The sequence below is a fragment of the Helianthus annuus genome, chromosome 1 (genome assembly GCF_002127325.2).
Source record: "Helianthus annuus cultivar XRQ/B chromosome 1, HanXRQr2.0-SUNRISE, whole genome shotgun sequence".
NCBI lineage: Eukaryota > Viridiplantae > Streptophyta > Magnoliopsida > Asterales > Asteraceae > Helianthus > Helianthus annuus.
Genome location: NC_035433.2, coordinates 128,076,617 through 128,130,992, shown reverse-complemented (window position 1 = coordinate 128,130,992; position 54,376 = coordinate 128,076,617). Strand labels below are relative to the sequence as shown.

The 54,376-nt window shown below is 36.2% G+C and overlaps 2 protein-coding genes across 5 annotated transcripts; both read right to left on the bottom strand.

The window, feature by feature from the left end:
- Positions 1-9,268: 9,268 nt before the first annotated feature.
- LOC110931150 (protein FAR1-RELATED SEQUENCE 5-like) lies at positions 9,269-11,881 on the bottom strand. The gene is made up of 5 exons (XM_022174557.1): positions 11,310-11,881; positions 10,893-11,151; positions 10,556-10,750; positions 10,181-10,459; positions 9,269-9,919 (listed from the first exon to the last, which is right to left on the bottom strand). The coding sequence occupies exons 1-5, from the start codon at positions 11,879-11,881 to the stop codon at positions 9,269-9,271; spliced, it is 1,956 nt and encodes a 651-aa protein (XP_022030249.1).
- A 27,775-nt stretch (positions 11,882-39,656) lies between these two features.
- On the bottom strand, positions 39,657-45,148 carry LOC110877346 (glutamic acid-rich protein). Of its 4 annotated transcripts, none has more exons than XM_035974649.1 (4): positions 44,877-45,148; positions 44,167-44,644; positions 41,841-42,825; positions 39,657-40,823 (listed from the first exon to the last, which is right to left on the bottom strand). In XM_035974649.1, exons 2-4 carry the CDS (start codon positions 44,242-44,244, stop codon positions 40,060-40,062), a joined length of 1,827 nt encoding a protein of 608 aa, XP_035830542.1. In that variant the 5' UTR covers positions 44,245-44,644; positions 44,877-45,148; the 3' UTR covers positions 39,657-40,059. The 4 variants fall into 4 exon arrangements, with proteins under 4 accessions (XP_035830542.1, XP_035830543.1, XP_035830548.1 ...); XM_035974650.1 differs by having other exon boundaries at positions 44,167-44,422; XM_035974655.1 differs by having other exon boundaries at positions 44,167-44,267.
- Between the last annotated feature and the right edge of the window lie 9,228 nt (positions 45,149-54,376).

Below are 54,376 nucleotides of genomic sequence, written 5' to 3'. Positions count from 1 at the left end.
CTTTTATAAATCATAAAGTTCATTGTTAAATCTTACTTGTACATTTTTAAAAGATTTAAAAAATCCAAATTACCTATTTTACTGTTTGAGTTACAATAAAACACATTTTGATATCCAAAATTATAGCTTATAAGTTCTATATCTTCTAAATAAGTTGTTTTTCAAAAGCAACTGTGAAGGTGTTTTATAAAAAATCTTTATTAAGTTAATAGGCATAAATTGTTTTAAATGGTAAACTTGCATTGCTACACCTATTTATCTCAAAAGTATGGTATTTTAAAGTAATATTTATGTTTATATGTCCTTTGTCTCATTTTCTTCATAAATTACCAATGTGAAAATAGTTCTTCATCTGATTATACATTTTATTTTATCTCTAAAAAGTAAATTTTATAATATACATACATACTACTTGCGATGATGGTTCAAATGAAAACCAATTTTATTGCGAAAACTTGTAAACTAAATAACAGCCATTGATTTAATTATATTAACGGCCGAGATTACACAACTGGGCGGATTAAAAAAAAGTAGACAAATTTTAAAGGGGAGGGTAATTTTGGAAAGTGCACAAATTTTACATCTTCAACATTCATTTACACGATTCAGACAAAACATCCACCCCCAAATTCTCTCTCCGCTAGGGTTTTGACATACGGATCTTCATCTCGAAATCGGACGAATAATCGAATACCGAACGCAGGTATGAACTCGAAACCTCTTAATCCGTTTATCATCGTCGACTGTTTGACGTGTTACACACATTTCATATCGATTTACACACACTAAACGTCTTAATCCGTTTATCATCGTCGATTGTTTGATGTATTACACACATTTCAAATCGATTTACACACACTACGCATCGATCTTAACCACATCTTAACATCGATTGAAACGGTGTATTATTTGTTTGTAATCGCACGAAACACGGTCATATTTAGTTGTTATACACTGAATCGAACTTCATAAACGTAGTGTAGCAAACGAGTGTGTTTATAATTCACATATGTAGTATGATTTTTTCTCATGGATAATGTAGTGTACAGTGTATTACACACGTGTGATAAGTCTAATTGCATTTCACCTATTTGCGGACTGAATTATAGTATTTGTAGTTCACATATGTATTATGTCTGTTAATTTTATTGTTAAAAAATGAGCATGACTGAATGTAATGTAATACACATGTGTACTTCTAACTATAATGTATTACACATGACTTATGACTTAGATCATGATGGTTGTTTTGATGTTAATGTATTGTAGCACATGTGTATTATTGAATATATTGTATGACACATGAGAAATCAAAATAACTTTTCAATTCATGTATTGTTGCACACGTGTACACCTTAATATATTGTATTACACACGAGTGATACTTATAAACTAATTTATATTTGTTTGTTGATGTATAGTGCACATGTGCATTCATAGATATAATGTATATGGTTTCACACATGTATTTCCGGTTCCGATGTATTACACACGAGTGATATTGCTAAACTCATATTATATGTATTGTATCACATATGAGAAATCAAAAATAACATTTCCGTTCATGTATTACCGCACACGTGTACACCTTAATACAAGGTATTACACACGAGTGATACTGCTAAAATCATAATATATGTATCGTATCACGTATGATAGATCAAAAATAACCGATTATGATGTATTACACATGTGCTTTAATATATATAATGTATATGGTTTCACACGTGTATTAATGAGTATGACCTAATTACACGTGATTGATAATATCAAAATTGTAATATACTCGTTTGTTGATGCACGGTTACACGTGTGTATTAATGTTTATAATGTGTTATACATCAGTGATATTAATGACATATATTACACTTGTATGTTCATGCACCGTTGCACACGTGTACACCTTAACATATTGTATCACACACGAGTGATATTGCTAAACTCATATTATATGTATTGCACACGTGTACATCTTAACATATTGTATAACACATGTACGTTCATATATATAATGTATATGGTTTCACACATGTATTTCTAATTATTATTTATTACACATGATTGATATTATCAAAATTGTAATAGAGTCGTTTGTTGATGCACTGTATATATAATGTGTTACACATGAATGGTATTGATAGCTTATAATACACTTTTCTGTTAAGGTATTGTTGCACACATGTAGTACATGCGTGTATCAATTTTGGGCTATATAATAATATTTTGGGAATATGTTACTGATATGGAACATGATATAATTCACTTTTGTCATGCGCAGCAAAAAAAATGGCACGACCCAGCAAAGGAGAAACCAATGAAGACGCCAAACCTAAACAGTCAACCCCTAGTAAGAACACAATCAAGAAATTGACAGTTGTGTATAAACCAAAAGACGGAAACAAGAAAATGGTTGAAGTGCAAAACAAGGAAAACAACGTTGAAAATAAGATCAATGAAGTTAAAGACATAAACGTGGACGATGCCGAAAACAAAGTTGAAAATCAAACCAATGAAAACAAAGCTGCTAGCGACAAAGAAGTTGGTATGTTATAATTTTGTAACAGTTAAACATGCACATTAGTTTATTTTGAAAAAAAAACCACTACTATTGATATTTGTAATAATGTTAAAATATATGTTCTTATTGTTTACAGACACAAATACTATACTCAAGAAAGCAAGGAGACCCCCGAACGTGTCAAAGGATAAAATTAATAAATCTGCAAACAAAGGTTAGACATCGTGTATATTACACGTGTTATATATATGTAATATATTACATGTGTTGAATATTATGTAATATTACACATGTGTTATAACTGTACATTAGCATGATAATGACAACTTAAGGGCCCCTTACAACTTATTCTATGTTTGTATTGAAATACACACGTGTAATCAAATGTAAACATATCGCACACGTATATGTAATGCACGGGAAGGACACATGTGTAATAATGATACATGTGTAATAATACACACGTGTAGGACACATACACATGTGTAATATTACACATGTGCACTACAACATTTTTTATCGCGATAATCATTGTAAACGTGTAATCATCGTTCGAATCGAATGAGTTTTGGTGTAAACGAATCGAATTTCGGCTGATTTTGGATTGAATCGATTAATTTTCAGTGAATTTCGAATCGTTTCGGTGTGATGTTTGTGATTTATAAACTGCGGACAAAATTTTGTGATTTCGGACAAAATCCGCGGACTGTTTATGTCATAACTGTGCCACAGAACTGAATATAAAAAAGACATAAACTGTTGAGATTTATCAATGATTTCGATGTAAACCTGTTGAGTTTAGATCATTTTTATTGAATCATAGACTGCTCACAATCGATTTCGGTTAGTTTCTATGATAGTTTTTAAAGTTTTCAGAAAAGTTTTATTGATATCGGTTTGATTTGGTGCGATTATCAAACTGTTTGAGCATGTTTACAGTGATTACAGTCTTTTATTAGTTTCAATCAAGTTTTCATCAATCTTAGATACTTCATGTTCACATAATATTCATATTCATGTTAACATGATGTTTTTATCACTTTAATAACTAAACTATGATTTGTATGTAGAAGACAAAGACAACTCAGCTGGGGCCAAAAAGAGAAAACGTTCAACAGCAAAAAATAAAGATGTTAAAAAAAGTAAGTCTGAAGAGAATATTAAATGGTGCTCGATACGAACACGTACATCTCCACGACAGATGTATTTGGGAGTAAAGGGTTTGTCAAAAAAAAAAAACAGCGAGATGCTGTAAGAAGTTTGGGATTTGGAAAATTACTATCATTCCAATTTGATGGGATTCCTTCAAAACTTGGCCACTTCGTAGTTGACAACTTCGATCCCGAAGAAATGGCGATAAATCTGGGAAGTGACATTATTTAGGTAGACGACGACTCAATCCACCAACTGCTTGGAGTACCAAACAGTGGAGTCATTTTGGAAACTCTCGAGTACAAAAGGAACTTCACTGGAAATGCTAAGAGTTGGAAAGACATGTATGAAGGGTCTTACGTTACAACATCTCAAGTAGTATCCCGGATGCACGATAACGGCGACGATGATGGCATTATGTTCAAGCTAGATTTCTTGACATTATTCATTACCACTATTGTCGAAGCTCAAGATCATGGGAAGTGCAAGCTCGAATTTCTACACCACATCAATGATGATACCGACCTGTCAGACATTAATTGGTGTTCATACATCACTCGTTTAATCAAAAACTGTAAAAATGGATGGAAAAGATGTGATAAGAATTCATTTTTTACAGGCGCATTGACAATCTTAGTGGTAAGTGCTGTTTGATACATATAAATACATAATATATATTATTATCTATGCACTACATATATGTTTTGTTAATTAACATCGTCGCTAACTCATATACAATGTAACAAAAAATGCAGCTGTTCTACGTCAACAGATTTAATGTACCACCGTTGAATGTAGAACGCACGACAACCCCATTGAATTTCTGGACAATGGAAAGATTACGGTCGAGGGCAAAACTTGAGATAAAAAACAGAGGTTTCGGCAAGGGATGTTTGAGGGATCAGTACTTGGACTTGAATGGGGATGAAAGTGAAGATGAACAGGGAAATAAAGACAAACCACAAGATTTGACGGTATGATATATAAACGTGTGTAATGATTATTAATATGTGTTAAACACATAGAGTTGTTTTAGTGTATTGCACATGCGCATTCATAATGCATTTGCAATGTGTTACACACGTGCATTCAGAATATGGTATATTTAATATATTATATTGGATATAATCAGTATTACACGTGTGTATCATACGCACATATGCATATGTGCATGTTTAACATACCGAAGTTATTGCACGTGTGTAATACATATGATGTGTACTACACGTGTATTATTACACATGTGTACTACAGTTTTTTATTTCTTTTTTTTAATATAAAAATGTATTGCACATGCGCATTCATAATGCATTTGCAATGTGTTACACACGTGCATTCAGAATATGGCATATCTAATATATCATATTGGATATAATCAGTATTACACGTGTGTATCATATGCACACCTGCATACATGAATGTTTAACATACCAAATTTAATGCACATGTGTAATATATATATATATATATATATATATATATATATATATATATATATATATATGATGTGTACTACACATGTTAATTATTACACATGTGTACTACATTTTTTTATATAAAAATGTATTGCACATGTGCATTCATAATGCATTTGCAATATGTTACACATGTGCATTCAGTTATGGTATATTTAGTATATTATATTGGATATAACCAGTATTACGCATGTGCATTATATGCACATACGCATACGTGTATGTTTAACATACCGAAGTTAATGCACGTGTGTAATATATATGATGTGTACTACACATGCGTATTATTACACATGTGTACTACTTTTTTTTGTGATTTATATAAAAACTAGCGATTTTTAATTAAAAACTGTAAAAAAAAATTGGTGTGTTTTTTAGGCCTTTTTTTAGTTAGTTTTCGAGTTTCGCGTTAAAAGTGGTTTTTCATTTCGGTTGCATTAACACGTGTGTTTATTGTATTTTTTTATTATATTCTTATTTATTTATTTACTACTATTATTATTACTATTATTATTATTATTATTATTATTTTTGTTGTTATTATTATTATTATTATATATTTTTTTCACATGTTCATTCAGAATAATATGGTCAGTGTGATATATTAAAATGACGTTATATTACATGTGTATGTGTTATGTTATAAGTTTGATGTTATTAGTTATATTTGTTTTTTAACAGGGACATGTCGCAAAGCTAGACGATTTGTTCAAGAATATAGCACGTGACAAAAAACTGGTTGAAAAAGCTTTGTGTGAAGCATGTTCGTCCTTCCTAGATATTCATGAAATAAAAAGTTTCATAGACAAATACAAATCTGTATATGTAGATATAGTGGATATCGAGGAACAAATTACACAAAGTGACTGGACCCAATTTGTGGAAGAAAATATCAGAGAGATTATTGCAAAGGTCGACAGCATTGGCCAGAAAAGGACAAAAAGAGACAACACAGAGCCGAGCTTCAGCCTTGGCATTAGCTCACAAGAATCCGAGGACGAGCCAACTCGTATGTGTGAACTAGTTGAAATCAACGAACCGATGACAAATGAAGAGCAGCTAGTTTGGATGTACATGTTGGAGATCGATAAAGAAAAAAGTGACGCAGATAAGAAAAAGTCACCAAAGAAAGAGTTACCGAAAACAAAATCAAAGGGAGTGTACATAATAGATGACGAACAAGAACAAATGGAAACAGAAGGGTCAGAAGTACAGCCGTCATTTTTGTAAGTATTATAACACATGTTCAATATAATAGTTTACATATAACATGAATATGTTCACATACACGTACGTTTTGTGTATAACAGCAAAGAAATCTTCGAAACAGGATATGGATTACAATTAAAGGCGTACCTGATGACACACATGATACCGGGAAAACAAGTGTATGGAAACACTATAGACTGTTGGGCAGCTGTGCTGAACTATCAGGAAAGAAATAAAAGCACCGGAACGCCTAGACGACTATTTTGCTACTCATCGACATTTGTAAGTATGGAATACGTGTATGCATATATATATATATATATATTATGTGTAAGGCAATTACAAATTTGATATTAGTCATTGTTTCGGTGATTTTTTTTACATGTTTTTTTTAAATCGTACACATGTGTAATAATACACACGTGTAGTACACATACACATGTGTAATATTACACATGTGAACTACAACATTTTTTATCTCGTTAATCGTTGTAATCGTGTAAGTATTGTTCGAATCGAACGAGTTTCGGTGAAAACGAATCGAATTTCGGTTGATTTCGGACTGAACCGATTGATTTTCGGTGAATTTCGAATTGTTTCGGTGTGGTGTTTGTGATTTCTAAATTGTTTACATTGATTGTATCATTGTTTCGATCGTTTTTGGTTAAAATTTGGTTGATTTGAACGAGTTTGAACACGTGTCCTTTTTTCAATCTGTTTCGGTGAAGCTGTTTCATTGAGTTTCATTAAAAAAATACAAGTCACTATTCAAAATCAGATTAAAACCAAAACAGATTTAACTGTACTCGAAATTTAGATATGTTATGAATTTAGAAACTCCGCTAAATCATAAGTCAGCTGCTGATAGTATTTAAGGGTGTTGCTGAATCGAACTTAAAATTTTGTGATTTCGGACAAAAAACTGCGGACTGTTTATATCATAACTGTGTTGCAGATCTGAGTCTGAAAAGGATAGAAACTGTTGAGAGTATTTCTGTTGAATCATAGACTGCTCACAATCGATTTCAGTTATTATCTAACTGGTCACGTTATCTTTATTTTATTACACAGATCCCGTGGATGCTAACTGGTATAAAAACGATGGAGTCAAGATCGAGAGCTTTTAAAAACAGTTTGCTTGCAGTGGTAGACGGTCAGCTAGACAAAATGGATCTCACGTCATATGACGTCATCATTTTCCCAATGTTTGAACACCACCATTTTTACCTGGTGTGCTTTGACATGAATTGTCCAGCTATTGAAGTCATTGACAACGTGCACAAGGAAAATTGTTGGGTTTCGCTGAAGGACAATCCAAAATTTCTATCAAAAGGGATGCCGTGTAAAGTTGTAAGTGTACAACAATCTTGAAAATTTAATGTATAATGCATATATGTAATGCATGTTATATTTAATATATGTTTAATGATTGATTTATTGAATGCAGAGGCACATATTTTCTACTTACTTGAAATAAGTGAAACACCCAAAGGCCCTATCTATACCACATGTAGCCCCGAGACGAAAAGTGATTGACTGGGGAACAAGGGAAAACTTCACAGATTGTGGAATATTTGCCATGAGGCACATGGAGGCCTACTTTGGAAGTAGCAAGCCACTTAATTGCGGGTTCAACAATAAAGAATCGGAACAACAAGAACAAATAAAAAATCTCAGAATGAAGTATGCTGCGAAGATACTGCTTTCAGATGCGAATCTGCTCAAACGAAAGGTGATTGAAGATGCGAGGAAAGTAGCGGACAAAAAGAAAGTCGCTTGATAGTTACGGTCATTAACACTTTATTTTGTTGGTTACAAACCACTAATGTTCGTGTGTAATAAGTTGTTAGACCTTACTTTTGGTGTTTAGATCATGGTATACTGTTGAATGACTTAGGTGTTTAGCATGTGTGGCTACACCCGTTAGGTAGTGATATGTATATGGTTCATACAATATATGTGGTTTATTAGTAGTTTACGTATGCTATAAAACATGTATATCACGCATGTGTAAATCAAACCTTGATCACACACATATGCATGGTAAAAAAACCATGGCACTGCGTTGAATACATGTGAAATATAAAACTAAATCGAAGACAGGTACCATACATATGATGTAATGTTGAATACAGAACGAATCACTGTGTATATGTAATACAAAAAAACATATTTAGTTATAAAAAAAATCTGTTTGCACATGTGTAACAATAAACTATCACACACATGTGTAATATAAAAGGAAAACATGTATCATACATATGATGTAATATTGAATACAAAAAAAAAAAACGAATCACTACGTATATGTAATACAAAAAACCATATTTAGTTATAGGAAAACATCATTTTGCACATGTGTAATAATAAAATATCATACACACGTGTAATATAAAACTAAATCGAAAACAGGCATAATACATATGTGTAATGTTGAATACAAAACGAAACACTACGTATATGTAATAAAAAAAAACCATATTTAGTTAAAAAAAATTTGCACATATGTAATAATAAGATATCATACACATGTGTAATATAAAAGGAAAACAGGTATCATACATATGATGTAATATTGAATACAAAACGAATCACTACGTATATGTAATACAAAAAAAAGAATAAAAAAAGAAAAGAAAAAAAATATATTTAGTTTTAAAAACATCTTTTTGCACATGTGTAATATTAAACTATCATACACATGTGTAATAAAAAACTAAATCGAAACTAGAAAGTATATTTTGCATTTATGCAATATAAAGTCAAACATGACATAAAGCAGAATTATCAACATAGGTACGAGGTCTAAAACACAGTTATTATTGTAAGTACGTACAATGAGTAAAACGTAAAAAACATAAAATGTATGTAAACGTAATTCATAATGACCAGCAGATTAACAACCAACGCCAACTTAACGACCAGAACCAGATACGGCTGCAGCCTCTTTAGCAGCTGCTGCTGCCGCCTCTTTAGCAGCTTGCACTTTCGCACAGTTACGTTTATCATGATCATACACATACTTGTTACATCGATGACATAAACGCGGGTTCTTTTTGTGGTTCTCTACAGCTTTCTCTCCCGGACCAATTAGCCGCTTGTTGGTGCCACACCCTTTATTCCTGATGCCTTGTGGTGGGTGAATAGTAACTTCAATGTTTTCGGGCTGCCCGATGATATCACTTATAACCGCACTCTTATTGTTACAATCCGGTTCAGATGGAAACTCCTCATATATGATATCTCTGATCTCTCTTATTTGTGTAGATAGTGCAGACAGTTTGTCAGGTTTACGTCTCAAATGGATAGTACACTGACCAATCAAATCAAATATCTCGTTCCTTATTACAGACTCTGGGTCATTGTCAGCTGCATATCTATTTGAAATAGCATGAACCCTGTTTGGAAGCACATCCCTATCCCACCGGCTGGACTGATATTTATCAGGAATCTTATCAATCTCGTTGAACCTGAATACAAAAAAAACATGCCTACACAAGTAGCCGTTACGAGTGAAACACATACACGTACAAGAAACCGTGTTATCACGCACATCAAGTTCAACCTACACGTAAAAATAACGATGGTCAGATTAATTAAAAAATGTATATTTAAAAATTCAAATCAACAAACAGTTAAAAAAGTGTTTTGTTGGATTGAATACACATGTGCAACATATACTTACGGTTATTATGCACATGTGTAATGCATTATGGTAATGTTAATACATATTACACATACATTGGCAGTTAATATTATAAATTAGTCAGAATAAATCAGAATTCATCATAAAAAAAAACATTAGAAAAGAAAAGAATGTTGGTACCTTATATTCATTGACAATTTTGCAACTCTTGTTCGTATGTGCAATAGTATAGAACTTAATACCACCAAGTTCCTCGCATCTAATTATAAAACAGTGTGTCAATCCTCTGTAAATCTCCTTCTGCTCTTCTAGGAATATTGTACGGTTGTATATATCAAAGGCATGCATCTCTATAGGAATCTTGTTAGGCATAAACGGCGTTGTCGTGTTACTGTCAAACTCTGCTTGGCGCTGCTTCTGACGCTGACCATCGATTGCTATATCAAAACACATCATGAACTGCACCAAAGTATTAGTTCCACCAGAATGTACTTTAAACAGCGCGTTCGAGCTCTCGCATCTAGACGTTGTTTTCATCAAACAACACATAGGAACCTCTCGAAAATAGCAAGGGACCCATTGATCACGAATGGAAAACATTTCATTCAACCAGTTATTATCACTCAACTCTAAGCCATTCATAAGTATCTGCCATCTTTCTTCAAATTCTGCCGGTGTGATAAACAGGTTCCATACCAATTTGTGTATTGATTTACGTAGATCAGCATTTGATGATGAGTCACCCGATATCTATAAATTATCAACAACAGTTTAGCACAATTAGATTATATAAAAAACAAATTTATATCATAATATGAAGTATTGTGTAATGGTATACAAACAGTAACAAAAAAAAAAAAAAAAAGCTGTACACATATGAATGTGATTATACCTTAGCAGGTATCTTTTTAACAATGTGCCACATGCACAACCGATGTATTGACTTGTCAAAGACAGCAGCAACAGCCTGTTTCATGGATGCGTCTTGATCAGTTAAGGTCAACAAAGGTTGTTTTTTATGAGCTTTGAGGAACATTTTAAGTAACCATATGTAAGACTCGATAGTTTCGTCATATACAAGTCCTGCCCCAAATGTCACACATTTTTTATGATGGTCCACACCCGTAAAAGGCACGAAGATCATTTTATACCTGATGAAAAAACAGGAAACACGTCATAAATATACATATGATAATGCAGGTTGTATTACACAGTGAAAAAAAAACATTAGATACCGTATATACATTAAATCAGTGTTACATGTGTGTTATATAACATATTGAAAATAATAATAATAAAAAAAACTTACAGGTTTGTATGATATGTTGCATCAAAACCTAGAACATCACCAAATGCCTCGTAGTTACATTTCGACACATCATCAGCCCAAAACATTGACCTTAACTCATTTCCGACTACCGTAAACTCAAAGAAGAAGTTGGGCAAATTCGATTTACGAGCATTCATTGTATCGACAATCATTTGTGCGTCTCGTTCACCAATAAAAAGTCGTATATCCCTAGCAGCATTTTTGTAATCTGTTTTAGTACCACGAACATTCTGGTGGCCACCTTTCAGTGAACATTGTAGCCTATGTGCAACAGTTGCACCAATTTTATTTAGGCTTAGCTTGTGAATAAATTGTTGATCAAAGAAATCGAGCTTCCTTCTTTTTTTCGTGAATTCCATGTTGTCTGTATCGACAAGAGAATGGTTGTGCGCTTCGACGAATCCATATAGACAAAACTTTAATGTTATAGGATCCACGCTTAATTTGATATGTGCCTTGCAATTTGTCACTTTGAACTTGCTTCGACGACAATTTGAAACAGCAATAACAGTACTCGAGTCAAAATCTTGCAGCTTTGGTTTACCAGCCATGTTACACACAATATATCTATGTGTGACGATGCCTTGAACTCGTTTTGTAGCGCCTATTCGAGTAGAAAACCCAGATGCATCAGCATATGTGTCATACATATTGACAACATCGTCCCAAGTATCATAGTAACGACCTAAAACAGGTTTTAATTCAACAGGAACATCAGGTATCCAATAGCTCGTTCCGCCTGGAGTGATATATATTTTGCTAGATACACGACCTATAAGATATTATGAGAAGTATTACGTGACATTATCATTATACACACTAATAACAAAAAAATCATATACATTTATACCAGGCGTGTACAAACAATATACAATAACAGATTTAACATACACATGTGCATCTGATACGTGGTCGAAAACCGGTGCTTGTAATTGTTTAATTTGATGTTTTTACACAAGTTTTAGTTTCGAATTGCCTACTCTTGATTAGATATGTATTCTGCAGGTCCAACAGAGTTTAAGGAGCTTTTCGGGAGCTTTTCGGGTCACCGGAGTGAAAACCGGACCACCGGGAAGCGAAATGGGTCAACCGGGAACAAGGAACGCGAAAAACGAAGAAGCGGGATTAGGAGCACCGTCGCCGACGCCCATATGGGCCGTCGCCGACGGATGATGGAAAGCACCGTCGCCAAAAAAGTGTTTAACCGTCGGCAATATTCAGCAAACCACGCACCGTCGCCGACGGACACATCCACCGTCGGTGACGGCTCCTCTATGTTGCAGTCGCGATTGGTTGAAGTTTTAGTTTGTTTGACGAATTAAAGGGATTCTCACCAACCAAACTCGGGAGTTACACAATAATTTGAGTTGGAAACTTCATCTTGGAGGCATCTACCATCCATCTATCACCAACCATTCAACCTTCTTCACCTTCAACACCCGAATCACCATCAAGAATCACCATCAATCATTTACATTCATCATTCAAACCCTAATTCTCCATCCTTCATTCACACTCGCCATCTTCATCCACAAACCCTAATCATCCATCATCCCTTCATCCGTCAAGCCTCAAGATGACTTCATTCGCCTTCCAATCATCCGGTGATCAAGCTTCATCAATCATGAGTGGCTAATCATCTCGGTATCACCCCGGTGTAGTTAGTTGTTAATTTGAGGGTTTTGAATTGTTCTTGTTTTAACTTAGTGACAATTTGTATTTGGTTTTTGAAACTTTTGACAATAGTATTACATTTGTTGCGAATTCGTGAATTGTCGAACGATGTTAAAAGTTATGACTTTGCGAAAGGGTGATATGTAATTGTACATTTTCGTTGTTAGGATTTACTTGTGTTGATTACAAAGTGTCTTTTTGTCCGTTCTTCGGGACGTTGATAGCTAGTAGCACCTAAGTCACGTTACACTAAATCCGTTAATCGAATGCATTTGAGTTGAAACTAAAACTTGTAGAAATCCTAGGTTAACAATTACCGAAACCGGGCGTGATTCCTTTTTATTATTATTGTTCTAGTAACCATTTTTCTTGCAATCGTTAATTAGTAGTTGTTAATCATTCTCATCAATTCATTCAGTTTAAAATCAACTCTCTCAATTAAACGAAAACACAAAATTATTCTAGCAAGCTTCATAGATTGTGACACTTTTGATAATTCAATCGAATCCACACACAAACCACATACTCTTCGTGGTTCGACCCCTTGCTAGCACTAGCTATTTGTTAAGGGTAAATATGGCTTATAAATCTTATCTTTGACCGGAGCGCGACACTCCGATCAAATTTTGGCGCCGTTCCCGGGGAGTGCGTGTGCTTTGTGTTTGGATATTGTTTGAGTTTATGTGATTAACTGTTTAAATTGCATAATTTCTTTTCTTGTACTTGTCTTTTTCCTTGTTACGCGGGGTGTGTTACTTGTGCGGGTTACAGGTAGTGCATGCATACGCGAAACTCCGGGAGGACTTCACCTTTAGTCTACGAACCGGAAATCGAAAGAGTCGTAAGAAGAAACCTAGCAAGCCGGTTAGAAGCAACTCTTGCTTCTAATCAAACCAACCAAACACCACCACTCACACCGACCATTGAAACCGATTCAATGGCGAACCACAACTCCAATCAAAACTTCAATTCCAACCAAAATCTCAATCCAAATCAATTTCAATCCCGAGGGAACTTTCATCCCGCCCAAAACACCCAACCTACACCTCAAGAGCAACCGGGGGGTAACGTCAACGCTAGACCACCCACACCACCTTTTAGAAACCAAAATCCTAATAACACCCAACGAACACCTCAACAACAAACCCTTCATCGACAAGCATCTTTACCCATCAACCTTGATGATCGGAATGTCAACTCCGATCGTAGAGGTAATCGAGATCGCGGCAATCTCGCGGATGAAGACCCATTTTTCAATATCGACGACTTAAGAAATGCAATCCCTGATGATGAACCTTATAGTGTTCCCGGTTATCAATCGCCGGAACATGTAAGTATTCATACAGAAAATTCGGATGATGGGGGTTATTATGATGATAGAGCGGACGATGATGAAGATTGGGGATACATCAATCAGGGTAATGGCTATCATGCAAGAGGGTACGAAAACGAAGAGTTTGGCTATCAAAATGCTAACTACGTTGGGGAGGACGATTATGGGTATGGGAATAGAAGGAATGGTGGTTACGAGAATAACCACCAACCACGAAACAACTACCAACGGAACCGGAATGATGGGTTTTACAACAACAACAATGCTAACCCTAACCGGATTCCTCGTTTCGTGGGAGGTGGTCATCAAGGGGGTAACCGAGGTGGAAATCGGAGAGATGATAGAAGAGATGTTGGAAGGGGTGAGAGAAGGGATGAGAGACGAGATAAAAGAAGGAATGATAGAAGAGATGATAGGAGGGATAACCGGAGAATGGATGATCAAGAAGTTAACGGTCCTTATCGTCGTCAACAACCTCCACGGGGAGTGAATGACCGTTTCAGGCCGATTGTCACCGAAAACGATTCACCAATCATTTGTGAGCGAAGGATGTTTGATTGTAAACCACATTACATCAACATACTTCCTCATTTCAATGGGAGATCCAACGATGAGCCGTATACGCATTTGGCGGAATTTTCTTCGGTTTGCAACACTATCGGGGGGCATAACTTTGCACTAGAGGAGGTTAAACTTCGCTTGTTCCAATTCTCATTGAAAGACAAAGCAAAGCAATGGTTTCTTACCCTCCCGGCCAATAGCATCCGCACATGGGGAGAAATGCACCAAGCGTTTCTAGATGAATACTATTCTATGGCGAAGACCGATGATGCTCGTGATGAAATTAGGTCTTTTCGCCAATTATCGGGTGAGCCGTTGCATGAAGCGTTCACTCGATTCAAAGAAATGATGCGGAGATGCCCACATCATCAAATCGAGAAGTGGGAGTTGGTTAAGTGCTTTGTACGGGGTCTAGATGACAACACATGGAACCGACTTGAATCAACAAGCAATGGGACCCTTCTATGCAACCATGAAGATGATGATTGGGAGTTCTTGGAACGGATGAGTAAGCGTTCGAAAGAGAAAGAATCGGTCGATCGAGCCAAGAAGCATCCCGTTTCCCGGTCACTTCCCGATCTTGACTCTAAAGATCGGATTTCTACTTTAGAGCGGGAAATGGCTCGAATGAAGAAGAAAGAGGTGAACGCGGTTCAATTCGAGGTATGTGAGGATTGTGGTGATATTGGACATAGAGCGGAACAATGTCCAACGGGGCCAAGTGATTACACGGAGGAAGTCAACCAAGTGTATGGAGATAGGAAGCAATATGACATGAACTCCAACACTTATCATCCGGGTTTGAGAAATCACCCTAACTTTCGATATGGTAATGCTGCAAATCAAATGAACCCGAATTTCCAATCGGGTAATCAAGGAGGTCAAAGCGGGTCATCATATCAAAACCGTCAAGGTGGTAACCAAGGAGGTTATCAGCGAAATTACAACCAAGGGTACCAAGGTGGCTACCAAAGGAATTATAACAATCAAGGCGGTAACGGAAGCGGGTCGAACAATCAAATCGGTGGCGATGACTTGAGTGCCAAAATGGATGCCTTGCTGAATATGCAAAAAGAATCTCAAAGCAACATAAAAGAATCTCACAATGATATCAAAGAGATAAAGAAGACAAATGAGATTCGGGATAAAGCACATGAGGCATTGGCAAAGCAAGTGGGCCAACTCGCGGAAGAAATGGCTCAGATAAGGGGAAGCATGGGGAAGCTTCCAAGTGACACCACGGTAAACCCTAAGCATCAAGGGTCAAGCTCGAGAAACACACGTGAGGTACATTTAAATGAAATTTCTTTACGTAGTAGTCGAGTCATAGATAATGGTGTCAAACCACCATTACCCCAGTTTGTTGAAGGGGTGGTGGAAGATGCTAGTGAAGATGAGCATGAGAATGGTCAAACGGGTCAAAATAAGAATGATTCGAAAAAGAAAAATAACCCTCCCGTTGTGACCATTCCCGTCCCCAAGGCTAAGGAAGAGGGTGTGGAGGCTAATACCGCCCTTATCCAGAAGCATTGAAGGGACCCATAAAGAAAATTGTAAACAAAAGAGGTCCACAACAAGAAGAGTTGTTGGAAATTTTTAAACAAGTAAAAATAAATCTACCTCTTTTGGATGCAATTAAACAAGTACCGTCTTATGCTAAGTACTTGAAAGACTTGTGCACTCAGAAACGAACTCACAAATTTCCAAAGAAATTAGATTTAACCGAAAACGTGAGTTCGATTCTTTCGGGTGCACTTCCACCTAAGCTCCAAGATCCGGGTGCACCTATCATTTCAATTCAAGTAGGCGATTTTAAAATCAACCGGGCACTTCTAGATCTTGGTGCTAGCGTGAGCATTCTACCGGGTAGTTTGTATGACCAATACGAGTTTGGTCCACTTCAATCGTCAAACACCACCGTGGTGTTAGCCGATTTGACACCCAAATTACCCCGTGGAGTTGTTTCGGATGTGATAGTGAAAATCGAGGATTTTTACTATCCGATGGACTTTCTAGTACTTGATTACGTGGCCAAAGACCCAACTAAACAACCTACGGTGATTTTGGGTCGACCGTTCTTAGCAACTGCAAATGCTCAAATTGACTGCAGAACAGGAACGGTTGACATGACATTTGGAAACCGAAGGTTGCGGTTGCATGTTTTTTCCGGACTTATGAACCCTCCAGTTGATAATGAATGCTATATGGCAGACATTGTTGACACGTGTATACCTCTTTGCGACACAGTCGTGTATGAGGAAAACACAACGGAGGATTGTTATATGTTTGACAGGTCACAGGTGGAGGTGGAGAGAAGCATAGACGAGGAAGTGAAGAGTTTGGAGGTGCTTGCGGTTCGAGAAGGAAAACCGACATGGACGCACCAAGTTGAAAGCTTACCGGAGAGCATTGACACTAAACTGAAGCCGTCTTTAGTAGAGCCTCCGGAGGTTGAGTTGAAGGCATTGCCAAAGCATCTCAAGTATGCTTATGTTGGTGAAGGCAATACACTCCCGGTTATTATTGCATCAAATTTAAACGTGGAGCAAGAGAAAAAAATTGATGGAGGTGTTGGTCACCAATCGGGCGGCGAGGATGGACCATTGCGGATTTGAAGGGTATTAGTCCCTCGGTGGTGATGCACAAATCATCACGGAAGAGAATGTGACTCCCGTTCGAGATGCACAACGGAGATTAAATCCGAATATGCGGGAGGTAGTAAAGAAGGAAGTGCTGAAGTGGCTTGATGCGGGTATCATTTACCCGATCTCGGATAGCCAATGGGTGAGCCCAACACAGACGGTTCCCAAGAAAGCGGGTATACAAGTCGTCAAAAATGACGCGGGTGAAGAGGTAGCCACTCGGCCGGTAACCGGGTGGCGAATTTGTATTGATTATAGGAAGTTGAATACCGCAACTTCCAAAGATCATTTTCCTTTACCATTCATAGATCAAATAGTTGAGAAATTGTCGGGGCAAAAATTTTATTGCTTCTTAGATGGCTATTCCGGTTATAACCAAATTGCCATCCATCCGGAAGATCAATCAAAGACTACGTTTACATGTCCCTACGGTACATTCGCATTTAGGCGAATGCCGTTTGGATTATGTAACGCTCCCGCCACCTTCCAAAGGTGCATGATGAGTATCTTATCAGATATGGTGGGAAAGTCTTTGGAAATCTTCATGGATGATTTCTCAATTTTTGGATCATCTTTTGAGGCTTGTTTGGACCAACTACATAAAGTGCTAAAAAGATGTGTTGAGACTAGTTTGGTCCTAAGTTGGGAAAAGAGCCATTTCATGGTTCAAGAGGGAATCGTGTTGGGACACGTGGTGTCAAGTCGTGGGATAGAGGTCGATCGCGCAAAGGTACAAGTTATAGCTACTTTACCATATCCCACGACTGTTAAAGGTGTTAGGTCATTTTTAGGTCACGCGGGGTTTTATAGGCGGTTTATTAAGGGTTTTAGTGATATAACAAAGCCTTTATGTAATTTGTTGTTAAAAGACCAACCGTTTGATTTCAATGAAAATTGCCAAAACGCTTTTAACAAATTAAAAGAAAAATTAGTTGAGGCCCCAATCTTGCAATCGCCAAATTGGTCATTACCTTTTGAAATTATGTGCGATGCAAGTGATTATGCGGTGGGGGCCGTATTGGGATAACGGGTTGACAAGAAACCCGTTGGCATATACTACGCAAGCAAGACTCTTTCGGATGCACAATTGAATTATACCACCACCGAAAAAGAGCTACTTGTGGTGGTATATGCATTGGATAAATTTCGGTCTTACATATGGGGTAGTAAAGTAATTATTTACTCTGATCACACTGCAGTTAGGTACCTCATGGAGAAGAAGGATGCAAAACCGAGATTAATCCGATGGGTGTTGTTGCTCCAAGAGTTTGATTTGGAGATACGGGACAAAAAGGGTATCGAGAATGTGGTAGCGGATCACTTGTCCCGGTTGATGGTTGAAGAAGATCCGAAATCCTTAGAGATCAATGAGACTTTCCCGGATGAGCACATAATGAAATTAGATAAATTGCCATGGTATGCTAACATTGTCAATTATCTTGTTACAGGTGATATGCCAGCACATTGGGATAGACGGAAGAGGCAACACTTCATGTCTCAAATCAAGTATTACCGGTTGGAAGAACCGCACTTGTGGAAGGAATGTGCGGATCAAGTGATATGAAGATGCATAGACGATGAAGAGATTCCAAGCGTGTTGCAACATTTACACTCGTTTGCATGTGGTGGCCATTTTAGTGGTCACAAAACGGGTCATAAAGTGTTAAATAGTGGTCTTTATTGGCCTACTATTTTTAAAGATACAAATGAGTTTGCCAAAAATTGTATAGAGTGTCAAAAATTAGGGGGCATTTCAAAAAGGGACGAGATGCCCATGCAACCAATCCTTGTAGTCGATGTTTTCGATGTATGGGGTATTGATTTCATGGGCCCATTCCCCAATTCTTATGGTAACTTGTATATCTTGGTGGCCGTTGACTATGTGTCAAAATGGGTCGAAGCAATAGCCACCAAGACAAACGACCATTCCGTAGTATGTAATTTTGTCCAAACCAATATTTTCTCAAGGTTTGGGATTCCTCATGTCATCATAAGTGATGGAGGATCCCATTTTAAAAATTTTTGGTTTGGGAAACTTCTAAAGCGGTTTGGTGTTGACCATAGGATTGCTACCCCCTATCACCCGCAAACAAGCGGGCAAGTTAAGGTGTCAAATAGGCAAATCAAAGAGATTTTTCAAAAGACCGTGCGGGCGGACCGTAAGGATTGGTCAACTAAGTTGAACGATGCTTTATGGGCCTACCGTACGACACATAAGACACCTATTGGCACTACACCCTACCGGTTGGTTTATGGTAAAAATTGCCATTTACCGGTTGAACTTGTCCACAAATCATTATGGGCTATTAAGGAAGTTAATGTTCATTATGATGATGCAGGTAAGGAAAGGAAGCTCAAGTTGTGTGAATTGGAGGAGCTAAGGGAAATGGCATATGAATGCGCGTCTCAGTACAAGGATGGGATGAAGAAGGCGTATGATGCCAAGTTGAGAAAGAAAGAGTTCGAGGTGGGCCAAAAGGTGTGGCTTTACAATTCGAAACTCAAGTTCTTTCCCGGAAAGCTCCGGAGCAAATGGATAGGACCCTATGTTATCACCCGGGTCGGACAATTGGGTGATGTTACTATCGAGGACCCGAAGGATGGGGTACGGCAAACGGTAAATGGTCATTGGCTAAAACCGTTTCTCGACGGTAACGAAAAGTGTAAGACCCTAATACGTATTTGACTAAAAGTCGCAGCGGAAGTTCAAGCCATAAACTTTCTTTCATTATAAACACCTTAACTTATTTAAAAATTTACTTTAACATAACTCTTTCACATAAATCCATCAATCGACTTATTTACTAAGTAAAAACATAGCTTATATTTACTACATTATATACATCAACGTTCCCGTACAATCTCACTAGTGACTTGATCCTCGATCTCTGTTCCTTGATGATCCTCATGACTCGTACTACCTGCGCTCACCACATTAATTCATAACATTAGTACGCATTATAAACATACAAGATTTATTCACGTTTACTTTTGTTCCGTTAATTCTTTACATCCCAGCTTTCCATCTGATCGTACATTCCGTGGTGAGACTTTCTCATTGTACCTGCGTTACACTTCGTTCACAAGGCACACTATTATTATCGTCAATACTCAATTTCATTGAATACATGCGTATATACTTTCATACATACTTACATATGTGCATCCGTTCACACATAACTACTTACAAACCTACGTACCTACATTCATACGTACGTTCCTACATACGTGCATACCTACATACATACATGCATACATGTCTACATACATACCTATTACATGCCTTCTCACAACCCTACATACGTGCACACACTTTCGTACATACTCACTTGGATATATATATATACGCATACACATACTACCTACATACACACCTACATACATACATTCATTCATACATACCACTTATATTCACACATACATACATACATACATACCTTCATACGTATCTACTTAAGAGAATTCTTAACTTAGAATCCCACATTTAGGTACCATATTACTACATATTCTTTAGGATCCCACATTTGGGTACCATATTACTACATATTCTTTAGGATCCCACCTTTGGGTACCATATTACTACATATTCTTTAGGATCCCACCTTTGGGTACCATATTACTACATATTCTTTAGGATCCCACCTTTGGGTACCATATTACTACATATTCTTTAGGATCCCACCTTTGGGTACCATATTACTACATATTCTTTAGGATCCCACCTTTGGGTACCATATTACTACATATTCTTTAGGATCCCACATTTGGGTACCATATTACTACATATTCTTTAGGATCCCACCTTTGGGTACCATATTACTACATATTCTTTAGGATCCCACCTTTGGGTACCATATTACTACATATTCTTTAGGATCCCACCTTTGGGTACCATATTACTACATATTCTTTAGGATCCCACCTTTGGGTACCATATTACTACATATTCTTTAGGATCCCACCTTTGGGTACCATATTACTAGGATCCCACCTTTGGGTACCATATTACTAGGATCCCACCTTTGGGTACCATATTACTACATATTCTTTAGGATCCCACCTTTGGGTACCATATTACTACATATTCTTTAGGATCCCACCTTTGGGTACCATATTACTACATATTCTTTAGGATCCCACCTTTGGGTACCATATTACTACATATTCTTTAGGATCCCACCTTTGGGTACCATATTACTACATATTCTTTAGGATCCCACCTTTGGGTACCATATTACTACATATTCTTTAGGATCCCACCTTTGGGTACCATATTACTACATATTCTTTAGGATCCCACCTTTGGGTACCATACCCGTCGGCGACGCCCACTAGTTTTTGCAGTTTTCTGCAGGTTCGTTTCGTCGTCCGTACGCACTAAAACGCACGTAACTTTTGAACCGTTTACCCGTTTGACCTCCCGTTTCTTCCTACATGCTTGTAAATTCACATTCTATCATATGAACATAAAATCTTACCTCCGGATTACGGAAATCCTTAACTTACATACATTCGACTTAACTATTTTCTAACTATTTGACCCGTTAAGGGTATTCGCGCATTAATTGGTCTATGACTGACCAAACCATCATCCCCACTTCCATACCTGTCCAAAACATTACTCTAATCGAATAACTTGCTTCTAAACCACTTTTAAGTTCGTTTACCCCAAAATACCCATCATGGGCATTTTGGTCAACCTTAAACCCATCATTTACGACGAAAGACCTTAACACATATTTGACCTCAAACATCATATTTAATTCATTACAACACTTTATTACTTACTTGTACTACGAAGTGATTACGGAAATCACTTACCTCGTGCATCCATGTTCGTAACCGCTTCCTTGCCCCATTTCGACCCGTTAGCCTTTCATGCTTGGTCCATGCTAGTGTGGTTCCTATCCTTTCATGTCGTCATGCCATAATAATGTTAGTACTTATGCTTATTCATATTAATACACATTTTCCAGCTCTTATCTACATTGACTTTCACTAACACGCATACAACATAATTTGTCAACCACATTGTTCAGTTAGACAACCTAACGTAATTCATAACATCATCCTTTACTAGCATGGTCATATATTATATATTTAGTACACATTCACTTCTTGATTGAAATTAAGTGATTAATAAAAACACATGGGGAGCATCGCCCGTTCAAGCACAATGTACAAGCTTCTAATGCATAGTCTTGACCAACACATACATTCAACCCGAATTCTTGTATGAGTTCCATCTAAAGCACATTCCTCAAGTTAGTATACTACTAATTACATCATTATCATGTTTCATTCATATATGTCAAGCCATTTCATACAATCTCACATCCTAACTTCACCTAGACATTTCATCAAACACTTGGCGTGCGTACTACTAGCTATGCACAATGTACAACTAATTTATGCATGATCTTCCAAGTTCATACATAATTCATCAAATGGAACTAGAATAAACTAAATTACATACCATACTCAACCTATCTAGCAATAGTCCATTACATACAACATACACATTGATGATTCAAGCAAGGATTTGACATGGGTGAAACACCTATGTCATCATCTTCACCATAGAAGTGGGTTTCACTTCTAATCATCAAATTACTTAAAATCCTTCCCAACACAAGTTCTATTTGGTGATTCTAACACACAATCATGCTTAATTTCATATAAATTCACGGATTAATCATAACCCACTTCATACAACTTCACCAAATTACAAATTTCAACATACCTTATGTAGAGAACTCTTAGATGATTAAGAATTTCATCACATGCATAAGAATCTTGTCCTATTTCATCCTCAATTTGCTGAATTTCTACATGTAGTTGAAGAGGTGGGTTTTGTTTATTTCTTTCCTGCTTGAACTCGACACACACACATAAAAATGCCCACCATTTGCTAAAAGTTTGTGTTTTATTATTTTCATAGCCATATTTCACTTTCAGCCCCTCATGTTTTCATAACATGTCATTTACATATCTAACCATTAACCAAGTTACTTTCCTCTTATTTAGTTTTATTCATTCTAAATAATTAGACTTACTAGCATAATTAACCGACTATTATTATTGTAATAGTCTAAAATTACCATCTACCCTTACGGCATTATACATATAGTTTATATTAAAAGATATGAAATTTGGGGTGTTACAAGTCTACCACCCTTAATTGAGGTTTCGTCCCCGAAACCTTTTTTACCTTTATTTAACACCAATTATTCCTTCTTTACATGTACTCGACACAACCACGAGCTCATCACAATGACTATCATTCAATTTCAAAAACATTCCTATTAATGTTTCTTTCATGTTTATTTCATTATTCATATCATTGACTTCTCCCTAACAATTCCATACCTTCCTTATCATAATTTCGCATATCATTGTCATTTCCTTGGTCTGACAACCACGGTTCAATATACATACTTCTTTGACTTGTAATCACACACACCTATGTACTTAACTCTAACGTGATCATCCTTCTACGTTTTCTACAATTACTTGTACCATGCATACCTTTACGTTACTTTCTAACCATCTTTTTCATTTCACTTTACAATTATTCTCACTTCGTGCATTATTTAGTTTACATACGTATGTGTATCATGTATTTCATCTTACGAGAATTTAACCATTACCCGAAATCTATACATACTCATATATGCTTAACTTTAACGTTAACCTTAATCTACCTTTTCTACATTTACGTATACCTTGCATACCTTTATAGTATCTTTAAATCATTCCGTTCATTTCACATTACTATCGCTTTCACTTCATGCATTACTTAATTCACGTGTATAGACAGTTCATATCTCTCCAATCATGAGTTAGACATTTTACTAACCTCTTTTTCATTTCCCAACCACGATCCGCAACCCTGATCGATCATCTTCTCCTCGTGCACTAGCCGTACAGGCCAAGTTTCATTCCTTCGTGTTATGAGCTTCCGCTCGTGCACGTCCTTTCACCAATACGATTGGTTTCATCGCATCAATAGTTCTAACATTATCATCAACAACATCGGCGGTTAGCATATGTCATTCAAACATTCATAACACTAGGTGATTACACACCTATAATTCTGTTACATATTTCCTGCGTACATGCTATAACACATCTTACATTCCATTTCTTACACGCAATTCTTTCATTTTGGTTACTTATTTCGTCAACCTTTGCAGTTTGACCTTTTAAGGTTAAACTGAATTTTCTTACTTATCATAGATGCATTGAAGTACACATTCGTGCTTCCTTCCATTCATGCTTACTTACAAAGACATTCATTACATCGTTTTAGTATTCTTAACAAACTTACCCTTTTTGTTCATACTTAAACCATTGTCTGGGTCATAGCCCGTCATTCATTCTGACTTCTAAGAGTCGATTTCTAACACATTTAACACATACCTTGTTCAAAACTTCCTTCTTTCGTTTTATAACTTAGGTCTGCATGCTCATTACGATCATTCTTTTGTTTCTTTACTTTACATTTGCCCATATGACTCATTTAACACAATCACGGTCAAACTATCGACACTTCTTATGTAGACTAGTTTCGTCTTTTATACCTTAAATATGTTTCGCGGATTCGAATGCATTATTCATACCTTTCGTACCTTCTATGTTTTGAATCCGTCTTGCGGATTCAAACATTGCATTCGCATCTTTCATTCTTTGAATCCGTCTCGCGGATTCAAACATTTCATTCATACATTGCTGATCCGTACTGTCTTACGGATTCAACATTCTTCATTCTTATCACTCATACTTTTCACTCTTACATAGTACTCTCAATTTCCCGAGAGTCTTACTACCCATTTCACCGCACGCCCACCTGTTACCCAGTTCTACCGGACACACCTGCGATAATTACCACGGTCTCACGAACGTCATATGCTTCTTGCGTACTGGCCAGGTGCGCAATCCACATACTAGTTTCGTGCCTTCGTGTAATCATCGCCTTATGTCCGAGAAATGGGTTTCAGTTTCGTACACATTTCTAAAATTTCCCCAAGACCACATCATTGCCTTTCGTTTAATAACTACCTTCCCAAGGAGATTTCTTCCTTTTTCTTTCAACATTGATACCCATACATATTAATAGTGTGTACCTGGGGTTCATTAGCTTATTTACACCTTTTCCAGCCTTAGTATTCATCCTATCCTGCATCCACGGACCATCCTCTTCAGACACTTATGTTTACCTTGCACATATAAAACCGTTAGTTTCTTTATATGAATGTATTCATACATGCTTTCATTCCATTTCTACCTTTAGATCTTGATCGAGTCATGGATTGTACGGGTTCTTTATCACAAGAGCACACAGGTTTGAGTTCAAGTATTTATCTTCTCGTACTTGATTCGCTCAAACCAGGGCTCTGATACCAACTTGTAAGACCCTAATACGTATTTGACTAAAAGTCGCAGCGGAAGTTCAAGCCATAAACTTTCTTTCATTATAAACACCTTAACTTATTTAAAAATTTACTTTAACATAACTCTTTCACATAAATCCATCAATCGACTTATTTACTAAGTAAAAACATAGCTTATATTTACTACATTATATACATCAACGTTCCCGTACAATCTCACTAGTGACTTGATCCTCGATCTCTGTTCCTTGATGATCCTCATGACTCGTACTACCTGCGCTCACCACATTAATTCATAACATTAGTACGCATTATAAACATACAAGATTTATTCACGTTTACTTTTGTTCCGTTAATTCTTTACATCCCAGCTTTCCATCTGATCGTACATTCCGTGGTGAGACTTTCTCATTGTACCTGCGTTACACTTCGTTCACAAGGCACACTATTATTATCGTCAATACTCAATTTCATTGAATACATGCGTATATACTTTCATACATACTTACATATGTGCATCCGTTCACACATAACTACTTACAAACCTACGTACCTACATTCATACGTACGTTCCTACATACGTGCATACCTACATACATACATGCATACATGTCTACATACATACCTATTACATGCCTTCTCACAACCCTACATACGTGCACACACTTTCGTACATACTCACTTGGATATATATATACGCATACACATACTACCTACATACACACCTACATACATACATACATACATTCATTCATACATACCACTTATATTCACACATACATACATACATACATACCTTCATACGTATCTACTTAAGAGAATTCTTAACTTAGAATCCCACATTTAGGTACCATATTACTACATATTCTTTAGGATCCCACATTTGGGTACCATATTACTACATATTCTTTAGGATCCCACCTTTGGGTACCATATTACTACATATTCTTTAGGATCCCACCTTTGGGTACCATATTACTACATATTCTTTAGGATCCCACCTTTGGGTACCATATTACTACATATTCTTTAGGATCCCACCTTTGGGTACCATATTACTACATATTCTTTAGGATCCCACCTTTGGGTACCATATTACTACATATTCTTTAGGATCCCACCTTTGGGTACCATATTACTACATATTCTTTAGGATCCCACCTTTGGGTACCATATTACTACATATTCTTTAGGATCCCACATTTGGGTACCATATTACTACATATTCTTTAGGATCCCACCTTTGGGTACCATATTACTACATATTCTTTAGGATCCCACCTTTGGGTACCATATTACTACATATTCTTTAGGATCCCACCTTTGGGTACCATATTACTACATATTCTTTAGGATCCCACCTTTGGGTACCATATTACTACATATTCTTTAGGATCCCACCTTTGGGTACCATATTACTACATATTCTTTAGGATCCCACCTTTGGGTACCATATTACTACATATTCTTTAGGATCCCACCTTTGGGTACCATATTACTACATATTCTTTAGGATCCCACCTTTGGGTACCATATTACTACATATTCTTTAGGATCCCACCTTTGGGTACCATACCCGTCGGCGACGCCCTCTAGTTTTTGCAGTTTTCTGCAGGTTCGTTTCGTCGTCCGTACGCACTAAAACGCACGTAACTTTTGAACCGTTTACCCGTTTGACCTCCCGTTTCTTCCTACATGCTTGTAAATTCACATTCTATCATATGAACATAAAATCTTACCTCCGGATTACGGAAATCCTTAACTTACATACATTCGACTTAACTATTTTCTAACTATTTGACCCGTTAAGGGTATTCGCGCATTAATTGGTCTATGACTGACCAAACCATCATCCCCACTTCCATACCTGTCCAAAACATTACTCTAATCGAATAACTTGCTTCTAAACCACTTTTAAGTTCGTTTACCCCAAAATACCCATCATTGGCATTTTGGTCAACCTTAAACCCATCATTTACGACGAAAGACCTTAACACATATTTGACCTCAAACATCATATTTAATTCATTACAACACTTTATTACTTACTTGTACTACGAAGTGATTACGGAAATCACTTACCTCGTGCATCCATGTTCGTAACCGCTTCCTTGCCCCATTTCGACCCGTTAGCCTTTCATGCTTGGTCCATGCTAGTGTGGTTCCTATCCTTTCATGTCGTCATGCCATAATAATGTTAGTACTTATGCTTATTCATATTAATACACATTTTCCAGCTCTTATCTACATTGACTTTCACTAACACGCATACAACATAATTTGTCAACCACATTGTTCAGTTAGACAACCTAACGTAATTCATAACATCATCCTTTACTAGCATGGTCATATATTATATATTTAGTACACATTCACTTCTTGATTGAAATTAAGTGATTAATAAAAACACATGGGGAGCATCGCCCGTTCAAGCACAATGTACAAGCTTCTAATGCATAGTCTTGACCAACACATACATTCAACCCGAATTCTTGTATGAGTTCCATCTAAAGCACATTCCTCAAGTTAGTATACTACTAATTACATCATTATCATGTTTCATTCATATATGTCAAGCCATTTCATACAATCTCACATCCTAACTTCACCTAGACATTTCATCAAACACTTGGCGTGCGTACTACTAGCTATGCACAATGTACAACTAATTTATGCATGATCTTCCAAGTTCATACATAATTCATCAAATGGAACTAGAATAAACTAAATTACATACCATACTCAACCTATCTAGCAATAGTCCATTACATACAACATACACATTGATGATTCAAGCAAGGATTTGACATGGGTGAAACACCTATGTCATCATCTTCACCATAGAAGTGGGTTTCACTTCTAATCATCAAATTACTTAAAATCCTTCCCAACACAAGTTCTATTTGGTGATTCTAACACACAATCATGCTTAATTTCATATAAATTCACGGATTAATCATAACCCACTTCATACAACTTCACCAAATTACAAATTTCAACATACCTTATGTAGAGAACTCTTAGATGATTAAGAATTTCATCACATGCATAAGAATCTTGTCCTATTTCATCCTCAATTTGCTGAATTTCTACATGTAGTTGAAGAGGTGGGTTTTGTTTATTTCTTTCCTGCTTGAACTCGACACACACACATAAAAATGCCCACCATTTGCTAAAAGTTTGTGTTTTATTATTTTCATAGCCATATTTCACTTTCAGCCCCTCATGTTTTCATAACATGTCATTTACATATCTAACCATTAACCAAGTTACTTTCCTCTTATTTAGTTTTATTCATTCTAAATAATTAGACTTACTAGCATAATTAACCGACTATTATTATTGTAATAGTCTAAAATTACCATCTACCCTTACGGCATTATACATATAGTTTATATTAAAAGATATGAAATTTGGGGTGTTACAAAAAGGTAGATGAAAACAAAGAATCAATGAGCTTCGTGGTAAGCATACCGGTTTATGAGGTCGAATGATAAGGACCGGTAACATTTTGTATAAAGTTATGTATAATTATTTAATTGTTTGTGTTTTAGATATAATCGTTTTCGTTTGATACTAATCTCTCTTGATTGTGTGAAGTCCGGACATTCCGAACGGGTCATGAAGACATAAGGTATGTGGTTAGGCTTTGTTATGTGCATTGAGGACAATACACGAACTTTTGGGGGGTGGTAGGGCCGTTGACGGTTATTGCGTTTAAAAATTTTAACTTATAAAAATTCACAAAAAGATTTTTAATAATTTTTAGGAATTTTTAATGTATATAGTCCATTTATTAAAAGTGCACAAAATTCCTCATATTTTTCATAAAAAAAATGAAAAAGTTGAAAAATTAAAAGACCTTGACTTTTAGGCACCGTCGCCGACGGCGGGTTATACCGTCGCCTACGGCTCTTCAAAAATCACCGTAGCCACAATTTGTCCGTAGACAGCTAAATAGGCCGTCGCCTATTTTTAAAAAAATACCCCCCATCGCCGACGGTCATCACCCCTGTCGCCGACGGTCCTTGAATAATCAGCCGACGCTGATTCGTTTTTGTGGCTTATATCTCGCATCCAAACTTCTTTATGGGCATCCAAACTTAACCCGAAACCCATTTTTACCACACATATGACCCGGAAACCTGATCATCTGTCCCAAGCATCTAAAAACCTCACCAAATCAGTAACTACATCACGTTCTCTCTCCTTCATCTTCACCATCTTCTCCAAAACTTCCTCTAGAACCCTAATCCTTCTACTTCTCATAACTTCTTCAAATCTCTACCAAATCAAGTGATTATTGAGCCTATCTTGAGTGATTTTTCGAGAGGAACAAAACCCACATAACAGTTTCCATCAATTCTTGCTCGTTTGCAAGATTTCTGGGCACGAAATTTTAGGGTTTTTGAGGGTGTTCATCAAAGTACCTTGCTTTACACTTTTTCATAGTTCTTCTTGTTAATCTTCAACAAAGGTATGAACTTTCACTTAATTTATGCTTGATTGTCATATAAATTATTAATTTCTTCCGAAATTTTAAGCTTATGGTTTAAGAGTAGGTTGTTTATCACAATGTAGGATGTTTTAGCATAAATTTTAGGGTGTTTGTTTGATTTGGGTGGGATTTGAGCATGCTTTAGTTTTAGTGACGTGATTACACTAGATTTTTGCATGATTGAACATAGTAGTGATGTTGAACATTGCTGAAATCATGATTTTCTTTTGAAAAATCTTCGGATTAAACATGTTTAGTTGATATAGATGATAAAATGAGCGACTTGGGAAGTTTAAAAAGGCGATTTTACATCTAAATCTCGATTAAAATATAACACTGCATACTATGTTCAATGTTTGAGATTGATTGAGTTTGGGGTATACTAATTGTTGTTCCTTCGTCTTTTGTTTGTAGCCATGTTTCGTGGAAGCAAGAAAGCAAAGACCTCCGGTCAAGGTTCATCTTCGGGAACCGGGTCGGGCTCCGGGGTATATCAAAGACGTTGGGAACAACTAAGTAACGTAGTAGAGGGCGATAGGCAAATTTATAGACAAGATTGGGATTGGGAGGAAGCTAAGAATAGTAGGTCGGCTTCGGTATGGAAATATGAGAAAACAAAGGCTTTTTCCCGGTACCAAAACAAGAGATTGGAAGCCAAAATGTGGAAGATGAAGATGGTTACAGGTATTTCAAAACCTGTAGCCGAAAGGGCGGTTTGTGAGCGTACGGTAGATTTTGAGGAGTTTCGAAAGATTGGTATCGTGCAAAGGTTCGAAAAGATTGGTTGGGAGCGAGTTATTGATTGGTGCGATGATATCACCACTCGAGTATACTTGGGGGCTGTTTGTGAATGGCTATCTACCCTTCGTTTTGAACACTCTGATAGGCCAGCTCATATGTGGCAATTGATTGGTAACATTGGAAAAAACCAAATGATCATGTCCTTCGAGCATATGAATGCTATTGCGAGATTTGACTCGCTTGGGGTAGAAGCTTATGACTACTATGGGTATGATCAATTTTTGGACAACAAGAAAAATGACGCTGATCCAGTGAGGCTTTTAGAGGACAAACTACCGGGTTCTGGGGGTGCAAGTGATTCGAGAACCGATTTGTCTTTGATGGGAAAGATACTTCAAGGTATCTCGTTAGAGAACATTATGGTACGGTTCGGAGACCGTGGAATGGTGAAGGCACCCGACTGTCGGGTTTTGCATGCATTGTTATATGGGACGCCTAAGATCTCGTGGCGTCAAATTGTTATGATCAACACATGGGATACACGGGAATTGTTTAAACGAAAGATGATTCCATATGCAAGGTTGATTAGCGCCATGATTCTCCAACAAAATGCATTGCCTCAAGACTCACTGTGGGTGTCTAAGCCCATTGATCAGTTCAACTTCGCTTCTATGAGGCGACATTGGAGAATAACCGTGAAAGCTTTTGGGCATTTGCACACGGTTGAAGATGAGCAAGGGGATAGTTATCGGTTCAATGACAAAGAGGGTGATGAAGAAGGTGATGAAGAAGAGGGCGATGAGGAGATGCCCGATGTTGAGGAGGAAACTGATCCTTCCGGTCCACGGGGACCGAGGCGTAGGTACAGGAAGAGGCATAGGGAAATCTCTGCCAATGTGGCAGATTTTGTGAATCAAAGGCAAATACTGTCGTATCGATTGTGGACCCATGGAAATCAAGCGGTCTACGACAATGTGTCGGTGGGTATTGGTGAAGCAAGAGAGTACCATGCTAGTAGGAGCGAATGGGAAGAGGCGCAAGGGGCGTACTCGCAGCAACGATGGGGTGTTCAAGCATCTTTCCGCGAGAGGGTGGAAAAGCAGTTGGAGGAACAACAGCTGCAACATGCGTTACAACAGTCACAAATGGAACGCATGATACAGTTGCAAGAGGAAGAAAGGGCCCACAGACGGGCATGGGAAGAAGAGGAGGCTAGGCGCCAAACCGCACAAAGAGAGTTGGACCAATGCTGATGGGGAGCGTTGGCCTTCTCTAACCAGATGGCGATTAATAACTTCAAGGTGCTCCATGACCAAGAGCGCCATCAAAGAGATTATCAAGCCGGTCTCCCATATGCTGAACATTCGGGGTGGACTGATTACCCCAACCTTCCTCATCCGCAAGGGCCATCCGATCCAACCCCTCATTGGCCCGAGGCAGTCGGCTCGAGTTTCGTTCCGATGCCGTACCAACCGCCACCTCAACAAGAGTCAAGCCCGCTAGATAACTACAGGGATATGTTTGAGGCCCTCACTGGTTATCCGTACCAGCCGAACCCGCCAGTGAACCCTAATGAGAGATATCAGCGGTAGAGGCGAGGTATGTCTTTTGTTGTTGTTGTTGTATATTATTTTGTTTTCGTTATTTTCATTTTGTTATTTAAATTCTCGCCTAGTTAAATGAACGTTGTGGGTGTGTTCCCTATATAACCCTCACGAGACCTCTCGTCCTCCCAAGCTATTGGGGGGTTTAAAAGGGCTTGTTGCATGAGCTAAATGCAACCGTGATTCCTACGAAAGTGAGTTAGGTTTGTTGTTGTTGTAATTTATTTTTCCACAAAAATCAAGGTAATTTAACGCATGACTTGGTAATACTTTTATAAAAACGGTAGAACTAAACTCCTAACAAATTTCAATGGTTGTGAGAAGCATGCTTCTACACAAGGGTTAGAATTTGTAGGTATATGATGTTCGAGAGACAACCGGTTTTATGAAGAGAAGAAGAAGACATGGACATCAAGCGACAAAAATCAGGTGCATGCGTTTCCTTTTTACCTTGATTCTTAGTTTAGCAAATAAGTGGAATGTAAATTGTATTGTATTTTTCCGGGGTGAAAATTTGGGGGAATTAGCCGTGTCACATCTCTTGTGCGTTTAATACTCTAGTTTTCACACATTGAGGACAATATGTACTTCAAGTGTGGGGATGGGGGAGTAGTAAAAATTTTCGTTTTTGACCCGTTCATTTAAACACTACACATTGAGGACAATGTTTACCTCAAGTGTGGGGATGGGGGAAAATTTCAAAAAATTTTCAAAATATCTTGTCTAAAAAGCGATCTTAAAAGCACAAGTAACTAAGTCAACAAGGGATGTCACAAACCATTTGATCTTTTGTCATGGTCAAGTTCAAGTTAATAGCATGACGGGTATTTAGTGGGTGGTTATTTGGGAATAATCCGCCTAAGAAACTAGTAGTTTATGCATGTCACATACCATACCCTTCTAGGTATGTGAGAATTTGAGCCACTTTTATATCATAGATTACATGTTTAGGTTTCTTTGTTTGAGTGGACCATTAGTCATATATTGTAGAACTTGCAACTTTTGATACGTTTGAGACTATAGACCGAATACAAGCACGAGAATGATTAAGGCATTAGGTAAACCTTTTCTCTTAAAACCATTTATCTATCCTTACCCAAATAAATCCCCTAGTCGCCCATTTTGAGCCTAAACCTTTCGTTTGACCACCTATAGCCCATAACCGTTAAACCTTTTCTTTTAAGCCCGTGTGATGAAAATTCGATTATAGGAATTGCAATTATATAGTTGTTTTTGATAGTGTACATAAAAAAATCAAAATCAGAAAATGTTATGAAAAAGAGTTGAAAAGGCATTGAGAAAAACACAAAAAGATGTGTCAGTAGTCGTGGAATAAAAGGCGAAAGTTGTTGCCTTATAGTTGATGGTTATATGTAGTTTTGTCTAGGTTCGTGGTTTGTAATAAGAATCGAATTTTCATCACCTTAGCCACTTTAAAAATATCCTAATTCCTACCTTTAACCTGGCCCCGTTACAACCCTCACAAGACCTTATGACTTGTGCTTAGTATTCGTGATCAATAGTGGAGAATGATTGAGTTGCAAGCTTATGCGGGTATATGTTCTAATCGGTTTTGAGTGAATATTCTTTGAAGTGCTAATACATTATAAATACTAGCCAAGTTACAAGCCGAGTGGAGAGAACATTGTGAGGGATATGCATGAATTGTTGGTTTCACGGGCGGGTTAATCTTGGGTAACCATTTGTGCAAATAAAATCACATTACCGTTAAATATGTTGAATATTGTAAAGAGTTTGAACTTTAGCATGACATTGGACCTTAACCTTCGTATCGGGAATGGGGGGTGTATTCGTTGTTCGACCAACGTGAAAGTGAAAAACAGATTTGCTTGAGGACAAGCAAAAGACAAGTGTGGGGATGTGATACGTGGTCGAAAACCGGTGCTTGTAATTGTTTAATTTGATGTTTTCACACAAGTTTTAGTTTCGAATTGCCTACTCTTGATTAGATATGTATTCTGCAGGTCCAACAGAGTTTAAGGAGCTTTTCGGGAGCTTTTCGGGTCACCGGAGTGAAAACCGGACCACCGGGAAGCGAAATGGGTCAACCGGGAACAAGGAACGCGAAAAACGAAGAAGCAGGATTAGGAGCACCGTCGCCGACGCCCATATGGGCCGTCGCCGACGGATGATGGAAAGCACTGTCGCCAAAAAAGGTCCGTAGACAACGTGTTTAACCGTCGGCAATATTCAGCAAACCACGCACCGTCGCCGACGGACACATCCACCGTCGGCGACGGCTCCTCTATGTTGCAGTCGCGAGTGGTTGAAGTTTTAGTTTGTTTGACGAACTAAAGGGATTCTCACCAACCAAACTCGGGAGTTACACAATAATTTGAGTTGGAAACTTCATCTTGGAGGCATCTACCATCCATCTATCACCAACCATTCAACCTTCTTCACCTTCAACACCTGAATCACCATCAAGAATCACCATCAATCATTTACATTCATCATTTAAAACCTAATTCTCCATCCTTCATTCACACTCACCATCTTCATCCACAAACCCTAATCATCCATAATCCTTTCATCCATCAAGCTTCAAGATGACTTCATTCGCCTTCCAATCATCCGGTGATCAAGCTTCATCAATCATGAGCGGCTAATCATCTCGGTATCACCCCGGTGTAGGTAGTTGTTAATTTGAGGGTTTTGAATTGTTCTTGTTTTAACTTAGTGACAATTTGTATTTGGTTTTTGAAACTTTTGACAATAGTATTACATTTGTTGCGAATTCGTGAATTGTCGAACGATGTTAAAAGTTATGACTTTGCGAAAGGGTGATATGTAATTGTACATTTTCGTTGTTAGGATTTACTTGTGTTGATTACAAAGTGTCTTTTTGTCCGTTCTTCGGGACGTTGATAGCTAGTAGCACCTAAGTCACGGTACACTAAATCTGTTAATCGAATGCATTTGAGTTGAAACTAAAACTTGTAGAAATCCTAGGTTAACAATTACCGAAACCGGGCGTGATTCCTTTTTATTATTATTGTTCTAGTAACCATTTTTCTTGCAATCGTTAATTAGTAGTTGTTAATCATTCTCATCAATTCATTCAGTTTAAAATCAACTCTCTCAATTAAACGAAAACATAAAATTATTCTAGCAAGCTTCATAGATTGTGACACTTTTGATAATTCAATCGAATCCACACACAAACCACATACTCTTCGTGGTTCGACCCCTTGCTACCACTAGCTATTTGTTAAGGGTAAATAGGGCTTATAAATCTTATCTTTGACTGGAGCGCAACACTTCGATCAGCATCATACACATAGTTAAATGATGTGGATGATATGTAACATGTACAATACATAATAATGTATTACATACGTGTAATGATACTAAATGTATTCAAGTTCATGTGTAAAAATGTTGTTGCGTATGTGAAATCGTACAGTGGTTGTAAACATGCATACGAACAACAGAATTAATCATATATAACACATAAACACAATATAACACACTTATGTAATAGATAATCATATATTATACCTCTATGATCTACACCGGCAAATTGAACACCATCGGAATGCAGAATAACAGAATTAGACGATGAATGACCAGCAGAACTCGAAGAAGCAACATCATGCGATTTCGTTTGTGAAGTATCATCTTCATACATAGGTCTTTTTCCTCGATCAACAGATACACTTGAACTGTAATCCGAATTCATCGTGTTGTTGTTTGAATTTAACGCAGAAGAATGACCTAATCAACATAACAAAAACAAAATCACGATTATTGATGTACATATTAACAAAAAAAATAGCGAATAACATGAATAAATCATTAATAAATTATATCGATGAAGAATGATTATGATATACCTTCAGTAGACATTGTAATCGATACAGAATTCAGATGAGTATAATGTCGTATATGTAGGAACAGGAAGTTGAATCCAATACGGAATTGATATGCAGAATCGTTGATTTGAATTAGATTATACACATCTAAAAACAAGTGATTTGGATTGCGTAATTTGGGCGTGATAAGAACGGGATATATCAGTTAGAACGTATGGACGATAATACCCCTGTACTTTTTGAGTTTTCAAGTTTTCACTTTAATTATGGGTTTTTAATTGAACCCTCCCCTACTACTTGCATACATATATATAAATGAACATTTATGGTTTTCAAATATTGGTTGGTGCTTATCACGATAGGTGACACAATAATAATAGGATCGCGATATATCATGAGACAGCACACAATTAAAAGGACTTTACAGTTTACCACCAATATTATTAAATGTTCTTAGCATGTGAGACCAAATATGAAATTGCTTCCCTTATTAAGGGTACTTTGTTTTCCGGTTTAAGATAGATATACATGTTTCATGTCGAGTTTCATACCCGTCAAATACTCGTTACTTAATACATATTTACGATGTGGATATACCTATAGGTATTAGGTATACTCATTTATGATCTTGTGTGGTTAAAAAAATACTTGTTAAGATACCCTCTACTCGAAACCCCATCTTAGATTCACCTCAACAACCAATATTTCAACCAACTTTTTAGCAATTCTATAATCAATGATTTCAAGTCTAAACAATTTAACATACAATCATTTTTTTTTTAAATTATACAACATATTAATATACTCGGGAAGATTGGAGTTCTTCCATAGTAGCATCATCACCTTTCTTAACAACTGGATTTACTTCAACTTCTTTGTGTTTCTCATCAACATCTATCTGTTTAACCACTTCCTGACTAACAAAACTAGAAGAGGAACTTCCTTCACCGACAAGTTCCAATCTCTTTCCTACACCAAAATCAGGTAGCTGTGAGTCATGCTCTGTTTCCAGACAAGCTTCGTTGTCTTTGTTATCCATTACCCTGTTTTGGTGGTAGGAGAAAGGAGGTAAACGTTTCTTACCTCGGTGATCCATTTTCACACTAGAATGGTATTTCACTACCAAAAGATCGAACACATTTGTATTTATAGAACATAATTTGAAAAGTTACCGTTTCATTACTTAAACTAGCCGTTGGAAAACATACAAAATGACTTTAGTAAGTCAGACAAACAGTAAATTGCAGATATTTCACCACATGACTACACAGATCAGAAACAACAACCAAGAAACACCTAACACAAACTTGAGTCTTCGAGCTTCAGCTTCCTTTGCCTTCAACCTCATCAAATCTGAATTCTCCTTATTTGACCTCAACAGGGATGGAAGAATCCTCTCACATCTGGGGCATGAAATTGGAGGTTCAATCCACCGAAGCAAACCACAGCCATCGGTCTGGAATGTGATAAGAAAACATAACACACTACTTATCATACATAAAAGTCACTGAAATCGATGATCAACAAACAAATAAAACCTTGCATAGCAAAGAAAACGTCTCCCGGGATTAGCTTCAGTCCAGGATGTTCTAATGCAAGCCGCAACACCACATGAGCATATTGTGTTTGAGCGAACAATATCATTGCTTGTCCACGATGAACCTGATGACATTTTTAGGTTACCTTCGCTTGTTTGATAATGGTGAAAATAGTTGCAGACTTTATAGAGAAGACAACAGCATAACACGAGTTGCAATTTCGGTCCCTGGGGGGCATTCTAGTCTTTTAACACAAAGGGTAACGACAGACTAACGGAATATTGGAGCAGGGACCTGATTGAACGCAATCGACAACCCCAAGGACTGGATTTTTGCGTTTTTTTCAAATGAGGGTTGGTCCTGCGTTTTGATGTAAACCACAAGATGTAAATTGACATTTACTCTCTAATAAATTTAAGTTTCTAACCACTTCAACATACGATTTATCATTTAAAAAACTATATTAATTTGTTTACCAAAAAAAACTATATGAATATATTCAGGTAAACAAGGTCAACGAATCAGGTAACTCGGGGGCATCACCTATTAATCAATGAAAATTTCTAAAACTATTGACATACATGAATTGTTATCTTATTGCGAATCCCGGACGTTTTGACTTTTCCGTCTTCCCTCATGATCGGGTTTTTTTTTGTCATCCCTATTATACAAAAGCTCACAACATTCCTATTATGGCGTATTCATAGCTCCATAAATTTCATGATCGATCACTCAAGTGTTGTCATTGAACATTAGATATTCTTTTGCAACTTTCCATAAAAATATTTAACAGCTGATTTTTTATCAAGAATTTTATAATTTGAGTTATACATGCTCCAAGCATATTAAAGAACAATACAAGAACCGAGAGTGGAATATAATTGTTTTATGCTTACATAAGTTGGGATATCTAATTTTAACGTCTCCACAACTGATTTTAATACTTAGTGATATTAACATACTAAAAATAACACGGTTAGCGACGTTCTAACCAAACGCTGTTAAAAAAAAAAAAAAAAAAAAAAAAAAAAAAAAAAAAAAAAAACACTTGGGCCTCTATGTTTTCAAAGAGGTTTTTTTTCCTTTTACTAGTGAGTTTTAAGTAAACTAGTTCTTATAATCATATACTTAAGACAACCATTGATTATAGAATCAACAAAAATAACGTTGAATCAACACGACCACCCCACATTAAAAAATGGTTCCTTGGCAGACCCATAATTTATTTTCACGTAGGAACTTAACCAAACTTTTAACAAGGCAATGGGGGTGGGGGCGTACGCCCCTGCTTCATACCCAACCCGACTAAAAACAAGAGAAACCCGCTATTTGCGCAATCCCCTTACATCTTCAAACATTAAAAACACAACACATTGTAACACACAATACAACAAAAGATTTTTTTTAAAGAAAAAGGCCCAAAAAACCATTTTAGCATTTAGCAACTTTAATAGATTTGGATCATGTGTTGGGCCAAACAATGGGAAATCATGTATGGAAAAAGAGTCCAGACCAATCACAAGGGGTCATAGATCATAAAACCAATCATCAATGTCAAAAGGATTCATTCATTCATTCATTCCACTCACACCACCCTCTCTTTTTTTCAATATCCCTGTTTTACCCCTGCCTCCTATCTTACATTTCATTTCATTTCATGTAAATACTTACCACCTGTATGTTACAAAATCAAAAATTTGGGATGTAATAGTTATCTCTAACCAACCACCACAAGTTAGCAGCAAGCAAGCAAAGAGCATCTCAGCTTTCAGCAAATATCAATAAACATTGCAGAAGCCACCAGAGCCCTTTTTCAAACCTCGACTCCATATCTTTCTTCTTCTTTAAGAGCTCGAGCTCGACCCCACGTCATCATTCATTATATAGTTTTTTGCTCATTAAAAACCGATTAGTACGGAATAACATATGGCAAAGCACAAACATCAACAGATTCTATGTGCTTAGCTTCAGACCATACCTGGATCTCTGGCTCATTCATCGGTGCTTTCTTAGATCTGGGCCCCGCTTTGCTGCTAAATAGCCATTCTTGGTCATCAAGACCGCACCACGGGTCTAGTTTCGGGACCGAGAGTATTTGTGTCAGGTATTTTGTATCTGGGTGCGGCGGTTTCTTTTTGGGAACAGGCACTGGTGCCGCCTTGTTAACAACAGCAGGCGGTGGTTTTGGTTGTTGTTTGCCAGCTGCAGTTGGTAGTTGTGGTGGTGGTGGCGGTGGTGGTGATGAAAGGGGTGGCAGTTGGTGAGCGGCAATCGGATTTGGGATTGAAGGTGGCGGCTTGCGGGCGGGTGATTGGGCGGCAATGTGATTAGGTAGCGGCTTGGTAGGCGGCGATTGGGAAGCAACATGGTTTGTAATTACAGGCGGTGATTTTATCGGTGAGGGCTTCGACGGAACGTGAGTAAAAGCAGGAGCTGGTGGCTTTTTAGCAGGAATTGATGAGACTGGCTGAGAAGTCATCATGCCGTTGACTCTTTGACCACCCGGTCCACCTTTACTACCGACATTAGAGTTATTGAATGATGCCCCGTGAGATGCCCCTTGCTTGTCTAACAAACTTGTGCCCGGTTTTTGGAGAAAGTCTAGCTTCCTTCCGTTTTCAGGGGAGATATTATTGATGGGCCGGGCCATCTTGTTGGGCCTGGGTTCATTCTCTGTAACGCGATTCAATAATCAGGAAAAACTACCAGGATATGAAGATTTATACTTGTTCGTTTCACATAATGAGGAAATAAAATTCAAATCTGAGTGCACAAAGGTTTCTCATAAATCATAATAAAACGGAAAAAAAAATCATACGAGTTTATCAACTAGTGGTAAACAGGTAATATTACATCATACAATTAAGAAATATTACGGAATATGCCAAAGTTACTACAATTAAGACCTTATTAGATCTTTCATAAAGTTCAAACCTTGGTGCAAGATGCAGCATATTAGAGACTATATCGTACGATAAGGGCATATAAAAAATTTAGGGTTTCACATTGAAGAAAATAGTTGGAAAAAAAATGTTATCTTTCTGGTTTGGTCAAAATGGATCGAGTCAGACCGACCCACAAGCACTTTTCGATCCGATTTTATTAAGAGTAAAGTACACGGATGGTACTCCCTGTGGTTTACCAAAATTCTGGATTTGATCCCTAGCTTTCCAAAAGTACACAGATGGTCCCGTCGTTTACACTTTGTAACGCAATTAGTCCCCAACCAACAAATCTAAAGGTTTTAGCATGTCCAACTTAGGGACTAAACATGTTACAATGTGCAAACCATAGGGACCATCCATGTACTTTTGGAAAAGTTGGAGACTAAATGCGTTACAAATTGCAAACCACAAGAACCATCTATGTATTTTCGGAAAGCTGGGGACCAAATCCAAAATTTTAATAAACCGCAGGGACCATTCGTGTACTTCACTCTTTTAATAAATTATATTAGTGTGCAAAGATACAAAAACTATATTATCACATAAATAATCTAACTTCTTTTAGTAAACCATTTGAACAGTTTCCTTTTCAGTTAAATTCTTTGGACTAACCCACTTGACCCGTTATAAATAGAACATAGCCCAAATCAACTCATTAATAGATAAATGGGTCGAATATGCCACCTCTTAAATAATAGATCTTGATAATAAATTTTAGTAAGAATTCGAAAGAAAGAAAACTCACCATGCAAAACACCGTTTGTCTCCATAGCTTTCCGTTTCTTTAAGTTTCCGTCATTACCAACGCCTTGAAAACTATTTTCCAACGTATACGCAGACAAACTATTAGCACCATCGACCGTATCACTCTTCATAGTATCATTGTTTTTCTCCCTCTTGACTTTTTTCTGCTCGCTTTTTTCCCTTAATTTCTCCGGCTTTTTCTCCTTTTCCATTTTCTGTTTATCCCGATCTTTGTTTTTCCGCTTATCATCACTTCCTATTTCTCGCATTTTCTCAACCCTTCTATCACCCAAAGGTGGTGGTGGCGGTGTTGCACCGTTAACCCTATTCGGAACCGCTACATTGCCACCATATCCCGCCACATCCATGACCGATTGCCGTCCGTCAACTCCTCTTTCTTTCGTTTTCTCAATCCTTCGGTTATCTAAAGGTAGTGTTGCACCATTAATTCTACTCACCGCCACATTGCCGCCAAATCCGGCTGCATCCATGACCGCTTGCCGCACATCCGCCTTTTGAGTTTCGACTTTGTTACCACTATTTTTTCTACCGTCAACGACAAACTGCTGGCTACCGATTCCCTTTTCTTCGTCTCTAATTCTTCTATCCAATTCTTGCACAAATTTGAGATTTTCAGTATCCCCGACCTTAGTCCTGTTTTGTTCAGTCCTGTTTCTGAACAAAACGCCATTTTGGTGGGGATATTGTATCGACGGTTTCTTGTCATCAATGGAACCGATTTTCTCTTTAGTTTGTTCATTCTGATGATAAAGTGTTTCCCCGTTATACCCCTCAAATTGGCCGTGTATATTTTTCTCGTCGGGGGTACTGGTTTTACTCTTCTCCTTATCTTTCTTCTTGTCACGGTGTTTATCCTTTTTGTCTTTTTTCTCTTTGTGCTTCCCTTCGCTTCTATCTTTTTCCCTTTTTTCTTTACTATCTTTTTTGTCTTTGTCCTTCTTGTGCTTCTTCTCTTTTCGCTTTTCCTAAAGAAAAATATGGTGACACAAGTAAGAAAATGCAGGTAACTACGCATTGTCGAACATATTCGGCTACAAAGGAAGTATAAAACCGAAAGCCAAAAATATATTGATTACTTAGGTTATTTCATTTGTATCATGTCCCAATAAAGAAAACTTCACGGTATTATTGTGTGCAGTTATCGAACTTTCATGCATTTAAAACAAGTCGATGTTAAATAAAGATGATGTCATGATGACCCATTGTGCTATAATGAAAAACAGACAAATCCATGATTCATATTAAGCAGTACCAAATATATATATATATGAAACATGCATCTTCTAGTAGATGGAATAGGAATATAACTAATAAGACAATCACAGATAAGAATGCGTTAATTAAAGACGAACAAAGTCCAAATACGAAAATAAATTTGTACAAAATAGACATCCTGATCACCCGTAACTCCGTAAGTCCATAAGATCAGTCATCGTTGACCTCCCTAGATTCCTAATTCAGTCTGCCTTTGTTAATATAGTAATATAATAATATATAAGCGCATTTTGGAAAATTAACTCATAGTTGAATTATGCATGTCAATATGCACCAGTCAAAACATGGAGGCTATATAAGTATGCACATAGGTATCAACATAGTTATCATTGAGAAGTTTTGTTGTAGATTTGAGAAAAACTGTTGAAAGAGATAAATGTTTTCATCTTTACAGACGTCTCGTCATTATATCAAGTGAGGTGTCTTTGTTAAAAAGTCAAACCACTTTCCTAAAATGATGATGCCATCAATATCAGATACTATAATACAACGACATCTTAACAAGAACATGTTCTCAAAATGCCACTCTAAAGTGTCAATAACGACATCACCATCAATAACTTCAAAAGTAGTTACGAGCAATAAACTTTTTCATTAACAACTTAAAACACATGTCAAAATTCTTCTTTATGTCAACCGTGATTTCAAGGTGCATTTACGTAAGTAAAGTGAAGTCACACTTACCATACAGGAACACCGTAGTAACATGTATGAAACCCTATTATAGTATAGCTTCTATACGTCCGGTATACACACATATTAATCACATAAAAACAACATGCGAAAACCGGTTTCCCGAAATAACTAGGTCATGTCTAGTTATCTACTATAATCACCACTAACCAACTTACAAACGACGAAAACGCATCATCAACACAAACACACATTGCAACATAATTAATTAAATGCCCCAAAATACTATGATGCATGATTCTTTCTCCAACTATTACCAAAACTAACACAACAAAAACATTTTACAAAGGGTATCGGATTCTTTAAAAAACACACAATAACAACAGTGCTCGAGTTACCTTCTTCAGCAAGTCCGGATCATCAACTAACGGTTTCTTTTCATATCCCGGTGGCGGAAACGGAAAGCACCGAGACATTGCGCAAACTGCACAAACAACAACTATAACAAACACCAATAAACAAAACCTTTTCAACCACTTCTAAAATCAACAGTCCCAACATGTAAACAAACCACCAACTATATTCATCTCCATTAATCATATCCTTCCACTCATTTCAACATTCAAACACTCTTCGAATCACCTCGAACAGTAACTGTAATCCACACTTAAAACTTTTAAATCAAAACATCCACTTATAAAGTATGAATTATGATCACTACCCAATAAAGATTATTAATTTCTTAAACTCAAATGTAACCCTCAAGTTAAAATCGCAAATCCCAAATCCCTAATCCCCAATCACAAATCTTGATCAAAATTCGAAACCCTAATTCTCCAAAAACTCAAATGTAACCCTTGAACTAACCGATCGGACCTAAAAACGAAAAAAAAAAACCCTAAATCCAAAATCACTAAATAAAGCTCAAATAGCAAAGTTTGAAATATCCAATCGAATAAAGTGATTAAAAGATCAAACCCCAAAAAAACCCCAATAACAATCGCTTTCCAAAAGCGCTTTACAGCTCGAATCAAGCAATAAAAATGGGATTTTTACGAGAGTGACGATGAATTGGAATGAAATTGGATGTTCCGATTGAATAATTTACCTACAAAGTGGGCATTGGTGGGGATTGAAGGGAGTAAAGAGGTTGTAATCGGATACAGGAACAGGAAGAGTTTCTCTCTCTAGAATTGAGAGTTTGGGTTAATTTGTGTTCGAAGTGTGAGAGTTTTTGCGATGGATTTGTTGGAATTGAGTACGATTTTTGTTGAGAATTCAGAGGCGAAAGAGGCAAAGATGGGGGCCGAAACCCACATATATAGAGAAGGTGTTTTAGAGAGAGAGAGGAAGAGAGAGAGAAAGGGGGTGATTTTTTGTATGTAGTGTGTATGTATATGTTATGTACCCAGGTTGTATGAATATATGATTTTTTTTAGAACGCGACTTTCTTGTATTAGGTTACCGCGTTCTTCATATTGAAAACCTTCGTTTTTTTTTTCTGGTCAGACTATGTTGTCTTAATCGGGTCCACACTAGCTTTAGAGTTTGGCTTAGGCATTTTCCCGGAAAACCATACCGCCAACTGTCACTTAACAATCGTTGTGTCACCACAAAAGCGGAACTCTCTGGCGTAACACACGGTGAAATAAAAACTCGAATGGGCTCAGGATAAAGCCTGATACCACTATATGAATATATGATTTGATGATACAAGTTAAAGGTAGTGTTAAAATTTGGATTCACTATTTTCTTAAGAGTAAATTACGTTTTTGGCCTCTATGGTTGTAACACTTTTACTATATTAGCCCAAAATAAGACTTTTTTAACATATCTGTCCCTATGGTCTCTATAACTAACCATTTTGGCCTCTAATGGGGGCCAAAATGGTTAGTTATAGAGACCATGGGGGCCAAAATGGTTAATTACAGAGACCATGGGGGCAGATATGTTAAAAATTCTTATTTTGGGGTAATATAGTAAAAGTGATATAACACAGGGGCCAAAAACATAATTTACTCTTTTCTTAATGTGAATAACTTTTTCAGAATGTTAAATTATAAATTTTCAATATTTATCTTGAGATTAAGAAAATATTTATCTTGAATTTAGTTTTCTAAAATTTGAGATTAAGAAAATAGGTAAAGTTATTCTATAAAGTTTTCTAAAAATAAAAAGCGTACAAGGTTATAACAGATCGCAAAATATAACACAATGCCGAAAAATATATTAAAGAAAAAAGACATAATGACTCATAAAAATAACACAACGACGCAAATATAGAAAAACACAATGATAAAGATAAATAAAAGGGTTATTGGATTTTATCATCCTTAACTATTGACCATTGGCCGCTGCCACCCCCAACTATCACTTTGACGCCTGTCGCCTCCAACTTAACACTTAGTGTGTTCTGTCACCAGATCACTAACTTTTGATCATGTTACTATACTTTTAGGGGTGTCCTAAGATCCGTAAAACCTTCCCAAGATCCCTATTACACCCCAAAAAGTGCAGTAACAGGATCAAAAGTTAGTGTTCAGTTAACGGCTTGGTGACATAACATATTAAGTGTTAAGTTGAGGGTGACGGGCGTCAAAGTGATAGTTGGGGGTGGCAGCGGTCAATAGCCAATAGTTAGGGGTGATGAAATCTAATAACCCTAAATAAAAAGACACAATTATGTAAACAAAAAAGTCTAAAATCTACAAGCTAAACATCTAAAAACAAAAACCTAAAATATTACATCGTAGAGTTCGATAAGACGGTTCAAATGCCGATTAAATAAGGTCAATCGGAGTTTGTTTGATTCATTTCTTATGATTTCTTATTTTTAGGAGAATTTGTATACGATTCTAACCCTAAGAAAATAATTATAAACAGGAGTTTAGTTTTCTAGAATAATTTCCGTTCATTTATTTTTATGATAAAACTGAATAAATACGCAGGTGTTTATTTTTTTATATCTTTTTTGACATACCAGCTATAATTTTGTTGGAAACTGAGTTCTATTCTTTTTGTATTGTAGGCAATATTGGTATCGCATCAGTACAATGATTAACCGAAATTGATATCGATTACCATGATAGATTCTTAGACCATGTGTAATGGGCGTCGCCCACTAGCCACATCACCAAATAACTATTGGGAACACCATTACGTGGCGTTAATGAGGTGGTGTCGGGGGCGTTGGGGTAGTAAACAGTGTTGGAATATTGGGATTGATAAGCGACTAGTTAGTCGGACACTAATTAATTTATAGATAATCGGTGAATTAATCGCTAGTCGGCCTTAGTCGGCTCTCACCGGCCGGAAATAGCGATTTCAGTGAGATTCCAGTCAGATCCTGATCAAAATTTGGTCAAAACCTGTAAATTGCAGTGATCAATCTGGCATAAAAAAATGGATAGATGAATGGTTAAAACGTGTACACTTAAAAATTACATTTAAAAATGTATGTATGTATGTACGTACGTACGTACGTACGTAGGTATGTATGTATGTATGTATGTATGTATGTATGTATGTATGTATGTATGTATGTATGTATGTATGTATGTATGTATGTATGTATGTATGTATGTATGTATGTATGTATGTATGTATGTATGTATGTATGTATGTATGTATGTATGTATGTATGTACGTACGTACGTACGTACGTACGTTGTATGTGTAAAACTAAAAATTACATATAAAATCTCAATCTAATTAATCATGAGTAATTCCGATTAATTGATAGTCGGTATCCCACTGACTGACTATCGCTTAGCAATTCTTAAAACCATGACACTAACTAGAGTTAAAGCATGGGAGATGGGTTCCTTTTTTCGCCAACCAAATAATGACACACCGTACTCCTTTTTTTCACTTATTAATCATTACCATTACAAATAGTTTATCGGTTAGTAAGTGATAGCCGCAATGCCTACCTGTCACTTAGTTTTCACTCAGTAGCCATTACCATTATTATTCGTCTTATTGTTTTAGATTGGTGTAGAAAATGTGTTGATATCATTTTAAGCATATCACAACTTTATATGTTTGAGTTTTATTACTTGATTGTTACGTCAGGTGATGGTAACGTAATGAATCAAAATTGATACCGTTCAAATTCTCGTGTCTATCGCTCGGTGGAATTCCCGAGTATAGAGAAGGTTTTTTCAGAGAGAAAAAACAGAGGAAGAGGGGGAGTAATTGTTATATGTAATTGTATGATTAATTTTTATCCACCTAATTGTGTTAACAGAGTAGGGATAGTGTAAAAAGTGTCTAAAGTGTGAGAAGCGTAAGAAGTGTTTTAAACCATTAGATTTTTGATCTAATGGTTGAGATCAGTAGGGACCAAATTATAAATTGTGTTTTAATTATATGGATTGATTTGAAAATTGTAGGGGTAATTGTGTCTTTGTATATGTTTCAAATTAGGTAACCTCTCCTAAATTCTAGTGATTCACTCCTAAATTCTAGCGATTCAAATTTAACTGCTAAATTCTATCGATCCTAAATTCTAAAAATACTGAGATATGTAAATACTACAAGAAATGTATAACACTATACATCCATCATATAACACTATACGTCCATCATATAACACTGTATAATATTATATAACACCATATAATACCATATAACACTATGTAACACTATATAACACTATATAACACTATGTAACACTATATAACACTATATAACACTATATAACAATATATAACACTATACATCCATCATATAACAATATATAAACCAAAGAACATTATATAACACCACATAACACCATGTAACACTATATAACACTATATAAAAATATATAACACTATACAGTTCTAAATGGTGGTTGCACTATAGAATTAATAATTGATGGTGTTATATATTGTTTTTTGGTGATTGCACTACAGAATTATATAACACTAAAAATTATTATATAACACCATGTAACACTATATAACACCATATAAAAATATATAACACTATACAGTTCTGAATTGTGGTTGCATTACAGAATTATATAACACTACAGAATTAATAACCGGTGAAAGAGATGACACAAATTCGTAGATTAATTCTTAAATTCGAATTCCTATAATAAAGGGTGGCGGTTATTTTTGGCAATTATTTTTTAATCAATTAATTGAAAGAAATAGAAAATTACTAATTCACCCTTTTAAATTAATTTAGATATAGAACACTTGTCATCACCACATTATTTCTCACTCTTTTCACAATATTATATTAATGTACATGATCATCTACCTGTGTTAACATATGATTTAATTGTATGAGTAATTATTATCCACCTAATCTTTATATGTAATTGTATAAATAATTTTTATATGCAATTGTATCCACCTAATTGTGTGAACATATGATCTAATTACATTACATTACATAAGCTAAAAGTAACTAGTATTAGAATTTATTGATTATTTTCTAAATGTGAATATTTTTTTATATGCAGTTGTATCCACCTAATTGTGTGAACATATGATTTAATTACATTACATTACATAAGCTAAAAGTAGTATTAGAATTTTATTGATTATTTTCTAAATGTAAATATTTTTTGTTGTAAGTTAAAATATATATTTTAAATATTTATCTTGAGATCAATGAAATATTTATAATTAGGTTAGGTATCTATATACTAGACGGTTAAGAAAATTCAAATATATAATTCATAAATTAACATTACAATTTGAATTCGCAAACATAAAAATAGATTAGAGGTAAAGGTGGATATAGTTATATATGTTTTTTAGGGACAAATGTATTTGTACTCTACGTACAACAATTGTACAAATTTAATGCTGAGACCTCATCTTTAAAAAACATATGATTTACTAAGTAGGTTAGCCAAAGTTGTCGAATATACTTTATATGCTTACGATTCTAGTAATCATGAAAACAAATTAACATTTGAATGACCATCTTATGTTGAAGTTCTACATTGGTGTTGGGAATTGCTTAATAAACTTTTTTTTATGTTTATTTTGTTTTAATATATGAAATAATAGTTTTTTTGAAAGGTGTGAATTATTCGCGAATGCCGGGAGATCTAGCATACGTTGTCTTAACTGGGTCCGCGCTAGAGAGCCCCCTCGCACAATAGATCCCCAATTTAAACCCCTCAATGAGAAACCCCTATCACCAATACTCAAACTTGAGACCTTGAGGGGAAAACTCACCCGGGCCCACCATAAGTGGAACTTAAATACCCGTGGCCACCACTAGAGCACTAGTGATGGTTGCATATGGTTATTTGATAATTAGAAAAGGTTTATTTAAATTGTTAAAAAGATGTTTAGCCTTTGAAGATATAAAACGCAAGATCATGATGCATGGGTTTATAAATTTAGTATGTAATGAATTTGTATTTGTATCCTCTTAAATACGAATACATCAACTAGTTCATGGTTACTTAGCATAATTATCATGCAACGGTTAAATGGTTGATGCATATTTTATTTGCACATTTCATATTAATAACCAAATTCAGATTAGTCTGCCAATGAGCAAGTAATCGAAAAGATTGAACCACGATTGGAAAAATACTGAATAAATTTTACTCAAATCATTACAATAACTCATGATTTAGTTTTGTATATAAAACATTTATAACTAAATCGAAGTATCGAGCCATCTTGTATATTATATTATATTTCCATGAAGGAATGAAAAAGAGAAAGCCCAAAAAAATCATATCTAGCTTTGTTTCGAGTCACTGGCGAACTATAGTGGGTGCTCGGTGTGCACCCGCCCACCCCAATGTTTCGGTTAGAAGTGTATAAGTTCCGATTTTTTGTCCAAAAAATTTAAAATTATATAGGATCGTCCCCCGATTATTTTTCCTAAATTGTATATCCTAAATATTTATAAACTTTGTATATAAATAATAAGTAGTTTGCTAATATACACTTTGTTTTATTTGGAATTATTATTATTTGACCCGACTTGAATCGAATAGCCAACCTGACCCGACCCGAAACATAACAATATGACAAAAAATTTTGGGTCCCATCACTTTACGCCCCCTCGAAACTTTTGGTAAAGCTCCGCCACTGTTTCGAGTTATTTTTCAAGCTATATATTTGTATTTTATTAGGTCAAATTGACTAACTTAAAGTTGTAGGTCACTATTAGGAGTATAACTTTGTAGGGAGAGTTTAGCGAAGACCGCAAATATAGATCCAAAATATCATTGATCGACTCATAGCTAAACCAATGATGTCACTAGTCGAAGAACTATTTCAGTTATAACCAAAACTGGTTAGTCGCTAAATCCACAATCAAACATTTTAATCATCATTTTGGTTCAAGACCAACAAATCAACGTATTCACCTCTAGATTTTTCAAGCAATCCAATATTTTTTTTCCAATCATTTCTTTAGGCTTTGTGTTATGCTTTCATCTCTCTTTATGCCCCCCTTTCCACATCGAAAAGTTTGATTCGCTCTATCATAGAAATGAGATTGGTACAATACCCGTACTTGTACCCATACTTGTACCAGTACCAAAAATATCAGTACCGAATTTGAACAAAACTAGGTACCAAATATATTGATATGGTACGGGTACGAGCATTTTGGTACGGCACCCTCGTTTTGGTACCACTTTGTTTTATTTTAGTTTTTGAGAACTCGTACGACACTAAATAGGTAAAATGGGCATGAATACCAATATAATACAACTAACAAATAGGTAAAATTGGTACGAGTACTAATACGATATGGGTACCAAATAAGTAAAATCAATACAAGTATCATAAATACCATAATACGAAATAAAACATAATATAAAAAAAAAACTTTTAAAGTTCTATATAAAATTCGATACTAGTACCATTTTTGTATTGTACTCATACCCTTACCAATACCAAAAGTACAGAATACCAAAATCAATAAAAGAAAGGTACCAATACATGTATCGTATACCTAAAATCGATAAAGTCTAGCATGAGATCTACAAACACTCTACAACCACACTTGTGAAAACCTCTCAATCTCAGACTATCTTCATTCACAACCCAGCTGAACCCAACCTTTAATAAAAAAACTAATTTCTCATTCTTGAATCTACAAAACTCAACCTTTCATTCCCATTAACAACCCAACCCAAACATACTTTTATTAAATATATATTTATTTTATATTAAAATGTGTTTTTTAAACAAAATCTATTTTTAATAAAACTTATATCGGGATGTTCAGAAAATTTTTTTAAGAAATACTGTGTATTTAGTTTTTCTTATAAGTTTAATTATAAAAAGTTATTTGAGTAATTCAATTGATGAGGGAAATAGTAATTAATAAAAAATGATGCATCAATCAAGTTTGGACAAGTGGATGAAGTTGAGCATGGTTTTGGGTCATGATCTAGGTTGCTCCAACAACCTGGTTGTGGGTTTCAATTTCTTTTTTCTTTTTTTTTAATTTTAATACAACCAATATTATTTTGCCAAGTGACAACCAACCTAAATAATGGTCACCAATAAGGATAGTCTGATAGCAAGCGCAGTCAAGCTCCCTTTGAATGATGTTTCATGCCCAACTTGATGATGTAGCAAATGAGACGTAAACCCATAACACACAAACTTAAGTTAAAAAGTTGCATTTAACCCCCTTTAAGCTTTTTAAACTCTACATAATCCCTTAGAGATTGATTTGTTGCATTGAATTGGTTGGAATGTCTCTAAATAAAGTCAATCCCAAAAATCAAGTGACTTTCACATGGAATATTTTGCTTATAAAGTTTCCATAGATATCATAAAACAAATGTTTTATTTGTCTCGTGTAAATCAATCACTTTAACAAAAGAAATGATAGTAGACTGTTTTACCTCTCCAATAACAACAAAATAAGATAACGCAACTAAACCATGTCACCATCAGAAATTCTATATATTTGTAATTGTAAACTAAATTTCATAACTAAAACTGTGAGAAGAAGAAAAATGTTGTGATTTACCCATCAAAAATTACACAACTTATATGAAGTGAATAACCATGATTGGGTTCTCAAAGTATTAGTTTAAAGTTTAAACTCATGTATTTATTGATTATTGATTTAGACATTATGTCATAACATTCAAACATAGACATTGTATCACATAGTTTTACTAAAAGTGTATTGTATTAACAGAGTTTATAAAAAGATATGTCAAATTAAATGTGACAATAATGTTTCATATATTTATTGCAAACAAAACACAAAAAAAAGGGATAAATATGTAATAATCCAAAAAAAAAGTGTAGAACACGCGCTACACTAAAGCGTGGAAAAAGGAAGCAAAAAATATACATAAATAAAAGGAGTTTGATACCAGGAAGGAAGTCATTTGCTCAAATGCATGTGGGTGGATAGCTACACGAATAACTCCACTCCACGTGGCATCTCCCCCCGACAACTTTTCGTAATATCTGTCCGTACACGTGTCACTTTTCTTGCACCTCTTTCCAATTAATTTTTTATTCCTTTGTTCACAAAGAGAACCACAATAAAAAAATATTAAATTTTATTGATATATATTATCTATCAGGGGATTCTATTGGCACAACATATGGGTTATTCGTACATTTTGGAAGTCCAATACGGATCGTATTTAAAGTTAAGACATGGCAGACTGACAGGTGTAGGAGTTGTCTAGCGGCTGACCTATACGCATCGTATAAGCCTATACGATGTATTAAGCCCTTGAACTTTTGAGGTTTGATTTTTTGGTGTATTGTGTTTGTTTTTGGTGTTTTGGGTTTGGTTATTGGTGTTTATTGTTGGTTATTTTTGTTTTAGTGAATTTAATTTTTTTTATCGTTACGTATCGTATTATAGCGTATCGTATGACATTTTTAACTTTTTAATATTTCATCGTGACGTGTCGTATGATATCGTATCATCCTTGTACCGTATCGTGTCGTATCGTAGTTGTGTTTTGTATTATTTTTTATGTTGACGTATTCATGACGCGTGATATTTACATTTTACGTAACCAAGCAAACCAATCTAAACAGTCAAAATAAACAATCACAAATACAAATAAACTGAAACTGCAAATTTAATTACATAATAAGTTTGTATATATACATGACATTGTCCAAGATACATAAACTGTCAAAATAGAAAAAACCACAACGATCCTACACCGCTGGATCTTGACCCTCCTAACTGGTGCCTGAGGGCCCCGCATCCTGTCCAGGGCGATGCGACACCGACGGTATCGGCAATGGGGTCCGACCACGGTCGGTAGCCGCTTGTATATCGCCCGCATGAGAAGGGCCTCAGTACGGCGGTGATGGGTGTCTATCCGCGCCTGCAGCCGGTCCTCCATCTGCTGTAACGCAAGCGCCTCAGTACGGCGGTGATGGGCGTCTATCCACGCCCACCGGCCACCGCCGCCCCCGCACGTCCACCTCTACTACGTCTGCCACCGCCATCATGGGGTTATATCGTTTTGGCCTTTAATAGGCATTGTATAGGCCTATATGATGTGTATTACCCTTGTTTTTTTTTTTTTTTTTTTTTGAAAATTGGGGGTAATACGAATCGTATAGGCCTATACAGTGCGTATTACCCCCCTGAATTTTCAAAGGACCACCTGGTTTTTTGAAAAAATCA

Coding starts and splice junctions, on each gene's coding strand:
- LOC110931150 (XM_022174557.1), bottom strand. CDS start 11,881: ATGGCTGGTAAACCAAAGCTGCAAGATTTTGACTCGAGTACTGTTATT. Junction 11,152..11,309: donor GCAACATATCATACAAACCT/GTAAGTTTTTTT, acceptor TTTTTTCATCAG/GTATAAAATGATCTTCGTGC. Junction 9,920..10,180: donor AAATTGTCAATGAATATAAG/GTACCAACATTC, acceptor TTTTACGTGTAG/GTTGAACTTGATGTGCGTGA.
- LOC110877346 (XM_035974649.1), bottom strand. CDS start 44,244: ATGTCTCGGTGCTTTCCGTTTCCGCCACCGGGATATGAAAAGAAACCG. Junction 42,826..44,166: donor ATCCGGACTTGCTGAAGAAG/GTAACTCGAGCA, acceptor ATTTTTCTTTAG/GAAAAGCGAAAAGAGAAGAA. Junction 40,824..41,840: donor GACAAACGGTGTTTTGCATG/GTGAGTTTTCTT, acceptor ATCGCGTTACAG/AGAATGAACCCAGGCCCAAC.